Source organism: Ornithodoros turicata, chromosome 1, assembly GCF_037126465.1.
Source record: "Ornithodoros turicata isolate Travis chromosome 1, ASM3712646v1, whole genome shotgun sequence".
Classification (NCBI taxonomy): domain Eukaryota; kingdom Metazoa; phylum Arthropoda; class Arachnida; order Ixodida; family Argasidae; genus Ornithodoros; species Ornithodoros turicata.
The window spans coordinates 169,913,887-169,985,975 of record NC_088201.1 but is presented as its reverse complement, the minus strand read 5'-3'; the positions used below and the strand labels follow the sequence as shown (position 1 = coordinate 169,985,975).

The 72,089-nt window shown below is 48.1% G+C and overlaps 2 protein-coding genes across 2 annotated transcripts; both read right to left on the bottom strand.

Annotated features, from left to right (window-relative positions):
• Positions 1-4,488: 4,488 nt before the first annotated feature.
• LOC135372833 (uncharacterized) lies at positions 4,489-10,474 on the bottom strand. The gene is made up of 8 exons (XM_064606294.1): positions 10,435-10,474; positions 10,229-10,366; positions 10,053-10,141; positions 9,537-9,824; positions 7,603-8,127; positions 6,905-6,986; positions 6,015-6,232; positions 4,489-4,581 (listed from the first exon to the last, which is right to left on the bottom strand). Coding segments are annotated over exons 1-4 (324 nt in total). The 5' UTR covers positions 10,436-10,474; the 3' UTR covers positions 4,489-4,581; positions 6,015-6,232; positions 6,905-6,986; positions 7,603-8,127; positions 9,537-9,728.
• Positions 10,475-58,641: 48,167 nt separating this feature from the next.
• Positions 58,642-61,545, bottom strand: LOC135389699 (uncharacterized protein K02A2.6-like). The gene has a single exon (XM_064619734.1). The coding sequence runs from the start codon at positions 61,543-61,545 to the stop codon at positions 58,642-58,644; it is 2,904 nt and encodes a 967-aa protein (XP_064475804.1).
• Positions 61,546-72,089: the final 10,544 nt, after the last annotated feature.

Sequence of the window (72,089 nt, the reverse complement as noted above, 5' to 3'; positions counted from 1 at the left end):
ATAGACCAATGAACGACACCGAACATTATGGTATCAATTTGACAGACCCGTTTCCGGATGCGACTCTCACTTTAATAGCCCTTCACAGGGCTGCAAAGTATTTTAATCGCGAGTGCGACCAGCTTGGTAAAACCCACACCTGCCACAACGGCCGAGCCTGGGCCACCTTCTAACTGGGAAACAGCTCTTTTAAGAGCTATCGACAGCCAAGTCCTGGACGCAGCCAGTGATTTACCTGACATCGTCCAAGAGCGGCTGAAGGCGCTCAAATTTTCAGCTACTTCGCTGCGAACAGCATCTAGCACAGATCCTCGACCTGCGAAAAACATATCAGCACTAGGTACAGCGACATGGGACTCACTGCCGCGGAACTTCAGCGCCGCGACAACGACTCTGACTCATTCACCAGCGACGAAGCAATGTCGAACGGTGGAAACGGTACGGTGGCTTCGTCACTGCACACCGTGGAAAGCGCCGTCGCTGCAACCAGCGGCTATCCGGTCCTCCAGCTGTGAAACAGTGAGGAGCAACCCAGGATACCTGACGTCAACGTCGACCCGCATCGTCCTATTCCGCCCTTCGGAGAAGGGTGACACTGTGGCCAATATCCAACTGCGTAAGCTGGAAATGCATCTGGAATCTGACTCCCCAAACGAAATTTCTGAGGTTCGTGTTAACTGCACTAAGAACATTGTCGCCGTTGATGCAATGACCACCGGTGGAGTGAACAAGCTGCTTGGAATTTCCCGCTTATGCAACACGAACGTCAGGGCTTTGCTTTCCCTCCCGTCTGTCGCATCCTCTGGAGTCATCAGGGTAAAGGATACCTCCCTCAGCGGTGAGGAACTAACAGAAATCATCCGTTCAACGGTGCCCGTGTCAAGTGTACACAAACTTGGCAAACAGGGAGTGATGGTTAAAATCCGTTTTACTCGAGGCCCTCTACCCCTTTCGTGCACGTCGGCAAAGTAAAATTTCAGTGCTTACAAGGGTCGCCCCGTCCAGTTCCTGAAATGTGGACGTTTTGGCCACACCAGTACGTCTTACAGTGACACTGAGGTCTGCCTCAACTCCGCTGGCAGCCATAGCACCCAATCCTGCACGGAATCCACAGAATTGCAGTGCTCGAACTGCGGAAAAGGCACACAGCAAAAGACCACGGCTGCCGTGTGAAGCAAGAAGCTACGGCGGTATTCAAGTACAGCCAGAAGCACAAAGTACATGCTAAGGAGGCGAAGAAAGCTATCCGAGCACAGTCCTCCAAGCCATCACAACACAAGGATCTACCAGTCATGGACAATGATACCGCCAATTCGGGCAAAACCCAGCTAGGAACAACAGCAAGGAACAGACACGTGGGCGTAACCCTGCATACAGTGAAGTCACTCGCGGCTCTACGCCAACACATGCAGCTCCTATCGCAAAGCACGCCATAGAACCGCCGGCCGCCCCGGTTGGGAAACAGACAACTCCCCCACGACAGGATGAAGCCGCTCATCGACCAAACAGCTGTACCACGAGGGACAGCCCACACACTCGGGTTCGGCGTCGGCACACTGGGTACGTTCATCATCCTCGCCTTCCTGACACTAAGGACTCTTGTCACCTGCACCTGGATGCCAGAGGGACTACGTAATTTCCTATCCCTCGTACTCCCATTGGAAAATACTCTCCTGGCCATGTTCCCAGCTTGAGCCAAACCAGCATCCCATTGAGCCCTAGCACCACCATGGCCAGCACAACGTCACCTCAGCTTGCTGCAGTGGCGGCTCCCGCGGCAAGTTGGCTGAACTACAGCTGAGGCTGAAACGCCATCCTTTTAATTTCGTCGCCCTCTGTAAATGTGGAATAGCTGCAAGCGGAGGCGTCACCGGATACACGAAGCTCACATGTCCATTCAGTCCCACCTTCCCTACTGGGAACGCAGCTCTCTTGGTACGCAAGGACTTCATGCACGACCAACTAAACCTAACCACAGCTTCCGGCCCTCACTGGGAATTCGTCGGAACACGTGTCTTCCACAATAATCAAGCTATTGATATCGTACCCGGCTACATATAGCCGGCCTCACCTGTGGACGTTGCCGCATGCCTGCGCCACATTCACAGCATCTGTACCGGCCGACTCGTCATCTGCGGGGTCTTTAACAGCCACAACACGGCATGGGGCAGTCGCCGCACCGATAGGCGCGGGAAAGAACTGGTGCGAGTGATCGAAGACCTTAACCTTCCCATTGCAAACGACGGTTCTCCGACGTTTTTCTGGCCACCGGCCACCTACAGTACTCTAGATCTATGTCTCCGTTCACAACACACGCAACTATCCTGACGCGCCGAGCCAGACACTTGGACCGTTTACTTTCACTTTCCCGTTCTCACCGCCATCCATGGGTGGGAAAGCCTGCCAACAACCAGCCGCAAGACTCAGCATCGAGTGGTGCTGTGGGACATGTACAGGAAGCTCCTAAAAATCACTGCCACCCCTATAGAGGGGGCCATCACACAATGCATCGCATCAGCAACGAAGGCTGTCAACTCCAGGCGCAGCGACCCGGCCCCGGACCTAATGCTCCTCGATCTGCTGGCAGCACGACGGCGAGCACAAAGGCGGTATCGCAAGTCCCAGTGCCATACACACCTGACGGCGTTTCGAAGGATCACTGCGGTTGTCCGCAGACACAAGATCAGCCTCCAGAGATGTCAATGGGCCTCTTTCTGCGAATCCCTGGACCCCCGCACACCAAAATCACTAGTCTGGCGGACAATCGATGGCCTTACCGGAAAAACTAAGGAATGCCGCCTACTCGAGAAACTAGCAGAAGTCGCTCTCGATGGGGAGCCTTGCAGAAGCTTTCGCAGATGTCATCAAGCCACCACAACGATCTATGGACGCCCCCACAGCTGCTGAAACGGAATGCGAGATAGATGCCCCTTTCACTGGCATGGAACTCAACCATGCCCTCAAACGCTGCCGGCAGAAAAACTCACCTGGCATAGACAAGGTTACCTATCACGCCCTCAAAAACATAGGTGACCTACCAAGTCTCGTCTATTAGATCATATCAACGACATATGCAAGTCGGGGGCCATTCCACGTCCTGGAAGCATGCATGATCGTACCTGTACTGAAGCCCAGTAAACCCAAGGACGAGATCTCGTCATACCGGCCTGTCTCACTCACGCCCTGCAAGGCTGAACTAATGGAACGCCTGGTGCAGGCTAGGCTATACTGGTACCTGGACACAAACAGCGTCCTGCCATCCTGTATGATTGGGTTCAGGAGAGGCCTGAGCTCAGCGGACAACATTGTCGAAATCTGCTCTGTCATCGACGACGCCAAAAACAGAAGGCTGTCCACCATGGCCTTGTTCCTGGATACACGGCAGGCATTCGAAAGCGTGTCTCCCAAGGTAGCAGTCACGAGCCTTGAAACCATTGGAGTGACAGGACGAACCCACTGGTTTGTGGCCAATCTACTGACTCACCGTACGGCTCAAGTGAGACTTGGCTCCACCCTAAGTAAACAACGGCACATAGGAGGCCCACCACAGGGCAGTGTCCTTAGCCGTGTACTGTTTAACACTGGCATCCCTCGCGGCCCACATACCACTAGCAAGCCAGCCATCCCTTATAAAAATATGAAATGATTTCTAAACGACTCTCTATAGACTCAATACATTAGAAACATTTCATTCTCAATAGACTTTTTGACTTTTTAACGAATACATTATGAGTTTTCATAGAATTCTTACGGAAGATTGGCCACCGTAATTCTTTTGAAACTCTAATGAGTCTTTTACGTGCGAGTCTCTAATGATATCCCTTTGATTCTCAATAAAGTCGTCTCATGCGTTCCCTAGAGCAACCGTGCTGCCAAAAGTATATCTGGCAGCGGCTCTCTGGATAAATGTTCATTGCTAAGTGAAACGAAAGCCACAGAAAGGCAAACGTAGGATACTCAAACTCTTTTATTTTAGCTCCCTTGACAGAAGGGAGGACATGCTACTCTTCACTTGTGTACTGCACACTGCTGGAAATTTCCCATATGTGTAGCCTCAAAAAGAAAACTACATAAATAAAGTCATACAGTGTACAAAACTTTCGGCGAGTTGGTTTTATGTCAAATGTGGTGCGCTTCATTCGTAAAGCTGGCATGTACATACTACCAACATAAGCATGCCCTTACAAAAATTTATAATGAGTGTCTGATTAAATGTTATTGAGCTTTCACACCACAGTCATTAGAAATTCTGTTGAATTTCACTGATGACTTTCTGATGACTTGCTATTGAAAATTGGCCACCGTGTTTCTGATGAGGCCTCACATCAGCATTTCCAATGAGGCACATCAGCATTTCTGATGAGACCAGGCATCAAAAATTCTGATTACTTATGTCGTGCAGATTTCCTTGCGTGTTTCTGACGTGCTGTAACGTTAGATGCTTACTATGATATTGGCATAAGTGTTCAACAGAGGCAAAATTTGGCGTACACACAATTCAATTTATTTCTCGTGATAGCATAGACGAAAGGCTATTTTTAATCTGGACGACCGTGGTGTCGAACTTTCCACACGTGTAGCCTGAAAAACAGAAAAAAGATGCGTAAGCACTAGACTGCAAAGTCGACATGCGCCGTTTATCGGCGAGATCAAAAACTGACTTAAAACTAGGCAAACTTTGGAGTTACGTTAAACAATAATGATAATATAAGTGACAGTGAATCACACCAAATACAAGATATGGCAAAAACCTCATATAACTAAATACGGACACTGTGGTACTTGGCTCATGCTTCTGGATGTGTCAGTCAGAGAGACACGCTGTGTATGATGGTAGAGATATTTAAAAGCTATGATATGTGAAACTGAGAATGCTAAATACATAATTGCCACCGATAAAATTGCAACAAAAAAATGCGGGGCGACTTCTGGTAGCAGCAGTATGTGTTCTCAGAGCTCTTAGGGGATACGTGGCAAGACTTCTTGAACTCTTTTTTTCCAAAACAAGCTCAAATGAGAGAGTACTAGGAATCGTCTCACCGGAAACGGTAACAAGAATTCACAAAGAAAACAATAGTGGCACAGCCGGAAAACACAAGACAATGCAGTGTGCCATTTTCATTTGGCACATGTTTATAATAAAAAGCCATTAGAGGTACATATAAATATATTGTGGCTGTAACTGAAATAATTAACTAGAATCAAAAGATAATCGAAATAAAAAGTTAGCCAGATACATATTTGAAATACATGAATAATTTTTTCTGGAGGCATAAAAAAGTAACGTTAACTAGCAAATTTCAGAGGTGAGTTCATGAAAATGAAATACTGGTTATTGCTCGTCTCTACTTAACATACCCTTCAATTAAAATTTTCTGGCATGGTTACCGTCTCGTCCAGATCAACTGTGTTTCGTCCGTGCCATCATAACAGACAAAGGGCTCATATTAGTCAGATAAGCATGGTGGGAGATTGTTGAAGCCCGTGTGACGCAGTTATATTTTCTTCCACACTCACTGTTGCGAAGCAAGCTCAAACCCACGTAATTCATTGGATTGGTGGATAAGAAAGTGGAAGAGCGTCCTTTTGTGCTTCACCGTGACCAGCTACGACAAAAATATGCAAACAATATGTAAACAGAAACCAATTATTTACTGTACCAAACGCATCGCTTCAACAGCAGATTTTTCTCTGAAAGGTGTCCACTGAAGGTCCCAAAAGGGGCAGTAGCCATTTGAATGCAGACAGCACCCTGCTTTAGAAGTTATGGTTTTCAGGAGACCCATTTGAATTTTTATTTAAATAATGAGTGCCTCCTACTCATTTACACGAAGCGCAGCATGTAGGTGGTATTGGACAGCTACTCGTAAAAAAGAAAGCTCATAGATTGCTGCACTCATTCGAAAATTATTTAGCCCGGGGATTTAACTGAAGCCACCTGTATACATTTAAAAAAGGCATGCCTGCTGCTGTACAGTAGTGTGAGAGAACACTTGTTATGTAGTGATCCTTACTTGACTGCATTGACACGGACAGGATCTAATGGCTCCTTCACTGGTAGATCTTTCCTCGCATTGGTGCCCTTCCCAAATAAGGACTTGCCCCGAAGCTCATCAGGGGTAAAAACGTTCCGAAGCAAATGCCTGGCGAACTTTGCAGGTGCCCCCCGGCAGTGTGAGTGAAGGCGATCGAGGACTGCCTTGTCAATGACGACACCATCTCCAATATTCACCTGTAGAAATAAGAATCATGCATTCAGTGTCAAGAGCTTCATGCAAGCATTTCTTTTTCACTTGTTCTGTATAGATACACGAACCAGACCCATGGGTGCAATAAGGGGATTTCTCAAGCATCTATAATGTAATGCTACAGGTGTTACAGCGCCTTCTTTAATTTTCATGGCCAATCCGCACTATATATATAGTTTCGACACATGCTAGATCATACATAGGCTACCGTACACAAACTTGATTGCAAATTACGGTTTGCTACAACTACAGGTTTTCCCGTCTATTTTAGTCCAAGTGCATGTCTATTTTAGTCGCCTGCTGCATGTCGCCTGCTAAGGAATGTTTTGTGACTAAGCGGGATGTCTTTCCGTGCTCTTCAAACAGCAGAGAATATTCTACTGCACAGTCACAAGATATTCCTTCGCAGACGACAGGAACACTGGTGTCGTCTGCTATGAGCATCATGCCATTTCGCGTTCTGACTTTGTTTGCTGTAAAATTTATTGGCACCCACAACATGGAGCCTTACGCATGAGCCACCTTTATTGTGTTCTTTCACAACAGTTATTAAGCATAATGTGCACAAGACCACTGTATACCACTGTATTGAATTAACAGGTAGCAGTCCCATTAGTAACTATGAGTCACTTGTCAGAAATATAGAAAAAAAATACCGTTTCTGCCCCCACTTCTTGTGACCTTTCGAGTCTTGCAGTTATTTTCTCTTGACCAGTCTCTTGACCATTACGGATGAATCTGGGAAGAAACGAAAAAGTAAATCATAATGCAGTGGTATAGCGCTGGACAAAAATTTACGGAACGCACGAGCGGCGTATGCTCTCTGGGCGGAGACACCCCAAAGAACACATGTGGTCCTCAGGACGTCCCCACAGTGTCATCGTATCATCGTCCTTCGAGGTTATCCTCAGGACATCCTAAGGATAACACTCTCGGACTGTCCGTGAAGAATCATTCAGGTACGTCCTGTGCCCGTCTCTGTGGGTAGCTAGCGGGACGAGATATCTTACTTTGTTTAGTTTACCTGTTCAGACTTTCTAAACACATTTGTTTTGTTTTTGGGCCGATCCTGGGACCTGATTGACATTTTTCTGAAATAAATGGTGGTCCAGGGTAAAATTTTCTGCATCTAAAAAGGATGACTGTCTATGATAAATGGAGCGCATTACTCTGGAATGGAGAGAAACGCGCGATTCTGTCGCACTGCTTTTGACTTTCAAAGCTCCTACCTGAACGTCTCAAACCAAAAGGAGTAAGAAACAGACTTTGCATTGATGTGGATCTAATACTTCAATCAATTCCTCACTTTGAGTATTCTTTCTTTGTGTAATCGAAAGAAACATGGATAGCTCACCCTTCGTTTTGTGTCACAGGCGAGCAGGACTCTCGAACGTACGCGTTACCAGCAATAAACAGTGTCTGTTTTAGCTTCGGAAGAGAATTCTAGTATCTTTCGGAGTGGGCTTTTCGGACTTCGTGCCCCTGAAAAGATTTTTTTTGTCTTTTATATTTCTCTCTGCTTTCACTTTAAACCGCTGCGCTCGTTGTCCGTTATGAATTGTGCTAGAAACAAACAGTGAGATTGTATCGCGGAAGTTAATCAAGATGTATGGAAAAAGAGAAGGACTGCGTCTGGTTTCGTATAAATTATACGCAGAAAAATGAGGTACAGGTGGTTGCAGGTGAAGTCATCCTCACAAGGTCCTGCGAGTGTTCCAGGTTGACACCCTGAGGATGTGCAGGTGATATGACCGGGAGTCCCACTTTAACACGGAGGTAACACTGGAAGGACCAGTTGATAACTTCCTGAGGATGCCATCGTCGTCCGGGGTTGACATCCTGGGGATGGTCGCAGGACGTCTCTGTGTTGTTGGGGACCCTACTGAAACCAAAACTGAACTGAAAATGCTTGGACCAAATTTAAGAATAACCATTACCGGAACGTAACCGCAATTTACCATCAGCAGTTAACTGAAACCGTAACCTGAATCAAAGAATGTGATTTCGGTTACCAGTTGATACGAATCAGTTCAAGCGTGAACATGAACAACTTTGGAAGCAATATTGCTATTGCGATACAACTCTGGTTAGTGGCATATATATGCGCTTCTGTCAAAGTAGATCTCTTCGTTATTTGCTATTCATTCAGCAGTTATGACATCATGTCATGTTATCTGCTTGGACACATAATCGAATGACACATGCGGACATGTTTCATATGCTACAAGCTGTAAACTTAGGATGCGAAGCATAGCACGTTCTCCGTTTCCACATCTGTTTTGCTTAACCGCTGAATGCAGTTTTCCCGTTTTTTTTTTTTTTTGCCTTATAGCTTGTTACAGCCCAGATCATACAAATGTGCATAAGATAAAAGACTGTAACAAACTATTTCATGGAGAAAGTCAAAAATGGTCAAAGTGTGTGGAAGAAAGAGTTTATTCTTTCTAAGTCATGGCAGATATGGCGGCGAAGCGTAACAGATAAGCATGCATGTTCCTTGGTACCCTTTTGCACTTTGTAACTCATTTTGAGATGTCCACGTAGCCTGTAGATACATCCCATAGAAAAACAAAAGGACAAACACTGGTTCGACTGTTTAGTTCCTGCTAACTGCAAATATTAAAACAGCGAATTTTGGAGCCGTAACCACCTTCACAACTGTGACACTGTACCGTAACCAAAATTCATTTTGGATGCAGCCCTCAATTTCAAACTGCAATAACCAAGTCTAACATTCCCATCTAAAGTTGAGCACACACAATTAACCGTATCAGTGGTGTACCAGAATTTCGTTTTGAGGGAATGTGTTGGGCTCTGCAAAGGGGGCATTTTCATGCTTGTGACGAAATCTTGTGCGATCAAATTTTTAGGGAAGTCTCCTCAAGATTTTCTGTTTTTTTTTTTTAGTGGGGATGTAGGGGGCTCTGAATAAATCACTCAATCGTATATGCAGCCCAGTACTCTGTTTCCGTGTTCAGCCTAGGAAGGCTAAGAAAATATCTCTGGTGTGGGTTGCACAACAACAGACGAAATACGTAGGGCTGGTTTGAAAGATAAAGAACTGAGTCACTAGTGGCGACCACGTGCACAGATATAGAAGAACTGCACCCCTACGTCATCGATTACGTTTTGCCCCCGCGTAAAACATGCAGGTGTGCATTATCAGCTGACGTGATTTTGCCGCTTCTTGCCAACTACAGCACGATATAACCTCGAACCAGTCTTTTCGGGACGTCACATATTTGTAAACAGTCTATAAAGAAAGAGGGCCTGTTTCAATAAAATTACCTTGCCACACGGAATGATGCCGCTCCCTCCTCCCCCACCTGCAGCTCGAGCTCCTGGACTGCAGCTCGAGTAGTGTTTTTCGTAGCCTTTTAACCATTGTTGCTGCATCTGCAAACAAAACGTAAAAGCATATACCACCAGCCCCTAGAGACATGGGAGAAACAACAAAAACAAAGCACACCAGGTGTGCTTTCAGTTGCGTTCAGGTGTGTGCTTCAACCCAGCAATTTCCTTCTGCAGTTCTTGAATAGTATTCTCTTTCTCCGCACAACTCGTACATGTCCTTTGCTGAAAGAATCAAAGCAAGGTTACAAACAGATAAAGAAAACACGACAAAAACAAGGCGCATGCAACATTTTCACAGCACGTTGCACCCCATGTAAAGCCCGATACTGCAATATAAGCAAGCATTTAAACAAGCACTTTTTACAAGTACGTAATAAAGGCCATCTACAGTTCAGTAAATGGAGAGCGCGTGTATATACTTCTTTGAATAATGCGAATGGGTGTCCTTACCTGACGCACGACTGCTGTGCTGTCACAACTCCGATGTGCGGCTTTTTCGGCTAGTCGAGATCGCTTTTTCTCGAGGACGGACTGTTTACCTGCGCGAAGTATTTGTTTCGAAATATGCAGCCCAGAAAGCAAAAAAAGTCAAAATTCCTAGGTTTTATGCTGTCACGAACACTTACCAAAGTACAGTAGCTCTGCCGGTTCTGGTTCTTCCCCCTCTTGCCAGTAAACGTCAACCACGCTGCCTCTGACTTCCTCTATAGCACCACTCTCAGTCAGCAGCTGCAGTCCTAGTTTTGCATATACCAGGGCTCCCACTGGGTACACGTCCCATTTATCCTTTGTGACCCACTTTACTAAAATGTATGACATGGCAGCAACTTACTGGGACGGAAAAGCCAGCTGCGAACACACCTCCACGCCGTAAACACAACTGATACAGATGGCTGCCATATGGGGATGCCGCACTTGATGCCAGCTGCTAAGGTTGAAGCCCACAGGCTTATGAGAACATAGCGAAAATGCCTAGTCAGTGCATTGTCAGTTCTGTTCCTACTGCTCCGATTCAACATTTGTCATAAAACATACTATTAATATTTTCTGTAACGTCAGGGATCACAGTTTGTTGATATTACGTTACCGGAAGTCATGTTACCAACATACGACCGGAGCTTTTACGCAAATAAGCAGCTCGTCTGAATTGTTTGTTTAATGGCGTTCGTTTTCTTCTAGCTTCGCTAATTTCTCAGCTAATCAAACATAACCAACGTGTCTGGCAACGGCCGGTAACGGTAATATATATCGCATCGTGATTTTGCCAGGAAAGTAGAAAAGCTCTGACAGTACTGGCCGCCGTAGTTAATATTTGGCCAGAATGGTTCCTAAAAGGCGGTACGGCACGTATCTTTGGAATCCGTGAAAGGAAATACGGATGTAGTTCCGTAGCCGGGCTTATGGCTTTTTTAAACAAACGGAAGTAGACATCAAATAACGGATGATTTTACTAGAAAGATGAGAAAATTACGGATGAAATGAAACAAAAAGCAACGTCGTATAACGTACTAATCATACAAAAATTAAATTTTATCGCTCGTTTCTTCGAGACAATCCGCCATCTTGGATGAGGACTTTCTGACCTAACCCGAGGCACAGTCTCGACGCCCGCACCGCCTAGCGTGCCCCCCCAATCTGTAGAACCTAACTTAACCCAACCTCACTAAAGTGAGGTGATTTAGCCCCTTACCTTTCGCAAGATGACAAGTTTCGAATCCGTTAGGCTTAGCACTCCCGTGTTTCTCCAGCGCTAAAAGTGCGTCAGATGGGGTTGTTCAAATGCATATAAAATAACTTCTAGACCACAAAATCTTGTAATTCTTGTTTTTTTTTATATTCGCTATATGGTCTTCTCTCACTTCAGTGCATTATTTATCTTCTGAACACTCCGGCTAATTAGAAAAAGGCATAAGCCCGTCTACGGAACTACACCCGGAAATACCTGTTCGTTCAAGACATCGTATAAAACGGCGGTGTACGGTAAACGCCTCCCTTATTGATGATGCCAGTGATTCAAGCGATTCAAGTGCAGTTGAAGATACAACAGAAAGTATTCAGCGTCAGTCGCAATTTTTGTAGAATGAAGATAACACAACAAGTGAAAACGACGCAGGGAAACATGTTGAGAGTGCAGACGCCACAGGAGACCAAGGAAGTGTCTGCACTGGATGGAGACGACGACGAAGTCCATACGGCTTGCTTCAAGTACGATGATCAGCGATATGTCGTCCGACAGCGATGACGACGAGTTAGGCACAGAAAACACCACGCCCCGCAGAAGCACAGAACTGGTGAGAAGGTTTTCACAGTTTAAGAAGCGCAGTTTAATTGCTAATAATGGCAAACCATGTATACATAGCAGCCGGCTGGCCGTAGTGTGAGGGCTATACATGATTTGGGATGTGTACATGGCATAAACACCAAAAATCTAGCCTGGATCTCATGTCTTTCATATTTTTGATTTTAGGATGAACCACTCTTCTCAGGCTCAAAGCTCTCCATATCTGAAAGCTTGCTGATGGTCATGGCCCACAGTCTACGTTACGACGCCTCCAAGGAAGCGAGTGACAGCCTCCTGCAGTTGCTTGATGCTCACTTGCCAGAGGGCACTGTCTATCCAGAGCACGAAGCATTTGTTTTTTCGACAGTTTGCTGGCAATAAAAGTCAGCACATTAAACACTTGTACTGCAGTGCTTGCCGCTCGTATCTCTATGAACTGGGTGACTGCACAGAAGTGTTGTGTGACCACTGCAAGATGAGGCACAAAGTTCCAGATTTGCTGAAAGGGTCATCATTTTTTTATTCGCTTGACATTGAAAGTCAAGTACGAAGCCTCCTTGAAGAAAACGTTCTCACTCTGGGCAAGCGGTCTGTTGCTTTTGACGTCACAGACATGAGGGAAAGCATGGGGTACCACAAATTACCTCTTGGTGCAGCAGATGTGACACTGACTTTCAACACAGACGGTGTGCCGCTTTTTGAGAGCTCAAGATTTGGTATATGGCCCTTGCTAGTGCAAGTAAATGAGCTACCCTATAAGCTGCGTGTTCGGCGGCTTCTACTAGCAGGATTGTGGTTTGGGGCTGGCAAGCCTGCTATGAACACCTTTTTATTGCCCTTTGTACAGACCATGAACGGCCTCTGGTCTGCAGGAGTAACATGGACGGACGAAAATGGCTGTGAAAAAATCACGAAAGTGTTTCCCGGTCTATGCACGGTGGACAGTGTGGCTAGATGCGAACTAATGAACATGACACAGTTCAATGGTGCCCATGGATGCGCCTGGTGCGAAGAACGTGGCGTTGTTGTTAAAAAAGGCAATGGCCACACCCGAGCCTACCCTGCAGCTGCAGCAACCTCAAAACCTAGGTCACACGACAGCTTCATTAAGCATGCTATGAAAGCCAGAACGAACCAGACACCGAGCTGTGGTGTGAAAGGAAGCAGTGTTCTAATGCTGCTCACATATTTTACTTTTGGTTCTGGTTTTGTAGTAGACTACATGCATGCAGTTTGCTCTGGGTTTGTAAGGGTCACTACATACTTGTGGCTCAATTCAAAGCGGTGCCGCAACTTCTACCTTCGTCGGAGCATTGAGGCTGCAGACAGCCTTCTATTGAGCCTGTCCTCAATATGGGAGTCATCGAGGTTACCCAGATCTCTTAAGGATGTAAAGCTCTGCAAGTTCACAGAGTGGAGAAACTGGCTCCTGTTTTTCTCCCCAGTCGTGCTGAAGGACATCATACCTCAAAGGCACTACAAGCACTGGTTGGGCTTCGTTCAGATGATGCACTACCTGCTGGCTGAATCTGTAAACATGGAGCATCTAAACAAGGCGAAGCAAGACATGATACGTTTTGTTCGTGACTACGAGGATCTGTATGGAATGCGGAACATGTCATATAACACACCTCTCCTGCTTCACATGGTGGACTGTGTGAAGCTTTGGGGCCCACTTTGGGGGTACTCGTTGTACCCGTTTGAAGCAACAAACGGGCTCTTGGTTCGGCTTGTAAAAGACACAAGATATCCTCACTTTCAAACATTGAAAAGTATGTCATCTTGAAAGCTTTACCAAGGCTATGTCAATCTGCATCACTGGTAAAAGGGGACACACAGGCCAGCAGCATGTTGAGAGCCCTGATAAAAGGCTACCGGCTCAAGACAAGATGCTCAACACATGGCGGTGTTCTCTGCTTTGGGAAGAAAGAATCAAAACGCGATGGTGACTACTTCCGAAAGATGTGTGGTGGGTGTTTCAAGTACTGTGTTGCCGTACTGGACAAATCAAGGCGAAAAAATTCCTATGTGTCAGCAAGTGGGATGTTCGGACGTATCAAGGCTATTATTGCAGCATGTCCAAGTCAACACGAAAAATGCAGTTGCAGAAAGCATGTTTCTGTCATTGTTGATGTGTTACAACCACGGCAGAGCATTATGGGCAACACAAGTATGGGCGATGGTTGCGAATTTGTGAAGGTAGTAGAAACAGGTGATGTGGCCAAGGTTTCAGCCACGCCTGTAAAAAAGTGTATATGCATGCAGGTCGGCTGTGATATTTACCTCTGTACAGTGCACGAAAAGCTAGTCCTTGAATCTGTATGAAACCACTGTTGCAGTCCTATTTTTGCAGGGCACAAATTGGCGCAGTCTTTTTTCTCTCCTTTTGGATTCTTTCTCATGTCACCTAGAACACACTAGTGTTGCTGTGTTAAGTGTAGTTGTCATACAGCTAATCGGAATGCACAGCATACAATCGCTTTGTTATCAGGCCCTGCACAGAGCTTTAGCATTATAGTACCATTTTGTGAGCCACAGGCACTATCACCAACACAACAAAGACACTGACAAGAGACACAGACTGTCTGTATTTGCATTACGTTGCTAGTAATATCTGCCACAAATCACAAACACGCTCTGCGCCTTCTCGCCCTTTATGAGTGTACGTTTCTATATTTTAATATTTGTGCACTTTCCAAAAGCTTGCGTAACTGCAAATTGTGTCACTCTATATTGTCCGTCATTGCCTTCAATCTGCTATTGTGCCCTGAGATAGCAAATCCTGGCCACTGACATTCCTTGACCACTGAATGTTCCTATCAGAACTTGATAGATTGCCACAGTGCACATCGTTGTTGCATGTGTTGTTGTACATTATTTCATCGTGCATCCGACATACCTTTTCTCAATTTCCTGTTTGTACATATCTGCTTTTATTTCTGATTAACATTGATGTGCTGGATTTCTAACTTTCATTTGTGCCTTATTGTTTGCATGGTATTATTACATTTGCTATCATTGTTCATATTGTAACATATATTAAAAGACCTTTCACATTTTCATGTTATGTATATATGGGTATAGGACGACCCTTAGGTGAATGTTCTGATTTCACACACACACACACAAAAAACGCTGCAGCCACAAACAGATAAAAGTCACGTACAAGACAGGACGAACTGCAACCGACTTCCCCAACTTAGGACTCTCAGTCACGATACTGCGTCACACATTCCACATTTGCACGAGTACCCTAGTGCCTCCTATTTCACAATTCATCTTCTAAGACTGGTATGAAATCACAACTTCGAGGTTAAACTGCTTGGTACGGTACACCTTCCAACAAATACACCTGCAAATTGCCTAAAAATAGCCGCTTACTTACGGGATGCTCTTTGTGTCATAATCACTGCAGTTTCCGCTGGTACTGCATCATTCTCATCAACCTGCACTTTTATGAACTGAAACTGGAGCACGGGACACGGACAAAGGAACACACAAGACAACGCTTGCTCCACGGGCCAACTCTACCCATTTTGGCTGCACTGTGATGTCTTTGATACCTTTTGCTTGCAAGTGCATCAGTACAATTATTCCCAAAAACTGCACTAAAGACTGAATGCGAATAAAATAATAAGTGAACAAAAATAGAAAGAATAAAAGTCTCGGAAGTGCACCTACACTTTAACAGTTCACTTGGAACTCAATGGAGAGTCTTTTGACGCATCTCATTAGAAGCACAATAAACAAAAGTCATTAGAAATTGTAATGACTTTCAAATGATAAAACTCATTACGTTCAGAGTTTCAATAGAGTTTCTAACGACTCAGTACATACACAATAGGTTCTCAACAGAAACTCGTTTGGCATTTTTGTAAGGGATTATCTTTAACCATCTACGCGGATGACCTAGCCCTCTGGTGCTTTGGCGGTGGAATGGGGTTAATGAAAAAGAAGATTGAAGCAGCGCTAAAAGCATCTACCAGCTTTCTCGAGACCGTGGGGCTAACAATCTCTGCGAGAAAATCCTGCTGTATGATCTTCAATAGAGGCCGGCGAAGAGCAGCCAGTGTTGAAATAGACGACACCACCATCCCGTCAGTCAGGAAGCATAAGTTCCTCGGAGTGACAATGGACGACAAACTGAGTTGGACTCCACAGGCTAACGTCATAAAGTAGTCAACTGCAACTCTACAGCGAGCCTTGAAACGTCTTCAGGGCACGAACTGGGGCTCCTCGCCGAGGGCACTCCTCGCACTTCACAGAGCCTTGGTATCGCGGATGCTCTACTCGCTGCGATACGCCTTCCCACCGCCGTCAAAGCAGTTACAACTGGAGGCGGCCCACAGAACGGGACTAAGAACAGCTCTTGGACTATCACAACTAGCTCCAAGCGGACTTGCATACGGAGAGGCCGGTTCTATGCCCCTTCGGTTAACTGCCACGGAACGGCTCCTCAGGCAGTTCGATAGGCTGCGGAAAACCGAAATTGAAAGAGAAATCGTCAGCAGGATCCACCCCCAGAAAAAATCCCGTGTCAAGATAATGGACACAGGGACTTACGAGCTCCTAGCGGTGCCAAGACCCTGCCATCAACCCACGCCAGCTCCTTTCCACATAGACGGTACAAAAATCACCTGCACACTCCGAGGACTGAGACAGAAACTCAACATCTCGGATCATGAAGTCAAACAGATTGCGTCAGATGCCATATACGCCAAACACGGCGGCGCTCTGCACATCTACACAGGTGGGTCAATCAACCCAGAGACTGGAAGCAGCACTGCGGCTTTCTGGATTTTGTCCTCTAATCATTGGTGGAGTGGCGGACTGGACAAGACACCGTCATCCACCCAGGCAGAACTCGTGGCCATATACAAGGCCTTCAATCACTTGGTCACCCAACCAGCAAAAGAAACAGCCATTTTCACTGATTCCAGGTGCGCACTTCAACACATTGAAAGGCAACAACCCGAGGAACCTCTCACGGAGCAGGTCCAGTCCACACTAAAGGACCTCCACAACAGGGTTTTTCAGATTTCCTTGCAGTGGATCCCGTCACACATTGGAATAGACGGAAACCAAAAAGCAGATGCCTTCGCCAAAAAAGCTCACAGCTTAGCCCCTGAAGCGGTAAATCCACCACAGCAGAGTCCAACAGATCACGCCTTGCAAGCTACATCAACGAGATACTGCTTGCCGCCTTCCCTGAAACACAATCGATTGATCAGGCGCTCACAGCAAAGCCCCCCCCCCCCCTCCCGTTCCGACACTTGCTTCGAAGAGGGCAATTTGAACCATGTATTTCTACATTGCCCGGACCACCAGGCGCCGAGGGATGACCTCCTCAAGAAGTACAAGGAGCTGATCATGCCATACGCCTCGCTCAACGACCTACTATACCCAGGAGGGTCAATCCAAACCCGAAGATCTGCCAGGGATGCCCTGCTACTCTTCGCCTTCACCATTGGCCTACACTAGCGCCACGTTACTGTTGGTGTAGGTGAATGATGAGACCATCAATCTAAACTTTTTTCTTCTCTCTCTTTCTGTCCTTTTCCCCCACTTTCCCGCCCATTTCCCGTAGGAGTGAACTTTGCCGCCATTCTCGAGCAGGCAGACCTCACTCCATTTCTCTATGACGTCACTCCCCCCACCGTTTCCTCGAGTCCCGGCTACAGCACAAGCTAGAATGGCACGTACCAAGCACACGGCTCGGAAGAGTACCGCTTAAACCAGTGGGAACTCGCGGCTGTTTTTGCTGTGCGCGTGTGCATCGAGTTATTTTACCGTGTGCTCCTCTTCGAGGGAGTCTCGATAAGGAACCATTAAGGGATAGCAGTTGCTAGTAATAAACAAGTAGTGTAGAGTTATTCAGCCTTAAGGTTAATTTCTTTCCAAATGAGTGTAACTTTGAGGCGCTCTTTAGCGGCACTATCCGCTAACTTTGAGCCTTTAGTGGTGTGCTCTCCTGTGCGCCTTAAGTTCCCGTATATAATTAACATCCTGAGCAAGTCAGCCTGAAGATGTAACCGTGTTCTACTTGCTTGTGCCAAGTGAGCCCTTTGTCTAGGTGGATTCCTAGGAATTTGTGGTGCGACACTACTTGCAGTGGCTGGTTATCCACGTGGTTGGGGTAGTGGTCGAATGGCCGTTTGGTGAAAGGAAGAAAGACTGTCTTGGAGGGAGACACTTTCAGTCCATAGTCGCCCAGGTACGTTGCCACTACGTCCATGGCTGACTGTAGACGCATCGTTAACAGCCTGCGGTCAGTGTGAGAAGTCCACAGGCACAGATCATCTGCGTACAGGGATAGTTTTTCCGGGCAGCACCGAAGGGAGGCACATCATTGTAACGTTGAAAACGGTGCGACTCAGTATCCCTCCTTGGTCGCTTTGTCCGTCCGAGGTGTCGACGTAGATGTATCGGTCCGTCAGGTAGCTGTAGATGAAGTGGAGCAGCTTACCACTAGTCACGATACGTTTCAGCGCCGTCAGGATTTTCGAGTGATGTACGTTGTCAAACGCACCGCTAACGTCCAGGAATATGGCCGCAGATATTAGGCCCGCTTCGTTGTTGTGTTCCACGCTGCTGACGAGGTCTGCCACAGGGTCGATGGTGCTTCTGTTGTTCCTGAAGCCCGCCATGCATTCTGGGTAGAGGCCGTTGCGTTCCAGGTACCACCTGTAGCCTGTTGTGTACAATCTTCTCGAGCAGCTTCCCTATGCAGCTGCTGAGCGCTATGGGACGGAAGGAATCGAGGGTTGTGGGTTGTTTTCCGGGTTTCCGGAGAGGCTTTATCCTAGATATCTTCCATGACTGTGGTATTTCTCCTGTGTTCCAGATTTCGTTGAAGAGATGAAGGAGCCGGGACAGCGCCTTGCTGCCAAGGTTCTTCATTGTTTGGTACGTCATGCCGTCCGGACCAGGCGCTGAGTGTGGTGGGTAGAAATCCAGAACTTGTTGGAGCTCCAGCATGGTGAATTCTTCGTCAAGGGGATTCCCGGGTCGGCATTTCACGGTGATGGAGGCTGCTGGTGCAGGTGACAGCTTCTTTGCTGCTGAGTGCTGTTCCAGGCTGTTGCAGAAGGATTGCCCATTTTTTTGCCCACCTTTTCGAAGAGGCGTTGGATTTGTCTTTGTATCCGCCTGGCTTCCCGAATGTCGGCTGGTAATTTGGTTCTTCTTGCTTTTCTTTCAGCGCGCCATCGCACAGCACGGAGGCGCTCGTAGTGACCGTTTACGTGCGGCACATTGACGGGAACAGTGAACACATCTGTGGCCGCCATCATTCCTTCCTGGATGGCTGTCGTAAGGTCGTTGACGTCTGTGTTGGCTAGGTCGATATCCTCCAGCTATTTGGTGAGCCGTCCCCAGTTTGTCTTGTGCAATTTGTGTTTGCCTCTTTTGTCTTGTTGGTCACACAAAGTCAACAGCACAGGCACATGGTCACTTCCGTGAGTTTCTATGTCTGTCACACAGGTAAAGACACTGATGAGGTTACGGGATAAAAGGGCTAGGTCCAGTATCGTCCCTGATCGCGGATGTGTCGGTTGTCCATCGTTAGCAACAAATAGATCCAGTTCGCCGATCAGGGTTTCGATGTCGGCACCCCTCTTATCCGTGGTTGCGGAGCCCCACATCGCGTTGTGCGCGATAAAGTCACCAATCACAATGTAGGGGCCAAGTAGTCTCTTTTGTTCACCAGTTAAAGGTCGCAAATCGCTGGCTGTGCAAGGTTGCAGATACACACTCACTATGGTGATGTCCAGGCTGTGTATCCTTACTCTAGCGGCACAGGTTTCCCATGTATCGGTGCTGTGTGGGACTGAAGAGTTGATTTGTAGCGCGGCTCGGCTGGGTCCTGTCGGCTTTGTTGACTCGTACGTGAGGTAACCAGGTAGGGTGAAGTTTTCTGGATGTCTTCCTTCACTGAGGCTGATCACAGGGAACTGATGGCGAGACACAAATTCACTGTAGTCCGGGATCTTGTTTCTCAGTCAACGGCAATTCCAGTGGAAGACCGTCGTGAGTCCGTATCGTCGTATCAGGTTACAGGCCATGATGTAGTTGGGCGAGAGCACCGGTTAGTTGTCTTTCTTGGGCCAGCATCGCACGAACTTCAGGAATGTCCCATGTGCCAGGTATAGCGGCGATGAGGGCCTTCAGTGTAGTAAACAGGAGGGGCACCGTCGGTACCACGAACATGGCAGAGCTACAGACGCAGGCGGGGGTTGCTTGAATGCTTAGCGGCTTCTTTGCTTGCGTGTTGACTGATTTCTTTGTGGGACTGCTTGTAGCTGGGTGATGGCGGCTGGGGCTTCTGGGGGGGGGGGGGACATCCCAGGCACTTTTTGGTGGTAGTGCTGAGGCTGCCTGTGCGGTGTTCCGTTGGTCCCTTTTTCCTTCACGGCGTTGCGTTGGTTTCCGCTGAGGTAGAGCAGGAAAGTCCGTTCTTGTGAGATCCGGGGCTTTTTCGGCAGGTTGAGACGACTTTTTTGGCTTTTGCACCATGTTCCGTCACTCGGTAGTTGTTGAAACCGAGTGTGACACTGTTGGGCATGGGCCGGTCGCTGCGGAACATCAAGATGACAGTGTCCGTCGTGCATTCCGTTGTTCTTCCCTATGTGTCCTTCCGGTAAACTCGTTGACGACGGGCTTCGATAACGCCTTCTGTGCTGAGGTAGTCCAACAGCTGTTCATCTGTGTATCGGGTTCTGACACCATTTATCTTGCCGATGTTCTTGGCCTAGGATTCCGGTATCCTCGTCGTCACTGCGATGTTGGCTACACAGGTGACTTGCATGAGATCTTTTGCAGCTTGTAGAGTGGCCACTGTCACAGTCACGCTGCCGTCCTGGTTGAATCTGTGACCTTTTATCCGCTCTTGCGTCGATCGCATCACGTCACTGGCAATCAGGTTGGGGTTGACGGCCTTGAGGGAGGCTGCTGGGTTCAGAGGTTGCAACACAACTGGGATGGCTGCCTTTCGCGTCTTCTTGTTAACGACGGTGTCGAAGGGTGTTGGGTCATCGTCGTCCATGTTGTCGTCCTTCGGCGGTGGAGAAGTGGCGTTGTTGACAGGCTCGGTGAAGTGGGCAGGGTCATAGAGATGTTGCACAGAGCAAACCGTGCTTGTACTACTTGCGTCGCTCTCGGTTCGCGGCCGTTTCATAGGAGTAGAGGGCACAGTACCTGGGAGGTCTCCGTTGACGCTCGGAGTTTTCGGCCGCGGCGGATTGGTAGTTCCCTCCGTGGAGAGTAGTCCAAAAGGCGGTGAGTTCATGGTGACTTGCTGTAACCCACGTGGTAACACGGCACTAACCACACGTACAGCACACTTAGCTCTGAAAAGAGCTGTTTTGCTAGGAAAGCGTGAAGTTGGAGCTGGTCCGTTGAAACACTGAGAGCGCTTGGCTGTCAGACGCGGGAAAAGAAGAGCGCTGATAAATCAGTTGCTCTTTCCCTTGGCCTTCCCACCTTTTCCACGACCTGACATGATGTTGACGCTAGAGAGGTTAACGACAGAGTGGAGTGGGAGTGGAGTGGCGTAGAGGAAGACGGCAGATGTCTGCTCGTCAACACCGACGGCAAGTTTCCCCCGCTGGGAAAGGGGTGGGAGAGGTGGGAGACAAAGATAAAGGGAGACGAGGGAGGAGAGTCCAGGGGTGGTCGGGGAGGCAGGATCCAAAGCTGTTGATGTGGTCCAGGAGGTCTGGGAGAGGCAGGGTGGCTCTTGTGGCCGTGGCATGTCCAAGGGGGTCCTAGTCTGTTGTCGGCAACGTCAGGCAGTGGAGAGGTGGTCCTAGGGGTCTGGGTGTGTCAGGGGTGGTTCTTGGTGTCCTGCCACGTCCTCGGGTACTACGTTGCCCTAAGCAGCGTCAGGGTATGGAAGTCCGGAGGGTAGCAGCTATAGGCGGGTGTCCAGGCCGGTAGAGCTCAGGAACTGCAGCAGCTCCCTCTGGATACATCGGCGATGGTTTCGTGGGCCCATAGGGTAGACCAGGTTAACCAGGCTGTGGTCGGTGGTGCCGGCGCTGGACAGGTTCTGAAAAACAAGATCTCTCTGAGAAGCAGTATCTCTGCAGCGGGTGAATAGGTGAGCAACACTCTCCTGGACACCGCAGGTTCCGCAACGTGGGTTGTCGACCTGGCCGATCGTGAAGCCGTACGCCGGTGTGAAGGCACACGACGCACGGAGCCTGTGCAGCAGCGCTGCCTCGTCCCTGGATAGGCCAGCTGTCATGCAGGGTGGTGGTGCTTTCCCTTCCGCCGACGGCTTGTCAGGGTGGAAGCTGCGCACGTGGTGGGCGATGGTCTTCTTTGCCTGCACTCTTAAAATTCTCAGCACCCTTTAGGGTGTTATCGCCAGATGTCATAACTCACTCCCTTAAGGGTGTATGCTAAAAACCCCATTAGGTCTACATCCTGAAAAACAAGGGTGTGCGTCGCAAAACGATTTGCTCCCTAATTGGTGTAATGTGGAAGTGTGAATGCATGGTAGTGAGCCACTAATGTACCTGTCCCTATTAGAAAAAGCCATACGATGTTTGACCGTACAGAGGGTGTACGGAATGATGAAACAAAGACAATACACTGTACGGAGTCCGCAGACCATAGGTGGTGCGGACTCCACTTGCTGTGCGGAGCCCGTGAGCCACAAGTGATATGGACTCTGGATGCTGCACAGAGCTGCCATATGCCACAAATTGGAACAGAAAGCAATTGTCAGTTGATAGAAACACATATCGTTTATTGCACATATATAGGTCATACACAAAATCACATCTTTACAAATCCAGCCATCAGTTTATTCTTCTAACATAATTTCTGTGGTTAGACCAGGTCCTTGGGGCATGCAGTGTTGTAGATATGCTTCAAAAGCATCTTTTAAAAAGAAGAAGAAAAATGCACTGCAATACCGAGAAAAGGAAGTCAGAGCATTATAATTGGGACCTGGCATTTCAGAATATACCTGTTTTCCCCACAATGCAAATTAGCAATCATTGAACCTCCGTATGCCATAAAGGGATAAGTTGAAAAATTCCAAAATGAGAAAAAGGGCCTAATCTGACTGTCCGTCCCGCTGACACATATACATTTCCCGTTTCGCTTTGCCTACAAGAATCGAGTATGTAACCTCCACGGCATGGTTTGGGTAACCGAAAGGTTATTTGGGAAAAGGAAAGAGTCAACCCCACACACACTTAGTGTTGCGGAAACTTCTTAAGACTTAATTTATGTAAGTAAGACATAATGATTTTTTGTGATTTACCGGTACTCTTGTTCACATTCTGCACAGTAGAGTTCATAATCCACTTTGCGGCAGCCATATTTGTTTATGATTCAACTGAATCGCCAATGTGTATGCTGACATCGCAAGACCAGATGCGCACGCAAGACATAGTGAAGACCACTAAAGAGGTGAAGAAGATTGTGTCAGTTTTTTGCGTTAAGTCGTCTTTAATGGCGTAAGAAAAATGATTTTACGACGAAAGTATGGTTTACTTTCTCATGTAAGACGGGAGTTCAAGCTCGCCTTTCGTCATAACCATGACTGCTTAGTGGCACTTACTTATAGTACGTAGCAGGAGCATAGTGAAATTGCATTGCCAGGACAGACTGCACTTCAAGTAAGGGACACTAAATTAACCCGTGTGACTCAGGTATTACGCTCCTGTAGTGGGACAATAAATTGCAATATAGTCCTAAATTTTCTTTCGCAGGTACATACTGGTATATAGGCGTCATTGCATAAAAAAGTAAAAAGGGGATAAGTCGTGCTTATCACCTCATTGCACACAGAGGTTCAGTTACCAATAATGGGGCTTAACCACTTCTGAAATAGTCCCCTTAAAACAGATGCACCGGACAGCTCCAAAGTTGCTAGGATCAATGAGAGACTGCAGGAACAAAACATAAAAATGGTCTTAGAAAGTGTAGAAAGGAGCATATTATCCCTACTGAAAAAAAAAACATATGGAGATTACCAGTGAACCCTCGTTAATATGACCCCCGATAATCTGACATACGCGCTTTACGACCATGCTCCTGGGGAACAACGCAGTGAAGCCTCTGCAAATCCCTCCCGTTAATTGTCATTCCGCAATATGACCAAAATTTTCGGGAACGACTAGAGATCAGGAAAAGATCTTCCCGGAACAGCACCGCAAGCGGTACTGCCCCGACGACCTTGTTATCGGCCGCGCGTTCAAAGACACGGCCCACCCAGGGGCGGACCGCGTTATCAAGGGGCCCTTCTCCACATATGAAGGACCGGCTCCCTTTCGCCTCCCTCCACCGCGAAAGATCCTCCACGCGAAAGATCAATACGCGGATTTGAAGGGAGACCAGAACAGAGCAACGACTACGGTTATAATAACGAGAACTCACTGTATATGGACTCACTGTATTGGCTTCCGGCGACAGCTACCCATCAGCTGTGCCAGCTATACAAGTTTGCTGGTGTGGCGGAAGCGTCGACAATCAAAGTGTTCGCCTCTCGGGCTCCCTAGCGGTATCCAACGAGGAGGACGACGATTGAGACAGTGACATGGTCTGGCTCAAGCTATCCCAACTGATTTCTTTTCTTTTTTTCTTGCTGGGATGCTCCCTGTGCCTGATGTCCTTAGGTATCATCGAACGTTTGCGGGAACTTTCGGTGCAGGAAAAAAAGAAGAAAAGGTTTGTACTCCTTGGCGTACTGCCAAACGTGTGCCAAATGCGACGCCATTGTAACAGTCGTAGGATGCGACTCCTTTTCGGATTACAAGATGCACACTATCGCTTGTTTTAGCAGATCAACAACATTCTAGTTAAAGGGTACGATAAAGGAAGCTGGGTCATTCCAGGTGAAATGATCCAATGGGTGCGCTCGACCCCCCACAATTTTGGTTCAAAAAATTACCACGCATTCCTTACGATACGAAAAGGCACGTCTCCGAGATTTATTCGAAAATATTTGCCCGCTCAGAATTTACACAGGGTCAAAATTTGTAAGATTTACGTAAACCATACCGGGAAGTAAGTAGACTACTGGGCCGAATATTGCAGCTGGACAGGTGTTTCTGGTGCCGAACGAGAGAGTAGGGTTCAAATAGTGGGCCAAGGTTAAATTACTCCCGCTCGTTGCGCATTTGACCAGCAAACGGCCCCGTTCGCGGGGTTATTTCGTCCCACTTTGGGCCTCGCTAAGGGCACTTTCCACATGAGTGAGAAATCCAAGAAAAATTGAGCATATTAACCACTTCCAATACCATAACTTCATGTATTTTGAAGATTCAATTCGCAATAGTGTTTGCTACATTTGATCTCAAATTTCGAACTTTGTTCAAAGTTCGGTGATTTCGATACAAATTTTGAAAATGAAGCGGTCGACGGGCAACAATAAAAAGGTATGCAGATGATTGCTCGAAATGCAAAGCGAGAAAATATTTTTTTTTTATGTTTTATGTCAGACATGGTACCAACGAACCGCGCGGGTATACTGACGGGCGTCTGTCGTGGCCGTGGTTTCCAGAAGACGCCTGCCGGCTGGGTGACAGCTGTACCATAGTAATTCTGGAGCTTCCTTTTTAAAAACCTAAATTGTCTCTGTTGATATCATTTGTAATTCCATCTTCGACGTTCAGTCGTCGCAGTAAGAGCAATTCACAATGGCCCGTGAAGTGGTAATGGTGGCGGCGCTGCGCTCACAGGGGGAAGAGGCAGTTTTCGCCCGTTTCCACAACATCAGCGTCGACGCTTCGTCTGTGAATACACGTTGATGCTGTGGAAGGGCGAAAACAGCCTATTGCACCTCTGAGCGCAAAGCCACCGCCATTACGACTTCACAGACCATCGTACCCCTGTTTTAATGCCACGATTGAACGCTGAAGAGGGAATCACAAATGATATCAACATAAGACCATTTAGATTCTCAAAAAGAACGGTCCAGAACTACTACGGTACAGCTATCAACCCACCGGCAGGCATGTTCTGCAAAGCACGGCGATGCGAGCCGCCCTTCAGTATACCAGCACGGTCCGTACGTACCATGTCCGACATAAAAAAGTATTTTCTCGCGCTTATGGAAAAGTATTTTTTATTTTTACTATGTGTTTTGCTTTGCATTTCGAGCAATCATCTGCATACCTTTTTACTGTTGCCCGTCGACCGCTTCATTTTCAAAATTCGCATCGAAGTCACCGAACTTTGAACAAAGTTCAAACTTTGAGATTAAATGTAGCAAACTATACTGCGAATTGAATCATCAATATAAATTGACTTATGGTATTGGAACTGGTTATGCTCAATTTTTCTTGGATTTCTCACTCATCTGGAAAGTGCCCTTAGCAACACTCACACCACCATGGCCGCTCGTCCCATGACGAAATCCTTTTTCCCCGGGAATCATTGTATTCATCTGTTCACTCGTGTTAATCTTGGTTTACAGCACGGAGATATGAACGCCACTTCCTGTTTAACCCAAAGAGTGTACGAACTCCGTATTACAATGCACGGACACACGGTTAGGATACAGAGACGCACGGATAAACAGACCCAACTCTGACACATGCGCAAAGCAGCAGGAAACGGAAATGTACTGGAGTGGTAGATGATCTCGTACATGTGCACGAGCGGGGCAACAGAAAGCTTTTTCTACATTGAAATTATGAATAACTTATTAGTACACACACAAGCCACGCCCATGTTGTAGAGTTTTTCTGTTTACAACCGTACCTCTACTGTCAACACCCAGGATCGCTCGCGCCTCTTGCTGGTGGCCTTGCCGATGGGTCTGATTTGGTATTTTCGCTTGTTTTCGCTACCAGTTTAGATATACCTTGGGTTGTCCTTGTCCCCATGTAAGGCAGCGCCATAGTTTTCCGCTCACATGGGACGCCAGTGGCAATGCTCATACAGGCGAAGTACGGTATGAGCGTTTTCGTATTACTTATTCTCCTTCTAATAGTGCTCATTTGATTTCACGTATGCATATACAATTTAGTCCAACTTTCTCATGCCTGTACCATGCTCATACCGTTCATACTCATACTGCTGATAACGGCACGCATTGCGCTCATTGCTTTTGCTCATATGCTCATTCGCTTGTTCATAGTGTACGTTTTCTCATATTCTTTCACATAAAGACCTCTATGTTTTTTCTTCTTGTTTTTTTTTTCAAACAGGGCTACCCTCCGTGTCCGTGTCCAACCACCTGATAGATCCTTCGTATTGCGAACTGTAGGATGGGACAAACGGAAGCTTGCCCACATCCCAATTAAAACATGATTCTGCTCTCGCACAAACAATTGTTACTGCGACAATCGCCCCAAATGATAGATAGCCGGAACGATTGAAATACTGTGTGTATTGGCATCGAGGCGGAAGACGAGTCGTATTGTCAACTGTAGGATGGGACAAGCGAAAGCTTGCCCACATCTTGCCTCAAAAATAGTACTGCCCTCGCCCTAAAAACGTAGAGCAGGATCAACAGAGTGTATTGGCATCAAATGGAAGGCCGGCCACAGGGGCAGGCTTCCTGTAGCATCTCAAATAGACTCGAACAACATTGACAGCAGGATCAACAAGTCACTGTATTGGCATCGGAGCGGAAGACCAGCCACACAGACTGGCTCCCTCTAACGTTTCATACGGACTAAACTAAGGCTACGTAGATGCCAACTCTACAGAGAGAGAGAGTGTATTGGCATCAAATGGAAGGCCGGCCACAGGGGCAGGCTTCCTGCAGCATCTCAAATAGACTCCAACAACATTCTGAATACCAACTCTCACCCAGCGACTAAGGCTGGTCAGAGATTGCTATACGTGTCCGTTTCGCCATGCAACAGTCCATGACACTGGAAAGCTGCAAGTGGGAGAACAACACGAGGATGTGGACATCTCATAGATTAACATGGAACTTGCCATTGTCCACCCTGAAGAGGATGTCAGAGGTCATCCAGCGACGGTGAAACTCAACTGCTCCAAGCACCGCACCCTCCCTGCAAAGAACTTTGCGAATACCGGCGTTAACTAGCCGAATCACCTCCTGCACACTGCGGCTCTCCTGCGCGTGCACTCGTCGACAGCGTGAAATCCACACTTGGTAGTTGATTTCGACCACCAAGAGCACAAAATGCCGCCTATCCCGCAGCGAGACAGGGAGGGGGTACAGACCACGAACTGTGCTCCACTCAACATCCGTCAGGCTATAGAGGCCTGCTACACGATGCCACAGGGCACCCGGCAACAAACATAAACTGAAAGCATGTTCTGCTGACTCCCTGTACTCGCAGAAGGGACAGCCGGGTGACGTTACACCAAAACGGGAAAAACGCTCACGCAGCGGCAAGACGTCATGCGCTAAGTGCCACTGAAGACTGGCCCGCCGGGCGTCCAGCCAGCCAGCAGTGGTCGTACGCCACGCTATGTGGCGCTGAATAGGCGCCGAGTTCGGGGGTGGCCGATTAAGCGCAAGAAGTGCCATGTAAAGGCGCCGCACGGGCCATGATGTTACGTCATCATCAGGGAAAGAAGCTCGCAGGCTGCGCATTGCCACAACGTATGCCTTCAGGTGGGGAGCCACGGACTCTGAGCGCGGGCGAGTGTGTGTCAGCTCAGAAAAAAAACGAATGTCGGGTCCTAACAGAAAAGTTAGTAGACCCTGAGCAGGATGCCGCTGCTCTAGGAGACCGTGAAAGATCGCGGACAGACCTAAGGCAAGGCACTTCAATTTGAAGTCGGGCACCAAAAGGCCGCCATCTACGCGAGGCCGATACATACGACCTCTTGATACCCATTCTACTGAACCGCCCCAGATAAACTGAAACGCCGCACGTGTAGCGGCCTGAAGAGTAGTCCGCGGAGGGATGGAGATATTGGCTAAATGCCAATATTTACTCAGAAACCAAGACGCAGCAAGGCGCGCTCTGCAGGTAATGGGGAGTACAAGCTCTTTCAAGTCCCGGAGCACAGGAATACTACGCATATGGACACGTGCCCAGGTGCTGGGAGATATTCCTGAAGGCAGAAAATCATACCCAAGAACGCGCACGGCATTCTTCACAGGAATACCAAAGGGTGCGGAGCACGACGGGATGAGGTTGACGAAAAGTAGTGCGCTTTTATCTCTATTGATCTGTGCATTAGAAACCCTACCGTAGCTTTCAATTACCTGGAGAACATTCCCGATAGCTTCCTCGTCGGTCAGGATGAGAGACAGGTCGTCAGCATACGCAAAAAGCGGTAATGCAGATGTGCCCGGAAGGGCAAGCATCCGGGATGCAACCGAGGAGGCGAGGGACTCTAAAAGCGGGCCAAACACTAGGGCATACAGTGCCGGTGACAGGGGGCAGCCCTGGCGGACACCCACCTTTATGGGGAAGTTAGCAGAGGTACCCCCAACTCTACAATGTCAATGTTACTTCGACGACCACCGCAAACGCAGGTTGGGTTCTGGCGACAGCTACCCATCACCTGTGACAGCTATACAAGTTTGCTGGTGTGGCGGAAGCGTCAACAATCAAAGTGGTCGCCTCTCGGGCCTAGCGGTATCCAACGACGACGACGACGATCGAGACAGTGACATGGTCTGGCCACTGATACACTGGACACTGGTCTGGCCACTTTATACATAGCGATCAGTGGGTCTGGCTCAAGCTATCCCCACTGATTTCTCTTCTTTCTTTTTTTTTTCTTGCTGGGATGAGACTGATGTCCTTCGGTATCATCGAACGTTTGCGGGAGCCTTAGGTGCAGGAAAAAAAGAAAAGGTTTCTACTCCTTGGCTTACTGCCAAACGTGTGCAAAATGCGACGCCATTATAGCAGTCGCAGAATGGGACTCCTTTCGGGATGTAAAATACACACTATCGCGTGTTTTAGCAGATCAGCAATATTCTAGTTAAAAGGTACGATAAAGGAAGCTGTAAAATCAAAAGTGTATAACGTCATGCAAGCCACTTCGAGGAAATCGAGCGATCACTTACCATGAGTGTTAGCGTCGACCACCACTCGGACGATTCTTGTTCGTCCGTGTAGTCCTAAATTCCGGTAACGCAGCGTATAGGTTTGTGAATTCTGTAGTAGTTTATGTTGTCCATGCAGCGTACGCTGTAGAGCTTGCTTCACACTGCAGCGTTTCATCGCGTGCAGACAAATGTGTGCGTACACGTACGAGAGAAGCGATCAGCTAGTGGTGGTGGTGGTGATTGTGAAAGGCAGGGTGTCGGAGCGAATCGAAAACCGGAACCGAAAACCGAAAAAAAAACGCTATTTTGGTGCGAACCAGAACCGAATCGAAACCGTATACGTTTTTTTCGCTCAGGAGTGAAACCGAAAAAATTATTTAACGGTTTTCGGTCCAAGCAAAAACTTCGCCGGTTTGGACTACGAGTAGGCGAATGAAACTGTCGTCGTGTGTTCTGAAGTCATGTCATGGATACTTTACGAGGGTTACGGTTACGGTGCAAAGTATGTCTGTATACTATGACCCTCGGGCTCCCTTTGTAACGTTTTATCGTTCGCGCACATATACTTAGATGTACATGTGACCGGTTGTGACTCTCTACAAATGTACCGTAGTGTTCGTTTTAATTTCATCTGCCCAGACCCTCCTCAACTAAACAGCGACCCAAGGGGGCTGCGTAACGGCTTCTCTATCGGTAATGTCGCGCAACGTGTCCCTTGCTTAAGAGCCGCGAAGTTGAATACATTTACCTATCCGCGAGGCAGGCGCGTGCGAAGTGGCCCCTCTTTTGTGGACAGGACACGAAGAAAAGAAAACGGAGCCGTCGAGCGCGTTTGTGAGTGAAGGTGATTTGCGTCGTACTCGCGCGGTGGTGCTTGCTGGCTAGGAAGCAGCAACAGACATTTGGATGGGACACGATCGCACCAATCCAGCAAGAAAGTACTTTACGTATGACATCAAAACAAACAAGTCCGTCTGTATCATGCGCTTCAAGAAAGGAGAAAGCCTATTTGAACAGACAGACACCTACATCAAAACAAACAAGTCCGTCTGTATCATGCGCTTCAAGAAAGGAACCAGGAGCTACCAATTTCACAGCTGGCTATTAATATTAAATACCATGTATGCGGATAAACGGGTTTACATTTTGCAACATATTCTTTTTCTGGGAATGAATACGCCCACCAGAAGCGGAACTGGTTAAAAGCGGTATGAACCGTTATTTTTTTGCTCCGGAGCAGAACCGGTACCGGACCGTTTATGATAGAACCGGAACGAAAACCGAAACGAACAACGTTTCGGTTCGACACCCTGGTGAAGGGCTCGCCGTTGTCGGCCTCACAGAGCTTGGAAACGTCACGGCTGACGACAGTGGATAATGTGCTTCCTGGGCCGATTTCTAAGGGAACTGCACTGGCATATGTCTGGAAGCGTCTCAGGAAAGCACAGGAATAAATCCAGACAGCACAGCCGACACTGGGGTTAATATCCAGGAACTTCACACGCATGCGTGGTGCCGCAACTGTCACCCAACGCATGCGTTTCACGAAGTGTTGTGAGGTCAAGTTTTAATGTACAAATTTCATTTCAGCGTGTCGCAAACTCCAGTTATTTTCGGCACAACTCAAGCGTTAGCGTGTGATTAATCCTGAATAGTTCTATCCTGCTACCTCCATGCATTTCATGTTTGCTACGGCCATGTTGAAACACGTACTGTCAGGTTTAGGGACAACGACAAGCAGGAAAATCACATCTCTCGATCTGCTCCGAATGAACAGCACCAGCCATAATTTCCCGTCATATTTGATGAAGGTGCAGGGCACGAGAGGTGAACTTCCCCGTCGCCGTTGTCCCCGTATGTGACAATATCAGACAGAGGAGAAGTTATTCAGCACAAACTCAAGAAAGGCAGCGATTGGTTCCAACATGTGGCTCGATGCGTTCGTTGGAGAAAAATAAATTGGAGAAAAACAAATGCTATGGAAAGCGCAGCAGAGGCGTCCCGGTGGAACATAATTATACAGTATGCCACACGCTCTTGCTGCTAGGGGCAGACAGACGCTTAAAAAATATTAGGGAGCTACAAGTGCTACACTCCTAAAAGGAGGTGTACTTTGTGAGTAGAAAGGAATTAGCAGCTACCTCCCAAGCGGCACACAATATTGGGCCCGGATTGGCTTGTCATTGGCGATACGGGTCCAATAACGGGCACGTTTCGCTAAGATTTCCCCAATATTGGCTGAAACTGAGCAATACTCGCCCAGTTTGAGCCAATATTGGGAAAATCCTGGGAATATGGGCCCTATATTGCCCGTGCACACCCCATATTGACTGAAAATACAGAAAATGGTACGTACCCGTGTTGCACAAATGTCCTTCGTGATGCAATACATGCAATACAATGTGTTTTCGCCACGTCAAACGAACGCGTTTGGCCGCCATGGTGGTGGTTACTTGAGATTATCTAGCATTTGCTTCAAAACGAAGCCTTGAATGGTGTTTTGAAATCAAGTCGTGTCCGTGCCCTTCCTTTGTCCCGAAGACACTTCGCCATTGTCGTTCTGACATTTTCTTCTATGAAAACTATGGTTGTCGCAATGAAAAATAACGCAGTTTATCTTTCAATGCTACTAGCACAAAAAGTGGCCACCAGTGGGAGGAGCTCACGAGCATGCCACGTCACTGCGACGTCACGATGTGACGTAGGTGAGAAACTCCCTATTCGTAGATACAACACAACTATCCTGGATGGATACTACAAACCTATCCTGGTGCCACTGGAACATATTCCAAACATGTCACCTGGTCGAGCTGAAGTGGTATCACGTAGTGCCCAATTCCCATCATGCCAGCTTGAATTGCCACCAGTTTGGTGCCAGTTGACCACGAGTTTGTGCAAACTGAAAACGAACAGGTACCAGTTGACTTCCCAGTTCATTTTTTTTGTCCGGGCGCAGGTGTTCTGAGGCCCCTACGAAAGAGTCTCCAGTTAGTGAAAGATATCAGTCAAGTACGAGTGGTCTTCAAGACAAACTTGAACTTTTCATTTTTTGCAAAAGTCAAATGAATTTACAGGTGAGAAATTAGTTTTATTTCTCAATGTAATCTCCAGCTGCACTAATGCACATGTGACAGCGTTTCGGCCCAGCGTCCCATCGCGGCTTCGACGCCAGCAGCACAGAAATCCTTACGGGCGCGTAGCAGCCATGATCGGATGCATTCTCGACATCGTCGTCGCAGCTGAAGTGGCGGCCCTCAAGGAACGCCTTCAGTGGCCCGAAGAGATGGAAATCGCTGGGGCGAAGTCTGGTCTATAAGGGGATGTGGCAGCAACTCCCAGCCAAGTTCCTGTAAGGTGCGTGTCGTGCGGTGCGCGGTATGCGGGCGTGCATTGTCCTGTAGGAGGAGGACTCTTTTGGTGATGAGGCCCGGCTGCTTTGCTTCAGCGCCTTATGCACATCCCTGAGAACCTGGCAGTAATATGCACTATTGATGGTGGTAACACTGGGCAGAAAATCAACATGAACAACATCAGCCTTGTCCGAGAAAACTGTGGCAATGACCGTACCCGCAGACGGGGTGCTTCGCAACTTCTTGGGAGCTGGTGAACCCGGGTGCTTCCACTTGTTTGCTGTGTGGTTAGACTCAGGTGTGAAACGGTGCACCCACGTTTCATCGCACGTGATGACCCAATCAAGGAATGGCTGTCCTTCAGTGTCAAAACGGTACCTTAGCTCTTGGGAGGTTTCCAGTCTTCCCTGCCGGTCAAACACGGAGACCTGCACTCTTTAAGTGGCACAATAAACCTCCATCGACCGGTGGTGAAGAAGTATTTGAACATTGACCTGTACCTTGATTGTGAGTTTTCCATATATGCATGCAAACGGTTCAGCTTATGCTATTGGATAAAAGCCAATAAAACAAGCAACATGCAGTAAATTGTACCAGATGCAACATAATGGAAATTGTTTGTTTTGAGGGTAAACGAGTAAAGAGACGAACACAACATGAGCTGTGGCGCTACATCTGCTCCTCACAGAGCCGATGATAATGAAAAAAACGTGCACTGTTTGTGCATATCCATGTGACATGTACATGCGTGAGTATTTTAATTAGAATGTATTTAAATACTGCCCATCCCTGGTTGGCGGTTCATTCAAATTGTGCTGACTATGCTGATATCTCTTATATTTTTTTTGTTACTGGCTCTTCTTTTAGAGTGAGAAACAAAAATATATAGGAGATTATGCTTTGTTTAGACTTTTTAGCAGTGCCTTTCAGTGTCTGTCAGTGTCTTCTTAGCAATGACTTAGCAGTGCCTTTCTTGTTGCAATTTTTACCTGCCACTAGTCCTTTTGTCGTTTTCTTCTGTCTTCCACTCATATGGCCATGAGGGACACGGTGGCAACATTTGCTGTGATGTCTTGCAACTAGGCAGCTATACCTGTCGTCGATCTCTGCAACTACCAGCCGTCAATGCGCAAGATGACATGGTGGTCTGTCAGCTGTTTCGAAACGATTTCTTCAACACATCATTGTTGATTTTCAAATAAATTATTTCCCTCCACTCTGTTTCTATGTCTTTCTTTTTTATGACCGCTAGTAGCCGGCAACATCACACAGAGTGGTCTCAACACGAGTTACATGCTCCCGAATTAGTATAGTGACTCACTAGATGGTCCCAATTACTGTGGGGGTCCTAATTGCTAATTGATTGTTCATTCTGTGGTGGCTGGTAACGAGAGAGTCAATACGATAATAAACCTGATGGAGCAAAGTTGTAGTGAAAATTCTCAGAAGTGATGATAATTCGAGGCAATAATGTTAAACTTAATGTACGACTGTAGGTAGGTAAAGCGAAGTGTGCCGCGTGGTTCTGAACATATTTTAAAGGGACTCTGACCAGAAGTTGTGGGAGCCATTTCGTACTTGCAGTCGATAAAGCACCCAATAAAGACTCTCCATGCGAAAATTCACGCATTAGAACCCCACGGTTTCTCTAAACCCGAATTTTAAACATTCGACTTCATCCGAGTGCAGTACGCCAAGCGTCAAACCGAGAAAACATACGTTTATATAGAATATACACCCCGGCCCACCATCAAGATGACGTCAACACGAGGGCCACTGCCAACACCCATAATTGGCTCAAACGCGTCACGTGGTCACGCGCCTGTCAATTTCCTTCATGAAATCGCATTTATATGTTAATGTTTTTGTTACAGAGCCTCAAAAAGAAAAATATACCCTACATTTATCACCTGCAATATGTCCTACCATTTTCTTTCAATCTGTGCACGGCGTTCCATATGCTTCCGTATCCGGTCAGCTGTAATGGATGCCGTATGACGACGAGCTTGCGAACTGCGAACTTGTGTGACTCCCGGTTCATCCTGCTTTTTTCGGGTCAGTGGTTGGTGTTGCTGTTGGTAGCCATATTCTGAACGTTTCACCTATCATTGCGGTGTACTGTTCTTGATCTGCTGCGAAGCAACGAACCGCAACGGCAGTCACTCGCCCCAGCGAAATTCTGTCTGCTGCATCTCAAAGGAGCATCGGGACCTCATGATACCGTCACCTAAACCTTCATCTAAAGAAACCAAGTGTGCTCTCGTGTGGTCCTGACGGAAAAGTAGTTTCAACAAGGTTAGCACATTTATTTTTCAGTTCCAAGTCTACGCACTGAAAGCCATGCAAGTGCAGCCGATCATTCTCGTAGCTGTTGTGTAACGCGCATCCCACAGAAACCTCCGCTTTTTCAACCCAGTTATCTTTGTGTGATCCTTCTGATGGCTTCTTACTAGGCTATGCCGCTCTGAAGCATTGAGATGAGGAAGCGTTGTGGTGGCTGCACCTCTGCTTTCGGAAGATTCCACACTCTGCTTACTTGGCTTTGTATCGAGTCTGACAAATCCGACAGACTTGGACTGCCTTTTTCAAGGAAGTTTGAAATGTAAGTATGCGAATATTGGTTTCACATATCCACCACATATTGAGTGTGTGTATCTTTGTACTTTATATGCTACAGCATATTAGCGTACGTTATTATACAACACCTGGTGCGGCAAACTCGACATCAGTCACACGATGCCAACAATTGTTTCTGCCTTTTCTTCAACTGCTTATTTTTACCGTATCATGTTTTTGTTTATATCTCAATTTACCAACCAACCAAGTATAATATTTAGTATAATAGTCTGATTTTAAACTAGTCAGTTTTACCATGGTTTTGGCGTTCTATAGCCTGAGTTGCTTGTGCGCCATTACCAGGTCTCAGAACCAGGTCTCAGTTGGATACAATGATATGGCGAGATATATTTCTTGCTTTCATTCTGGAATTGCTCATTTCAGAAGAATAGTCACTGTGAAGTTTGTTTTCGGAAACATTAAGACGACTAAAACCAAACACTTTTCTTTCAGAGAATTCCTTACGCACCTGCATTACAAGAATGAATTTGAAGGTGAAAGAGCAGGAACGAAGATGCGTTAAACTGTGTGAGATGTGCTTGGTATGTGTCTGAGTGGAAGACATAGGTCTCAAGCTAATTCCTGTCTTCAGAGAAGGTGACAACTATGCTCCTTCTATCTACTAACGAGTTCCACTTTTTAGGGTTCCCTGTAAACTAATGGAGCACATCATATACTAGCACATTGTCAACCATGTTGAGTCTATCAATTTCTTTTTTTAAATTCTAGCGTGGTTTTAGAAAAGATTAGTCAGGCAAAACTAACGTACTGGAATTCGTTCACAGCATTTTAAACTGTCTTGATTTCTGGGTTCACGTAGATGCAGTATTTTTTTTTTTGTATGGGCTTTTGACACTGTGCTTTATGCTCGCGTGTTGGCCAAACTAGCCTAATTAAAATTTGATCCTGCTACCATTAACTGGATATGCAGTTTCTCAACTAACCGCAACCGTGGCAACAACTCGTGAGGAGAACCTATCATATCGCCACCGTGCAGCAATGTTATGTTATGTTACAATCGCTTCACATTTTAATCTAGTCAAAAGCAAGACCTTTTGGTGATTGGTCTTGTATGATTACATTCCGCTCTGTTATGTAACGCCACACTGGGTTCTTCAACTTGTAATGGAAAAATAAATATATTGCCAAGTAAATTGTTTACAAGGCTCGTTATTCCATTTCGTCACACTACCGCAAGCAATTGATAGAGTAGTGGCCCAGGTTGTGAAGCTCACCACTAACCATCATTCAAACGAAGTTCATAATGTAAAATCCTTTACTGAGAACTTCGGCTTAACACAACAATTAAGAACAAAGAGAGTAAACGTTTCATTGCCAATCCAGGTGGCATCATCCCTACAACAGAGAACAATCAAAAACAACATCAAAGGAGTAAAATCGGTGGTGCGCATTCCTTTCATCCAACGTGTTTCATACGCCATTTGGAGGGCACTGTGCCCATCAGACATTTTGACTCTGAATATCAAGTTGAGTGCATAGAATGTGATGCAATCTACATTGGTGAGATAGACAAAAGACGTGGGACAAGACTAAAAGAGCACACAAGGGGCATTGCCAGGGCTACTAATGCTTAGCTTTACTAACCACGACCGATTTAGTCTACCATTGCTGGCCTAAGGGACATATACTTAATTTTGATGGTGCAGTAACCTTTGCACATGACTAGCGACGGGGCCCTGAAAGGTCTTAGAGTCCTGCTTTATCAGGGGTGATGCTTCAGCCTGTAATACAAACCCTGGCCCCTATCGGATGCGTATGATGCCCTCTTAGATAGGCTGATGTGCTCGTCTTTGGCCTCTGTTGTACTGATGATGCCACCTGGGTAGGCGGCAAAACGTTTACGCTCTCTTTTTAATCATTGTCTTGAGCGGTGTTTGCAGTAAAGGACGTTACAGTATGAGGTTGTCACCCGGCTTTTGGAATATATTTTCAAATAAAGTCGTTGTTTTACAAAGCTCAATACATTGCAGAAATCATTCTTATTGCCTATTGTTTAGGGGATACCATTCTTGCAGTCACATGAAGCATTGGCCGCCGTCATCGCCTCTCCGTGGTGGTGGTGATTTCCGTGGAGCAGGTGGTGTCCCTCTACACACTGAAGGGCCAATTTCAAAAATAAAGGCAATTTGGTTCATGTTCTTGCAGACATGGCACAGCGTATGCACGAGGTAGCTCCATTCCAGAAGCCTGAGAACACTCAAAGCAATTAGTGTGCTAGCATTAGATATGGTGTACAGCATTACATATTTGCTTTTGCTAGGGCAACTAAGATGGGTGGTTAGAAAGGCAGTTACGACCTGTTTCCAAAGCTAAGTATTTTCTAGATTATTAGAACATGGGTACCTGGTTATAAATAACAAGAATTCATCCACCAGAGGTCAGTGTTTCACACACCCTGCTTTCCATCAAAACTATTAAAAGGTGGAACCCCCAAACCTGCGCAAAATTCCTGGAGAGTCTTCGCTGGACACTGTTGCTGTCCCTCTTACCAGGTGCTCTCTATGAACCTGACTCACAATTCTGGATCCGCTGCATGAGCTAACTTCAGCATGTTTTCCCAACATGAATGGTAACTGCTATGATGAGTGTTGTACTCACTAAAAGCGATATGAAATGCTGTGCCTTGACAGGTAATGTTGATATCCTTCTTAAGACCGTAGAGAGATGTTCCTTTATTCCAAACCGCACTATGAGATGCAAGCCCACTTGCCACCAAGCAAATGAGTTGTGCCTCACAGTCAGGGCAATCAAGGGAATCAATCACTGAGGCTCAGAAAAAGCTGTTTTCCATAGGGATCTGATTCAGGACTGAGCCGTGAGTAGCACGCGAAAGCACCAGGGTTCCTTCGAATTTTAGATGTGCCAGCTTTTATTTTCCTCCCCCTCCTTTTTTATGTAGTAGCTGATTACTTTAGCCTTGTACTGCTTTGGAGATTGAAGATGTGGAGATGATGTAGGAGGTGGAACTAGGCTTTAGGCAGCACAATGAGGTAAAGTGTGACTACATAGCTTCTGAGAATGTTTATGTATCATTCACACAAAGAGAGGACAGGTGTTAGAATAGATGTTACATCTTTTTCCGGTTTTGATATTTATTTATGAATATACCTCAAAGGCCCTCCCAGGCATTACATGAGGGGGGGGGGGCATCAACATGGGTCAATTAACAAATACAGAAGGCACAAGGAACATACATATTTGGGAGACAGACTCTGTTTTTCGTTTGTTCATCAGTCTTGCTCAAGAAATTGTTCACTGAAGCAACGGTACACAATGTCACAAAAGGAGTGCTCATCTATCGTTCCGCAAGACTCATTAAAAAGGACTGAGTGTTGTGTTTCAACACAACATATTGAACTCATCAACCATGCATCACTCTGAGAGCTATACATCATCCTAAATACAGATGCTGAATTAGTTTAAATGCGATAGACGAGCTGTGCGAAGAGGTACCTCCATTCAGGATCTTGGGTACTTGAAGCCTGTGGCAGTTTCTGTGGGGAAGGCTTGCCAGATCCTCTTCACTGCGCAGGCTGGGATGACCATGCTCTTGTTTTTCCCAAGCTTGTGCCATACTCACCTTGCAAACTGACGATACCCAGTGTATCTGTATCGTCTACACAGATGTACATAAAATATAGTTTAGGCAAATAAGTAACCGGTTACAGTACAGTGTGTGTGTAGTGTCATTCCTACATGTACCTGGGAGCAACTGCAGTTTACCTGCCCACACCCTGTACATTACTACACATGCTGTGTTCTTTTAGAAACCAACATTGTTTTACTTTTCACCTAATCGACAATCAAGAACACTCAATATCGCTAAAAACCTACGCTAAAACCTTATGCACAGGGCAATACATAAAAACGTGACTCAGGACACAGCACACTGACAATTACAAATTTGTCTCTATTAGTTTTCTCCAGTTCAGAGTTGTGTACTGTATAGTCTTTCTTATGTGCTGCGCCCTGTACTGGAGTTTTTAGCGACTTTAATGCAGGACCAAACCAGTTTTGGCGCCCAAGTTTTAACATCGTTCGACAAGGACACATGTGACTTACTTGTGAATATAGCCGCTCATAGGTTCGCGCTGCCCACGGAGTTCAATATGCGACCTTCAGGACAGTCATATTGAAGCATAGAAGTTGGAAACCTTCGTGGGTTGTAATGCACTCATACTGCAGTCATTCGGCAGTGTTTTCGAGCTCCTGGCAGCACAAGCATTCGATCTCCTTCGGCATTATGACACACGAGCCACACCGGCACCATGAACAGCAAGTGCGCATTAAATATCAGAACACGAAATTTCAGGGAACGTTAACGTGTTCGATCACAGTGTGCGTTAAAAAGCTCATCGCTTACCTGAAGACAGGCGACTCATGCTGTTTGCTCCATCTGTGACCGATGTTCGTAGAGCTCTAACTTCGTACAGCATTCGCGGCATCGGCGACGTTTCGAAAGCCTACCGAGCTGTTCAGCACGCAGAATTTTCTTCTCTATCGCAGAACGATCAGAAAGAAGTTCCGGGCTCGAAGTCTCCGCATTTCTTCCTTCGACGTCCATATTGAAGATCGCTTTCCGGACGGATGCCGGCGCTCTCACAAACTCACTAACAACAGAACTTCCGGTCCGGGCGCCCAATGAAACGTGGGCCTCGTGCTTTCGTCACGCACACGGAAATTGGCGGATGTCCACCACAAAGAGGCTAGATTTCGGCCCCGATTGCGCGAGTTGAGGAGGAAAAGCGAAGCCGGTTTTCAGCTCGCCGTTTGGCAAACTTTGCCGCCGCGCACAGCCAAAATATTTCGCGTGTGGCTTGGAGGCACACTATACCTTCGTAATAGATGCAAACGAAAGATCTGTCGAACTTCTAGTCAGAGTCCCTTTAAGGTGTCCCGTTTTAATGACGCCATCTGCCAGCATTTGTAACTGCCATTTGTAGTTCTTTTTTACGGGCGCCAGTTTTGATGACTTGCATCTGCCAGTATTTGGAACTGTTGTTTGTTGTTTATCTTTACGGTGTCCCGTTTCGATGACGGACATCGTGTAGTATTTGAAACTGCCATTAGCTGTTTCTTTTTACATTATGTATTTGCAGGGGTTTATGAGTGGCGACAAATAGCAGATAACTTCAGACTGAAGTATAAGAAAGGTATGCCATGCATGATAATATGTAACACGTGATGATTTTGAGCAAGCACAATTTATTAACGATGTACAATGGATAAGTATTACTCATGGTGGCCAGGAACACACTCCCTGTCAACCACTGCAAGGAGAAAAATTGTGGGTTAGCGGAACAGGTAACCAGCTTGCCACGAGCAGTCACCTTTCTCGAAGAAACAATCACGAAAAATGGAAATGCTCTGGAATGTGGCCAGAAGTGTTCTCCCTTTCAACCACTGCAAGAACAAAAATGTGGGTTAGAGGAACAGGTAACCAGTTTGCCACGAGCAGTCACCTTTCTCGAAGAAACAATCACGAAAAATGGAAATGCCCTGGAATGTGGCCAGTAGTGTTCTCTCTTTCAAGCACTGCGAGGGAAAAAAATGTGGGTTAGCGGAACAGGTAACCAGCTTGCACGAGCACTCACCTTCTCGAAGAATCAATCACGAAAAATGGAAATGCCCTGGAATGTGGCCAGAAGTGTTCTCTCTTTCAAACACTGCGACGGGAAAAAAATGTGGGTGCGCGGAACAGGTAACCAGCTTGCACGAGCACTTACCTTTCTCGAAGAAACAATCACGAAAAATGGAAATGCCCTGGAATGTGGCCAGAACTGTTCTCTCTTTCAAACACTGCAAGGGAAAAAAATGTGGGTGAGCGGAACAGGTAACCAGCTTGCACGAGCACTTACCTTTCTTGAAGAAACAATCACGAAAAATGGAAATGCCCTGGAATGTGGCCAGAAGTGTTCTCTCTTTCAAACACTGCAAGGGATAAAAATGTGGGTCAGCGGAACAGGTAACCAGCTTGCACGAGCACTTACCTTTCTTGAAGAAACAATAACGAAAAATGGAAATGCCCTGGAATGTGGCCAGAAGTGTTCTCTCTTTCAAACACTGCGAGGGGAAAAAAATGTGGGTGAGCGGAACACGCAACCAGCATGCCACGAGCACTCACCTTCTCGAAGAATCAATCACGAAAAATGGAAATGCCCTGGAATGTGGTCAGAAGTGTGCTCTCTTTTAAACACTGCGAGGGAAAAAATGTGGGTGAGCGGAACAGGTAACCAGATTGCACGAGCACTTACCTTTCTTGAAGAAACAATCACGAAAAATGGAAATGTCCTGGAATGTGGCCAGAAGTGTTCCCAAGAAGCTCCCAACGAAGTTCTCAACCGTCCAAAGAACATCGTCGCCATCGACGTGTGTACCAGTGGTTGTGTAAACAAGCTTCTTAACCCCACGCGTCTGCGTGTGATCAAAGTGTCACCGTTTCTACCCACCCCAAGCAGGCACTGTCAGGCCTCATCTACGCCTCTGGTGTGCCTTAGTGAACGCTACCTCGGTTCCGTACAGCGTCGTCGTACGAGGTTCTGACACGAATCAGAGGCCAACTAGAACAGGATCCCAGCCCCCCTCCCCCTTGTTCAAGATCACGTGTTGGATCCCAGGAACCCCACTATCAGTCCTTCCAGAGCTCCAGCCGCAATCGTCCCTCAGCGGGAGAAGCAAGTACGCCACCACTCGCCATCCTCCGAACCGTCAGTTCCTGGAGGCCCTCTTCCATCGACGGCAGCGTTAATCAACATCGCCCTTTCAGTGCTGAAGGCTGTCCACGAGTTTCCTGGGCTGCCAGCCGGATAAAGAGCCTTCCTTGCTATGGTGCTAACTCCCCAGCACTCGATCATCAGCTTCTTTTCTGCCTGATCTTAGCCCTGACAACCATGCTCCTAACATGTGAACAGAACTTTGCTCACTCCTATGCTCCTTAAGCACCCTCCAATGGCCCGAGCTCAGTGCGTTGACACCATCAATGCTTGTAGAACCGCTATCTCCAACAGAGCTAGGCAGCTCCCCTTCCTGCTGCACTGGAACTGCAACGGTGCCCGTGGAAAGCTCGCCGAACTCCAGCTATGGCTGAAGCACCGCCCCATTCCTGTTGTCGCGCTCTGTGAATGCGGCATTACCGCATCAGCCAGTGTCTCTGGCTACACTAAGCTGACAGCACCATCAATCCCAACCTATCCCACTGGCAATGTTGTGTTCCTTATTCGCGAAGACTTGGTTCACCACCAATTGGACGTGAGCGTTGCATCTGGCCCCCACTGCGAATTTGGTGGCGCCCGGATCCGCTTTAACAACAGGCCACCCTTACCACAGTCTCAAGCTATATCCAGCCTGCAGTCTCCATAGACATTGAAGGTTGCATAAGACACATCCGCTGCATGATTCCTCGCGGATTCTTGTTATGTGGAGACTTCAACAGCCACAATACCGCTTGGGGAAGCGGCCACACAGACAAGAGGGGCACGGCCCTCCCACAGGCTGCAGACGATTTCAACCTGTCTTTTGCCAACGACGGTTCACCTACCTTCTTCAGGCCCCCCAGCACCTATAGTGTCCTAGACCTCTGTCTCACTCCTCATATTTAGTGCCTCTCTGGGTCCCTGTACCAGAGACCTGGGGAAGCGACCATTTTCCCGCTTTAGTCTACATTCAAGGACTGGGAAGTGCTTCTTCCAAATCACAGAAAACACACCATCGAGTTGTTGCCTTGGATGCTTTCCGCAAATTTATGGAAGCAGCAACTTCACCCATATCTGAAGCCATCGTCGACGGCATCAACAGCTCAACAAAGGTGGTTCCCAGCAGAAAATTGGATCCAGCCCCTGATCTTAAGCTTCTAAACCTACTAGCGTCTCGTCGTCGCGCTCAGAAGAAACTGTGGAAAACCCGCAGCAATGCCGACCTAACCTCTTACCGTCGCATCAGCGCTGTCATCTGCAGACACACCATCCGCCTCCGACGACGTCAATGGGCAGCCTTCTGTGAGTCACTCGATCCTCGTACGCCAAGCTCCTTAGTTTGGAAGCCAATAGATGCAGTCACGGGGAAGCCAAAGGGCCAACTGCTTTTCCAAAAACTCGCCGCCAAGAGATCTCTCTCCACACTGGCTGAGAAATTTACAGACGCTCTCATAAGACCTCCTACTGGATACTCAGACCCGGGCTGTCCTTCTGCCTCCACCTGCGCTCACATTATCGGCGCTCCTTTCACCATCACTGAGCTAAACCAAGCTGTCCTTAAGCGCTGTCGACGCAGTGCCCCTGGTCTAGATAAGACTCCATATCAAGCCCTCAAAAACCTGGGTGAAAATGCCAGAAACCGTTTTTTTTAGATTCTCCAATGAAGTTTGGGAGTCTGGAGAAGTGCCTTCTCCATGGAAACATGCCGTAGTAACTCCAATCTTAAAGCAGGGCAAGGCAAGAGAAGAAATAGCTTCATATCGCCCAGTCTCACTCACATCATGTATGGCCAAACTCATGCACTTGCCTTGTGCCTCATGCCTTGTTCGGACACGTGTAAACTGGTTCCTTGAGACCAACACTATCCTGCCAACATGCATGACTGGATACAGAAGGGGACTCAACGCCACAGGTAACATTCTTGAATTCTGCTCAGTCACTGATAGTGCAAAAAAGAAGGAACTATCAACACTTGCAGTCTTCGTGAACATCAAGCAGGCATTGTCGACAATCTCACTCCTGCAGTAGCTGTACGTTTTCTACTAGACATTGACATTTCAGGGCAGACACTACGCTTCGTTGCAAATATTCTAACAGGACGTACCGCACAAGTCAGACTCGGAACACATCTCAGCAGTGAACGTCCCATCGGCGGTCCCCAGGGCAATGTATTGAGCTCCATCATTTTCAATATGGCCCTTGCACGTCTCCCAGCCAGTCTTCCTCGCACGAATCTTATCACCTCTATGTACATTTATGCGGACGACGTGGCTATCTGGTGTGTTGGATGCCGCATGTGTGATATAAAAAGGAGCATCAACTCAGCCCTAGCTGTCATAGATGAATCCCTCGAGAACATTGGACTCTTCATTTCTAGAGGCAAAACTCGGTTCATGATCCTGAACCGAAGAAGCCACAGAGTCGTCAGAGTAGAGCTCCACGACTACCACATACCGTCAGTCAAGAAGCATCGCTTCGTCGGGGTAACTATAGACAACAAGCTATCTTGGACCCCCCAAGTTTTGGCCACAAAAGCCCCTTGTTCACCTCTACAGCAAGCCCTATAACGATTACAAGGCACCAACTGGGGATCCTCACCAAAAGCCCTGCTTCGCCTGCACAATGCATTAGTGCTTCAGCTATGCTCTACGTCCTGCACTATGCACTGCCACCCTCATCCAGACAAACCTTACTTGAAGCCATCCACTGCATGGGTTTGCGGACAGTTATGGGTCTCCCGCAGCAGCCTTCATGTGAGCTCGTATATCGTGAAGCTGTTTCTACACCTCTCCGTCTCCTAGCCACTGAACGGCTCCTTCGCCTGTATGACCGACTTAACAGAACGGCCCCTGGAATAGGAATCATTCGACGCATCAGAAAGCACACGAGGTCCCGTTTTAAAGAATTACGTCAGGGAACCTACACACTACTTGTCAAGCCAAGACCCACCTCCCTCCCTGCTATAGCCCCTCACCTCATAGAATTACCCATAGTCAAGTGCACAATCAAGGGCTTAGCCCCATTGTTGTTGCCAGACAATACGCTGCAGAAGCCATCCTGCAAGAAGACGACTCCCTGCACGTGTAAACTGACGGCTCAACAAGCCACTCCCGGGAAAGCAGCTCTGCTGCTTTCTGGATCTCTGTCCTAAACCAAACTTGGATGGGCCGCTCCGACCGCAAAGTTTCCTCAACCGCAGCAGAACTCATAGCCATTCAAAAGGCACTTGGATTCGTTACCAGCCTACATGCGCAGAAAGTCACTATGTTCAGCGATTCCAAATGTACCTTAAAACGTTTACAGAAATGCTACCCGGACGGCCCCACGCCCTCTCAGATAATCGATAGAAGCTTTGACATGAAACACAATGGGTTTCATGTCCTCCTCCACTGGATACCATCCCATGCTGGAATTGAAGGCAACGAGATGGCCGACTCTCTTGTGGGCACGGCCCATAACCTACCCCCAGACACAGGTGCTCCGTATGACAGCAAAGCCAACAGGGCAGCATTTGCGTAATATATGCAGAACGTCAGGAACTCAGCCTTCAGTGGAGCGGGCAAGTCCTCTCAGCCTTTTCCTACGAAGGACCTCCCGCGCAAGCAAGGGGTGCTTTTGCACCGCCTTAGCACCCATTCGGTGCTGACACAAGCCTTTCTCCACAAACTCAACTTGGCCCCATCGCCAAGATGCGATTCGTGTTTTGACCATGGTGGCTTGGACCATATCATCACGTTCTGTCCTGAACACCAGAATGCAAGTGAAACAATGCTTAGTAAGTACAGCGCACTCTCCCATGTGACACCATGCAGGACATACTCTACCCTTGTGGCCCTATCAGCACCAGAAGAGCAGCGAGAGACACTCTTCTAGAGTTCGCAGCCAACGCCGGGCTGCATTAAATCTCTCTCTCTCTCTCTTTACATCTTTCTCTTTTCCCCCTTCTACTTCCCCTCCCCCTTTTCCACTGGGGTGCAATTTGCCGCCTTCACCGAGCAGGCAGACCGCACCTCATTCCTCCCTTACGTCACTCCCCCCCCCCCAATTGGTGCGCTTTCTCCGCCACGTGACCGTGCGTCTCTAGAATGCTGGCTCCTCAAAAGGCTCATTCCCTCGGATTTTCAAGGAGTCATTCGTAGGGTGAGGGCGCTTCTCCCCAAACCGCGCAGGGTACCGCACCCCCACTATGCGCGAATGGTGGCCTCCGACGTCATGACGCTGCCATGCTGCTCAGGCTGGGCTTTGCTTGCGCGCGCACAAGACAATGAGAACACATTTTTGGCAGAGCTGACAACCCCCTGTGCCCCACTTGCAGGACGGTGGAAACAGTCACTCACCTCCTCACCAACTACAGGGACACCGACGCTGCGAGATCTGCACTTCACGGCCGTCTCCAATCCGCTCGCATCAGTGACCTCACCGTAGTGAACCTAATCTACCCCACAGGACGCCGCCTAAATATACGTTACTGAGAGGGATGGAGAAAGAGAGTGTGGGCAAGGTAAATATAAATGGTAGCGAAGGCGGGGAAAAATACGAAATCTGTGTTATCAACCCTGCGCCCTTCATGATACACATGGGAGCGTGGTTGTTGAGAGGCAAACTACAAAGGAAAACAAAAATAATTTAATCGGAGGCGCGAATAATGTGTGTACTAATGCAATATGCATGTTTTTTATTATAGCAACTCGCGCGGTCTGCCAGTAATACATAAGATAACACGCAGAGCCGAGTATGCTTCCGGTTCCTGTCCCTCTCCATGTTGTTAGCTACGAGTTCGCCATACGTTGGCTGCGCACTTTGTGACTGTTCATAGCCGTTTTCTTCTTCATCGTTTTCTTTGAGTCGTGACGTTGCCCACATACGTGAGGCCGACAACGGCAAGCCCTATCACCACCACCACCACCACCATAGCCGTTTTCTTCTTCATCGTTTTCTTTTCAATTTCAAACCACCAAGTCGAACATGGGACATTCCTCGGAGGAATTCCACATTTCAGGACAGTAGCCAGCTATTGCTTTATTTGAGTGGCAAGAATGTGGACAGTACTGACTTTGGAGCTGCCGATTCCTCTTCCTGCCTTTGCGACGTTTGTGGGAGCGTGTGAGGAAGCCTTTAAAGCCAACGTCAAGACATTCCTCACCTCCCAAGGAGTCAGGTCCAAGCTATGTGAAGTGTTGGACACACATGTGCAAAACACATTGAGTTTCTGTTCTTCATCGGTGTATGATGATCTATTTCACTCTTCCCTGAGGGTACGACTGTTCTGGTTTGCACGACAAAGCAAGTACGAAATAGTACGTTACGTCAGAACTAAGTTCGTCTCAGCATGTTGTAATGAAACCAGAAGTTTTCTATCCATGCAAAAGGATATGCATGATTCTGTTGTCTATCCAGTGCTTTCAGTTGTAACCTAGATCACACATGGTCTCTTGTAATTCTTTCATTCCTGTGTAGCATACGATTTGTCAAAGTGCATTTTTGCACATAGCTCCTTACTGTGTTATTTGTATTTTGACAGCCATGCAGAGTTCAGTAGTCGGTGCCTATTATTTATATGTTTAGTGTATGTACACCTGTGTACATAGATACCTAGCATACATTTTCTATTTGGAATCTTCAGCGGTTTGCCTATTCTTTGATGCGTATTAAGTTTATACCTGTGTACGTAGATCCCTAGCACGTAATTTTATATTTTGAAACCTGTGCTGAGTTCAGTAGTTGTGTGTACAACTGCCAGTATGTAGGCGCAGTTATGTGCAGGGCTAAGCACCTTGTGTAGCTTGAAGATCTACACCACATGGCAAAATGAGCACAAAATAGCAGAAGCACAGAACATTGTCGATGGTTTGACATGCCTTTAATACAAAAATGCTGTTGTAATCAAAGTAGAAGTAGTCATCAGCAGGGTGTGTACACACTGAACAAGCCCGGCGTCGGGAAATTGGCGCCCCCATCGCCCGGCAGCAGCCGCAGTAGCCCCCTCCTGCACTCACGATTGGGTCGCCGCAGGAGGGAGACCCCACCTATACCTGTGCGTGGCTTTCCCGTGTCTGGGGAAAGGGGGATTCTGGCAGTCGAGTGGACTCGGAGGTTGGTCTGGACCCTTCGGGGCCCCTCCGGGAAAACAACACACTGCTTTGGCCCCTGCGTCCCATAGACGGGTGGCCCTGGAAGGCCCGGTCAGGACTATTCAGCTAGTCGCCATCTCACTTTTAATTGCTTTCTGTTTATCTTCTGCCCTCCTTGCTTCCTTTCTCTTTTCACCTTCTTTGGCGGCAAGGGTCAACCTTGGGCAGTTCTTTCACTCTCCAGAAAGCTGCACTTGGGTATCATGCAGAGGTACCTGCTACTCCGTTGTGTGCGGTCCCCTGGTTGGGCTCCGTGGTGGGCGGCAGGACATCTGCACCGAATGCCATTCATTCTTCTTATGGACAAAATCAGCTAAAAAAATCCGATCGGCGCCTGAAGAGGAGCCGCACCGAAGAACAAGTGTTAAATTTCTTTGATCTAAGTTGCCCGGAACCTTGGTTTGCCAAGTTCCTGGTTCTCCACTCCGATGACGAGGCTAGACAACTGTCTAAAGTATCTCCTTTCCTTGTTGCTAGGGCACTCGAACACGAAATAGGAAAGTCCTTTCAGGCCAAGAAACTCAGCTCAGGAGACATTCAGGTGGAGGTCAACAACAAAGAACAAAGTATAGCACTGCAAACTCTAAAGAACATCGGGGAGATACCTATCTCAGTTACAACACACCGAACACTGAACACCGTGAAGGGAGTAATTTCCGAAGAAGAGTTAATGGAGTGCAGCGAAACTGAAATCGAAGAGGGCTTGAGAGAGCAAGGCGTCGTCTCTGCCAAACGTATAATTATGCGGAGAGATGGCAAGGAGATCGCGACCAAGTATATCATCCTGTCGTTTAAGCTGCACACACTTCCTTCTACTATCAAAGCCGGTTATGTCAATTGCCATGTCAGGCCATTTATTCCAAATCCTCGTCGCTGTTTCAAATGCCAGCGGCTTGGGCACAGCTCCCAAGTCTGTCGAGAACAGTTGGTGTGTCCCAGATGTGCTGGCAAAGAACATACTCCTGAGTTGTGCACAAAAGACTTCCACTGTGCTAACTGTGAGGGGGGGGGCACCCGGTCTATTCTCGGTCCTACCCACGATGGAAAGAAGAAAAAGAAATATTGAAAATAAAAACAGAACAGAACTTAAACTACAAAGCAGCACGAGCACAGCTCGAGTTCAGAAAGAAAGGAAGTTTTTCCGACGTGGTGCGTAGGGGAGTGGCGTCACCGAGGAAGTCCGTGGAGACACAGACCTGTTTTTCGGGTTCTGAGTCCCCACTCTACACTCCCCAACCTCAGAAGGCTGGAGCCACTCCGGTGTCTTCTGCCGTGACGGAGGCCAGCCGGTCAACTGGCCACAAAGAAACAGCCACGGCCTCCTCTAAGGTCGATGGCACACAGTCAGCTTGGGACGGGGTCGTAAAAACCCCTCCCCAAAAGGCACCCAAAGTATGGAGGTCGACGATGACGACTGCATGTCGCAGAAGTCATCGTCGAGCCTCCCCAGCATTCCTTCACAAGGGAAGGAAAAACGAGAAAAAGGACGAGGAAGGGGTTTCAAAGGGAATGACCAACAGAAACAACTCCCGCGAAGGGTCCGGTCCAACCCCCCCAAAATGGTACAAGTCTTTTCTAGTAGGTGTCCCCAAGTGCTGCGCTTTCTTTTCCTCCCTTTTAGTGTGACCGTTATGAACCACTTCCTCCAGTGGAACTGCCGTGGTTTACTTTCTAACTTAGACGACATTAACGATCTCTTCGAGAAGTACAATGCAGCATGTTTCTGCCTCCAAGAAACATAGTTAAACACACATACACCAAATCCAATTCGTAGACACAATGTATTTCGAAGAGATCGAACAGACGCCACTCGCGCATCTGGTGGCGTGGCTATCGTCACACGAGGAACTGTTCCGTCCAAAGAAGCCCACTTGGCTACAGACTTGGAAGCCGTAGCCGTGCAGATGTGTCTGGACAGAATTGTCACCATCTGCTCGGTCTACTTGCCACCATCAGGAAGTTTTGCACAGAGGGATATAGAACATTTAATCAGCCAACTTCCAACTCCATTCATACTCTTAGGCGACTTTAATGCCCACAATCCGCTTTGGGGCAGTGCAAGAACCGACGGCCGAGGGAAAATGTTGGAAAGGGTCTTGTTATCAACCTCCATCTGTCTTTTAAATACAGGAGCACCTACGTACGTCCACTGTTCAAGTCAGTCTTTCTCGGTCTTAGATTTATCACTTTGCAGTCCATGTCTATATCAAGATATAGAATTGACCGTGGAAGAAAACTCACTTAGGAGTGATCACTTTCCAGTGGTCCTGAAATATATGTGTGCAGTCAATAGTCTGACAGCATGCCCCCTAGATGGAAGCTCCAACATGCTGACTGGAATGCTTTCTCTAAAAAATGTGACCTACCTATCGTTAATCCCTGTGGAGAGGATGACGATTGAAGAGGCCAACAATGTAATTACCAGCGTCATCCTCGATGCAGCAACACAATCCATTCCCGAGACTTCCGGTCATCTACCGAAACGACCGAAGCCTTGGTGGAACAGCGAGTGCAAGGAAACTCGTAAACTTCAAAATCGTGCGTGGGGTACATTTCGGAGGTACCCCACATCACAAAATCTTCTTTTGTTTAAAAAGGCGAGAGCCAAGGCCAGATGGACGCGGCAACAAGCAAAGCGGTCATCTTGGCACAACTTCGTTTCTTCTCTACCTCACAGTACCCCCTCCAAAGTAGTGTGGGACAGACTGTGCAAAATCAGAGGAGAACACAGTTATACAATCCCTCTTTTAGAAGTCAACGGGCAAGTGTACGGAAGCCTACAAGAACAGGCGGAAGCGCTCGGACAACATTTTGAACGCATATCTGATTCATCCCATTACAGTCCCGAATTCCTTGGAGTAAAAACAAACGCAGAGAAACGAAAAATTCCAATGAGTGGTGGCGATCAGTACATATACAATCAGCCGTTCACGATGGTAGAGCTTCAGCGATCTCTATTCGCTGCTAAAGCCACTGCCCCGGGCCCAGACAGAGTAACCTACTCTATGCTGTGCCACTTATCTGATGACTCAAAGAAACTGTTGCTCCTTTTCTTTAACCGCGTTTGGGCAGAGGGAACGTTACCATTATTATGGAAGACTGCGATTGTCATTCCCCTTCTCAAGCCAAGAAAGGAAGCATCGAATCCAGCCAGTTATAGACCTATCGCCCTTACGAGTTGTATTGGGAAGACGTTTGAGCGAATGGTCAATAACCGGCTGGTTCATCATCTGGAAGAAAATAATTGCCTTTCTGAATTTCAATGTGGTTTTCGAACGGGGTGCTTCACTGTGGATCACCTTGTTCGGCTAGAAACCACTATTCGTGAAGCCTTCGTCAGAAGACAACATTGCTTATCCGTTTTCTTTGATTTAGAGAAAGCGTATGACACCGCGTGGCGACATGGTATTCTGCAGGATCTTTACTCTTTTGGCGTGGAGGGCAGACTTCTTAGATGCATTTCAAATTTCCTCGAGCACAGATCCTTTAGAGTGCGACTGGGAACCACTCTATCCCGCCTCTTCGTACAAGAGAATGGTGTCCCGCAGGGATCCGTTCTCAGTGTTGTCTTATTTATTGTGAAAATCAACTGTGTGACCAATGTCATCCCAGCTTCTATATCTTTTTCCTTGTATGTGGATGACATTCAAATATCTTGTTGCTCCACGAACCTGTCGATATGCGAACGACAGATACAGGTGGCCATCAACAATATGGCCAAGTGGTCTTCATCAAATGGATTTAAATTTTCAGCTGAGAAATCTGTGTGTGTCCATTTCTCTAGGATCAGAGGACTGTTTTCACCACCCACGCTGCAGCTTAACCGACAAGATATCCTTGTTAAACCAGAAGCCAAATTTCTTGGCATCACTTTCGACTCGAAGCTGACCTTCAAGGCTCATGTCCAAAACCTAAAGATAAAGTGTGTCAAGTCATTAAAGATTGTAAAAATCATTTCTCACACACCTTGGGGTGCAGACCAGGAAACACTGCACCAAGTGTATACTGCATGTATTCGCTGAAAACTTGATTATGGGTCCTTTGTCTACGGCTCTGCTCGCGAGTCGGTGTTGAAGGCCCTGGACCCTGTCCATCACCAGGGGCTCAGGCTCGTGCTTAGCGCCTTCCGGACGCCTCCAGTACAGAGTCTGTACGTTGAATCGAATGAATGCTCCTTGAAAAGACGGCGTTCTTACCTCATTACGTCGTACGCACTTAGAATATGTAGTCTACCCCAAAATCCAGCCTCGACTTGCGTCAAGCACACACGCTTTAGACAGCTGTTTATTAACAAGCCCTCTCTCGTCCCTCCATTCTCTTTGCGAATTGCATCAGAGTTTGATTGCCACGGTTTCTCGTCCTGTGACCTACAAGTTGTAGAGTGTAGCAGAAAGCTCCCACCCTGGGAACCACCTCCAATGCCTGACATCTCTTTGGCAAAATACAAGAAACAAGACAGTGTCTCATCAGTACTTCAACAAGAGTTTGCACACTTGAGAGACAGCTTTGATAACCATACTGAGACTTACACAGATGGGTCCAAGTCTAGTGCAGGAGTGACTTGCGCCATGATTGGTGGCGCTCACAGAAGGTCTCATCGTATAAAAACATTTGCATCAATTTTTACTGCCGAGGTTTACGCCATTATCTTGGCTCTCAACTATATCCTTCAAGATTTCATGAAGTCCTCTGTTGTATATACAGACTCCTTGAGTTCCATTAACGCAATTTGTAATCAGCACACAACAAAGAACTTTCTTGTGCAGCGAGCAAGATCTTTAGCCAGTTTGATAAGAACAAAGGGGTACTCCCTCATCCTATGCTGGGTGCCCAGCCATGTAGGCATCAAAGGCAATGAGTTGGCAGATCAAGCAGCTGCAGCTGCTCTCCAAAATGACATCACACCTTTTGAGATGTCCGTGCAAGACATGAGATCGGCACTCAAGAAATCACTGCACAGATTGTGGCAAGCCTTTTGGAACACACAGACAAATAACAAGCTCCACTTGGTTAAACTTCGCATTCAGGATACAGGAGACCGGCTGGAAAACCGCCTGTTGTGTACATTACGAGCAAGGTTACGTATAGGCCATACGTACCTTACACATGGGTTCTTGCTTCGGGGAGAGGAGCCACCTCAGTGTGCGCACTGTGGTGAGCTCCTGTCTGTTGTACACATACTGATCACATGTACACATCATGAAATCCATCGCAAACATCACTTCAACGTATTTTATAAGTACTTCTTACCTCTTCACCCAGCCCTATTGCTTGGTGAGGAGGCTCTCGTCCCTTTTAGAAGCGCCTTTGATTTCCTGAGAGGTATTGGCGTTATTAGCCTTTTGTAGTCTTACACGTATACACTCATCTTTTATTAGTCATCGTGTTTACTCTTAAATAACCATAACATCACCACTGTCTCAACCATACCTCAGTTTATGGCGTATTATGATCTTTGTTGTCAATGCGCCATTAAACTCCCAATCATCATCATCATCATCATCACACACTGAACAAGGTTGTCATTGCTGGAAGCTGATGTTATTGTGGCTGTTTTGCAAGATAAAGTATCACAGACTTCTAAACTCAGCTAATGGACTTGTGCCTCCTAATTCCCCCATAGCATTCGTTACAATGCCAAAAACTGTGGGCAGACATAGCAGCACACAGTATCATCTAATGTGATCTTCAAGTGCAAGTATGTTCACTTTCACCTTCTTTGTACGAGATATCTGTGAAAAGATCCAGATGTACATGAGGACAGCTCTAGCAGCATGGATTGGACATCAAGGTCCTGGGCCCCACCTGTGTTTGCTGGAATTTGTACATTATCCTTTCGTGCTTGTTCAGTACATAGACTGTCTAACTGGTTATTATGCACATTATTTTGTCGTGGGTATTTATGATGAAAGATGGAAGTCACTGAAAAGTCACTGTGTTCCACCCTCAGAACATCAATTACCTCATGTGGGTATTTATACTGTTCACAACGGCATGGCGAATTCACCTGTAATAAAAGAAAACAAGCCCCCCACCTGGTCTCCTGTGTCTTTTGTTGCACGGATGTCGCTAGTGTTGATTCTTCTCTATTTACAAATTGTTTAGGAGTTTTTGCTCTTGGATTTGCTTTCAACAGCGATTGTGATATTCCGCGGCTCGACATCGCGATGGAAGGAACGCGCGGCGCCCGCCCGCGAGCGCCCGGCCCGCGCTATACGAAATCGTGACGTACAAGGTGACGTCATTATGACCGAATTTGTAGTTTGCCCCGCAACAGATGGATGGCGCTGACGGTCTTTATCATGGCCGCCCTTGAAGACGTGGTGGCCAATGAAAGCTTCGCTACCATTTATATGTACCTTGGTGTGGGTGCTTCTCGCCTTCGCGTCGCAGGTCACTCTCGTGTTGTGCTCCGACGAGAGCGGACGCCCTTTCACACCGCTCTTCGCCTCCGCTTGTTCCCTGGCTGCTCGCCTGCTCTGCCGCCCGCGTCTCTGGGATTTCAACAGCTCTTTTCAGAGCTATGACGGATCAACCTCCTGGATTCATCGCCTTACCGGCACTGAAATCTGACGTCGTCAACATGCGACTGAACAATTTAAAGACGGCAGCAGCTTCTGTCAACGCGGCCTGCCCAGCTTCCAGCAGAGGAATGGCAAGCACTGAGCAGTTTTCTGGCAAGGATTATGCGTCCATCAGCGACGTCGAATCACATTCAAGAGACGATTCAATGAGCCATGCGGAGGACTCTTCGGACGGCTTCGTGACTCCCTCAAGGCTGCGGAAACGCCGCCATCGACACCCGAGCAGCCTGTCTAGCAGTGAGACAGCTACAAGTGCGTCGTCTTCCACTGAGCGGCCGCCACACCTACGAACGGTCCTTTTCCGTCCCATTGAAAAGGGGCAATCTGTAGCAACTTTTCAGTTTAGAAAGCTGAACATGTTCTTGGAATCCGAGGCATCCAATGAGCTGTCCGAGGTACGTCTCAACAGTGCCAAAAACATTGTTGCAGTTGATGTCCGTACCGCCGGAGGAATGAACAAACTACTAGGTGTATCGCGACTGTGCTCGACCGGATTCGTCGCTTGTCTTCCTACACCTTCCACTGGTTGCACAGGGATAATTCGTACTTCCCTCACGGATGCTGAAATATTGGAGCTCATTCGTTCTCCAATTCGTGTGTCAAGCGTTCGGCGTATGGGCAAGCAAGGTGAACGTGTTAAGCTTTGTTTTGTGCTCGGCCCCATCCCAAGGGTCATTCACATTGGCAGAGTGAAGTTTCCAGTGTTCGCCTACAAAGATCGTCCCAGGCAGTGAATGTGGCCGTTTTGGGCATGCTAGTGCTACCTACAGCCGCACGGAAGTGTGTTTACGTTGCGCTGGTGCCCATAGCACATCAGCCTGCTCAGAGGCTAGTGTTGTGAAGTGTTCTAACTGTGGTGAAAGACACTGGGAAAAAGACCACGCGTGCCCGGAGAAACAATTGGAGACCGCCGCAGTCAGATACAGTCAAAAGCATAACGTCAACACCAGTCAGGCGCGCAAGACATTACAATCTCGTAAGTCCAAGCAGAAGAGCTCAATCTCTAGGACAGCGGGACCCTCCTCTGCCAACACTGTCAAGTCATCTTCCATTTCAACGGGCAACGAGGTAACCCGTGTGAACAATGGCTCCCTTAGTGAGGCTTTACGACCCAAGGCTTCTTGTGTTGATTCTAACCCTGATAATGAGCCTGCAGCCGTCTCCACTAGTGTTCAAAGCTTCTCCTATGCTCCCAAAACACACGAGCGAAGTAACACAGCAGCTCTTGCCTCGCGTGTGACTTCTGCTGTCAGCCACCTCCTCCATCTTGTGGCTCGCAGGCTACTCTAACGTTGGAGGCCTTTATGAAGCTCGCATTCATGACCCTTAGGGCTGTTTCCAGCTGGTCTTGGGTTGCCGAAGGCGTCAGAACCTTCCTTGCGTTGCTCCTCCCTTGGAGCAGACAATATCATCATTGTTTTCATAAGGCTAGTTCAAACCAGAGTCCTGATTGCAGAGCCACCGACCAAATCATGGCAGGCTCTCCATCCCAGTCCAATCAGTCTGCGCAGTTGCCCTGTCTGCTACAGTGGAATTGTAATGGTGCATGTGGCAAACTAGCCGAGCTGCTGTGCCGACTTAGGAGACACCCCAGACCAGTTGTGGCCCTCTCTGAAGCTGGGGGGACAATACCCATCTCAGCTGGCATCACCGGCTACATATGAAGCTCTGTTCTCGTTCAATTCCCTACTACCCCACTGGAAGTGTTATGCTGTTCATTCGTCGGGATATCATCCATCACCAACTTGACCTAACCGACGTATGTGATAGTAATGCCGAATTTGTACGTGCTCGTCTCCCCTTCAGAAACCGTGACCTATTGACATTATATCATTCTATCTAAGGCCATCTGTCAGTGTTGATGTGCTCTCCTGCATTCTTCATATCCGGAGGCAATGCCCGGGGCAGTGCATTATTACTGGAGACTGGAAATCCCACCAACCATCTTACCCATCACTAAAGCCATACGTGAATGTGTAAACAGTGCTATTAGGGTGGTCACAACCCGAAGAGCCGATCCTGCACCTGGTCTGAAACTCCTCAACCTTCAGGCGGCACGACGTCGCGCTCAGCGAAAGCTACGAAGATCCCCTTCAGACACTCACAGGTCTGGATACTGTAGCATCGATGCTGTTGTGCGCAGGTACTCCATCAGCCTCCGACGTCGACAGTGAGCACGCTTCTGCGAATCATTAGACCCTCGTACACAAAGGTCATTGATCTGGAAGACCATTCACTCTCTCACGGGCAACCCCAAGGATCCCAGGCTTTTCCACAATCTTGCAGCTCGAAGATCTCTCTCCATTAACAACCTGGCAGAATCCTTTGCAGACACTCTTATCAGATCCTCTCCAAGACCATCGATCCAAGACTCCGCTATCGTGTCATGTATTCACCATCTCTGAACTCAATCTTGCATTAGAGAAGTGTCGTCGCCATAGCGCGCCTGGAGCTGACAAGACATCCTATCAGGCTCTTAAGAACCTCAGTGATCAAGTGAAGCAACGATTGTTGGATTACTACAACCACATATGGGTCACAGGAGACGTCCCGGTGAACTGAAAATATGCCATCATAGTCCCGGTACTCAAACATGGAAAGCCCAGTGATCAGATTTCTTCTTATCGACCTCTGTCTCTCACCTCTAGCCTTAATAATCTAATGGAACGAATAATCCAGACAAGGCTTCTCTGGTTCCTAGACACATGAACAACATCTCTGACTAGAGACATGAACAACATTCTCCCAAGTTGTATGACAGGCTTCAGGAAAGGTCTTAGTGCAGCTAACAGCATCTTGGAAATCTGCTCGGCAGCAGACAGCGCTAAGAAGAGGAACTTGGCAACTGTAGCCCTTTTACTCGATATAAAGCAAGCGTTCGACAACATATCTTCTACCGTAGCTTCACAATCCGTCTCAAAAATCGGCTTCACGGGACGGACCCTGCGATTTGTGTCATCCTTCCTATCCGACCGAACTGCACAGGTTAGACTGGGTCTGTGCTCAGCAGCATGCGCCCAATCGGCGGTCTCCCTCAGGCTAGTGTTCTAAGCCCTGTGCTCTTTAATGTCATCCTTGCATGGCTTCGCCGAAGCCTACCTCCCAGCAAGCCCTGCATTTATATGTCCCTGCATTTATATGCAGACGACGTTGCTGTGGTGTCGGTCGGAAGGAAATAACTACCTTTGTAAGAAAGAATCCAACTTCCATGGAGCCTGCATGACGCGACAGTCCATGAGGAGATCAACTTCTTTTCTTTTTATTTTCCGATAACCATCGTGCTGACCATCTGGTCCGCATGCTCATGCCGATATGGCCGTAAGAACACAACATATTCTCCCCCCCTACAAAAAGTCCTTGTGAAATACCCAACGCACACGTATACTGAAACGCGACAATTAAACGTGGATGTTAATGACCGACGGGGTCCCCGTATATTTTGGGAGGACGTCTATGTCTCGGAGGCAGCAGACGTGTCTGCTGTCCCGCACCTTCGTTCGAAGGCAAACGTGATCCTGCCCCTGGCACATCAGTTGGCGCACCGATGCCAGTAGCAGGGGGGTAAACTTGTGGTGCCGCTTCTTGATTGGTCTCGTGTTGTGACTGGGATACAGGGACATCGGAGGCATCCATACCCGTAGTAATGTAGGTGGGATAATCCAGCCTGAAGGATTCCGTGGAAGGTGTGGGGTTGCTGCTTGCTGGTTGAATAGCCGCTGGTGCGAACTTTGATGCGTTCCATGTGTTGCCGTCGGCTAGTAGGAACGAGTACCTCCCTTTTTGTTGGATGATTTCGAGTGGCTTGGAGAATGACGGCATTCCTTTTGGAGTGAATCCTGGTTTGCGTACCCGAACGTAATCTCCTACTTTACATTTTGGCGCTTTGGCCCTATGTTTCTGGTCCGTGTAGGTCTTGCTCTGTTGCTGATGCCTGCGCACGCGTTCACGTAGATTGGTCATTGCTGCAGCAGTATCATCCTCAAGTAAAGATGACGGTATCCCAACGATGTCCAGTCGTGTTCGTGGTTTCCTGACATGTAAAAGTTCAGCAGGTGATTTTCCGGTAGTTGCATGCGGGGTACATCTGTACAGTCCCAGGTACTCGGTGACGGTTTGTCGCAGTGGTCTTCCTTCCAAGAACGTGGCTTGAACATAGTTTTTCAGAACTCTATTAAACCTTTCAACAAGCCCGTTTGCACGTGGATAATACAGAGATGAAAATGAATGTTGAATGCCTCTATCCCTGAGGAACTGTTCAAACTGATGTGAAATGAACTGGGGTCCGTGATCGGACACCAGGTTGTCCGGATAGCCTTCACGTGCAAACACTGATCTCAGGAAGTCCAAAATTGTTGATGCTGTCACATTCGCGCAGAACTTGGCCTCTGGCCATTTAGAAAAATAGTCCACCATCACGACGGCGTAATTGCAGTCAGGAGGAGCTTTTTCAAAAGGGCCCATTATGTCCACAGCTACCTTCTCCCATGGCCTGCTCGGAAACGGAATGGGTTGCAGTGGCGTGTCAGCCGTCTTCGCACTTTTATCGGCGTCTTGACAAATATGACACGACTTGACAGCATTCTCAACTTGTTTATCCATCTGTGGCCACCAGTATTTCTCCCTTAAACGCTGCTTGGTGCACACGATGCCTGGGTGCGATTCATGGGCTAGCTGTATGAGATGTCCCGTGAACGCTGGTGGTACCACTATGCGATCTCCACGTATTAGGAGGTCTTCGAATACCGTGAGTTCCTCTTGTACTCGAAAAAATGGCTGATGACTCGGAATCAAGTCTTGCTTTAACGGCCATCCTTCAATCACGAACTCCATGACTTGTTTCAAGATCGGATCATTCCGTGATGCTAATTGAAGGTCTGTCTTCGCTACAGACGTTTCGATTTGGCCAACAAAGTCGTATTCCTGATTAAGCTCTTCAGTCTGGGCATCGTGTGACAGAGGCAATCGCGACAGCGCATCTGCTATTTTGTTGTCGGTACCCCGGCAGTACTCGACTGTGAAATTGTAACGAAGGAGGCGCTCTGTCCATCTACTAAGTCGCAGTGGACGTCTCCCTGTGCCGCGTGCCGATAGCAATGTCACCAAGGCTTGGTGATGTGTGCGAATAAGAAAAGGACGACCCCAAAGGTAGACGTGCCAGTGCTCGCACGCCCATAGGCATGCCAGCGCTTCTCTTTCCGCTACAGCATACTTGCGCTCTTGCGAAGAAAGGGTACGTGAAGCAAAAGCAACTGTCCGATACATATTGCCTTGCATTTGTTGCAGAACAGCTCCTAATCCGTACGAAGAAGCGTCTGTCGTGACGATTACTGGTAGTGTAGGGTCGAACGGGTGGGCGACACGGTCTTCTCTGAAGAGTGACTTCACAGCATTGAAACTGTCATTGACAATGTCTGTCCACAGGAAGGGTTGATTTTTTCGTAGTAGGGCACGCATAGGCTCCACGAGCGTGGCAAAGTTTGGGACGAACTTTGAGTAAAAACCCACAAGTCCCAAAAACGAACGTAGGGTAGCAACATCCTTTGGTGCTGGTGCATGTGTAATTGCTTCCACTTGAGAACGAAGCGGACGTAATCCATGAGTGCTTACGTGGTGCCCTAGGAATTCCAGCTCCTGTGTCTCGAACACACATTTTGCATTGAGCTTCAATCCGGTTGAGCGAATGACGGTGAGCACTCTTCGAAGATTTTCTTGATGTTCAGCTTTGTGTCTCCCAAACACAATGATGTCGTCGATGTAACATAATACTCCGGAGCAATCCTTGAGTATCAAAGACATCATTCTTTGAAACATGGCGGGCGCAGATGAAAGTCCGAAGCAGACCCGTTTGAATCTGTAGAGTCCATCATGGGTAATAAATGTGGTCAAGCTCCTACTTTCAGGATGCAGAAGGACTTGATGGTACGCTGACCTTAAATCGATTCGAGAGAAGTACTGAGCTCCTGCTAGCGCATTCAGCAGCTCTTCTGTATGTGGAAGAGGGAACAGGTCTGGTATGATGGCTTTGTTCACCTCACGAAGGTCCACACAAAGGCGAATCTTTCCATCCTTTTTTGGAATTACTACAATGGGGGAAACCCATTCTGACGCCTCAACCCGTTCTATTATGTCTTCCTTTTCAAGGCGACGCAGCTCTTCCGTAACAGCGTCGCGAACTGCCAATGGCAGTCGACGTAGTTTAGCAATTACGGGTGGGACATCTTGACGAACTTTCACCTTGTGGGTAAATCCGTTAGCCAAACCCAGCTCTGTTGAAAATAGCTGTGAAAAGTCCTGTGCAAGTGAGTCTGGTAGCATTGATGAAGTGAAGGACGTTTCGTAGCAGCTGAGTGTTCCACCTTCAATATGCCGAGTCCTTGGAAACTACGAAAAAGCGAACAGCATGGTGCTTGTCTTCGTAAGTGACGGCAGCCTCGAAGCACCTCTTTACATCAATCTTCCGTCTTGAGTAATCCACTAAAGCAGTACGTGGTGGAACCAAAGTGAAACGATGAGCGAAATGTCTCCTGAAGAGATCTTCTTGCAGAATGGATACTGATGATCCCGTATCAATCAAGAACTTTACCGGTACAGTTTCAAGACGCGCTTCGATGAAGAGACCTTGCCCTTCCTTTGAAGGTACCACGACATTTAGAACTTCATCCTCCTCTGTAGAAAGCTCCTGTACTTTCGTCGGTGTCTTCAACGCTCGACAAACCGTGGCGTAGTGACCAACCTTGCCACAGTTGTTGCAACGCTTGTGAAACGCTGGACAGTTCGAAGCATTTGCGAGATGCTGCGTTGACCCGCACCGATAGCAGCGTAGTCTTTGCGCTCCGTCCTTGCGCTGACAGTTCTGGGAATGATGCAGCTGGCGCGTTTGTCCTTTACTTTGACGCCCTCGGGTCTTCGACGCCGGAGCGTTGCCGATGGCTTGAACGACATCACCATGTACGAAGGACTGGGTTTCGTCCGATACCCTTTTACAATGCTTGGCGATGTCCACGGCACGAGAAAACGTTAGAGCCGATCCGTCAAGGAGAAGCCTCCCACGTATTTGCTGCGAAGATACTCCTTGTACAAATTGGTCTTGCAAGTTGTCTTCAGTTTGGGCGCCAAAGTTGCATGAAGCGGATAACTCCCGTAAGGCCAAAACAAAATCGTCAATGCTCTCGCCCGGTAGCTGAATTCTTCTCCTGAAGTTGTGGCGTTCCGTCACCACGTTGATGGTGGTAGCGAAGTAAGCATCTAAAGTACGTAGGGCCGTTTCGTACTCGTCAGGGACAGGCGTCACTGTACCTGACACGGTACTTGTAGACGGTGTTGCGCCGGCTTCACGTGATGCAGTTTGCGTAGCTTCGTGTACTACTTCTGGAAGCGTATTATAAATGCGAAGGCCTTCTATCCCCAAGCAATGTAGAAGGATTTGCTTGTTCCTTTTTGATGTGAATTCGTCAGCTCCTGAGGCTCCCAAGAAATTGTAGAAAAGTTGTCTCCATTGCGTCCATGGAACGTTAGGCTTGCCGGGAGTGGATAAGAACGTGGGCGGAGGCGTAATACCGCCGAAGCTCATGATGAATCTTCAACGTGGTGCAGTTCCTTCTCTTCTCAAAACCCTCGTCGCCAATGTGGTGTCGGTCGGAAGGAAATAACTACCTTTGTAAGAAAGAATCCAACTTCCATGGAGCCTGCATGACGCGACCGTCCATGAGGAGATCAACTTCTTTTCTTTTTATTTTCCGATAACCATCGTGCTGACCATCTGGTCCGCATGCTCATGCCGATATGGCCGTAAGAACACAACAGTTGTACTCTGGTGTGTTGGCTGCCGAGTAGGGCAGATGATGAAGAACATGGACTGGAGCTGTTGCCGCTTACCTAGGAGAGGTTGGCCTGTCCATATCACCCGATCGATCATGTTGCTTGATACCCAACCGGAAATGCCGGAGATCTATCTCTGTGGAGTACCAAGGTTCCGCAATCCCAAGAGTTAAGTAGCAGAGGTTCCTTGGAGTGCTATTTGATGAAAAACTCACTGATGAAAAACTTGCTGCCCTGAAGACCTCAACTGCTGCATCACATGGAGCCATGAAACGCCTACACGGCACCGACTGGGGTTGCTCACCCAAGGCTCTCATTCAACTGCACAGCGCCCTTGTGGTGTCACGGCTCATGTACGTTCTCCCATACGCTCTCCCATCACCTCCAAGACAGACGGAGATACACGCTGTCCACCGTCAGGATCTCAAAGCTGCCTTGGGTCTCCCGCAACAGGCCAGTAGCGAACTGCTATACGGCAAAACCGGCTCCTGCTCCCTTCGTCTTCAGGCAACTGAGAGGCTTCTCCAGCAGTTTGATCGTCGCCATAGGTCTGAAACTGGAAAGATGATCATTCCGCTCTCATCGTGGGTCCCGATCAAGTTACTTGGTTCTGGAACTTACAGACAGCTGGTTAATCTGAGACCTAAGCTACAACCACCACTTCCACCCTATCACATTGAGGAACAGGACGCCAGTTGTACCCTCCGTGGCCTTCGGCGCAAGAAAATAGTACCTACAGTTGCGGCAATGCAAATCGTTGCAGAAGCTCTCTACAAGGCTGCAGAAGACCTTGACCACAGATGGAACGCCCGCTTGGATCAAGGAGTCTCTTCCACTATCGCCGAGCTTGTCGCAATACAAAGTGCCCTCGACATGTATCCTGCCTACCTGCACAGCATGTCACAATTATCAGTGATTCTCGTTGTGTGCTCCAGCGTATCCGAAGGGGATATTCACAGGACACCTCCATCTGTTGGATTTCATGTCCAACTGCATTGGATTCCTTCTCATGTCGGAACAACTGGAAATGTGATTGCCGACTCCCTAGCTAACGAGGCGCACAATTTCTCGCCGAACATCACAGTAGTCAATGATCCGGACTCCAACAAAGCTAAGTTTGCAACTTACCTAAGCGAAGTACGACTGGCTGCCTTTCCTGGAGAGGCTCACTTCACTCAGACATTTTCTGAAAAAGACCTGTCCCGCAAGCTAGCAGTTCTCCTCCACCGTCTCCGAACCCAATGTGTCCTCACCATGGCCTCCCTATACAAACTGGGAATCGTCTCATCGCCTCTCTGTGAATCATGTTACGATCATAAGGATCTAGCTCACATCCTCATGACGTGCCCTGACTATGAAGAACGAAGAGAATACCTCTTCCGCGTGTACAGCTCCTTGCACCTACCGCATGAATCCCTGGAGGATGTCCTCTACCCATCAGGATCCATCCGCATTCGAAGAGCAGCCAGAAATGCACTTCTGAGCGTTGCCACTGAGAGCGATCTGCTCTAGACAACAAACAAAGTGTGTGAGTGTGTGTGTGTGTTTTCCTCTCTTTCTCTCTCTCTCTTTCTCTTTTCTCCCCACACTACTCCCCTCCCCCTTCCTTGTGTGTAACATGCCGCCCTTCCTGAGCAGGCAGACTTCCAATCTACTCATTAGATTACGTCGCTCGCCCCCCCTCCATTCCCTCCTTCTCCTACGAAGAGATCGCCCTACCCGTTCGCTTCTCTCTGTCAAGGTCGGCCTCGACGGCCGCTCGCTTCGCAGGCGCCGGCTCGTGTGGACGTTTGCGCTCGCTCGTCTGCAGGCAGACACCGTTCCGCGACTTAAAACAGCTTTTTTTAGAGCTCACTTCGCATGTCTTCCAGTCGTGCAAAGTTCATCAGGTATTCACTTTTGCCCAAATACCGCATACACGCGTTTTTATTCCACACCTACAAAATAAAAAGTATCACCTATAATATCAAACTAATTCAACTTTAGAAAGCGTAAACGTGCAAAATAGATCAGGGATACACTCTTGTCCCAAATACAGAGAAGATATTCCACTTCACCACATAGCACGCTCCTAGCCAACAAACAGAACAAAGAACGACACCGAACACAAGAGGAAATAAAATCTATTCCAATACAAAGAAGATATTCCACATCACCGCATAGCACGCTCCTAGCCAACAAACAGAACAAAGAACGCCTCTGAGAAGCGTTCGGAAACGCATTCCAAAGTCTATAAGATTGTCCACCGCCGCCAACGCATCCTGCACAAGGCTGCGTCTGTGCTGCAACCCAGCTCAACGTACACCATGGCGTCTGCCAGCGCTGAGGCCAACCCTACATGGGGCATGGACATCACCGACGCTCAGGCAACTGACAGCGATCTCTAACTGACGTCACTGACGACGGCATCAACGACCCAAACCAGGCTGATGCCGATGGCTTCCGCATCCCACGTCGCCGACTGAAACGCGAACTTGCGCGGCGTAACAGTGATTCCAGTGATAACATGGTGTTTTGTGCGGTCTCCTCTGCTCCAGCAGTGTCTGTGCGTACTGTGCTTTTTCGCACAACCGGCCCAAACAACAAGTCGCACAGCTTCCAGCTGTCAAAGCTGGAACAACAGCACAGGTCCGAGGCTCCCAATGAGATCAACAAGATTCGCCTCAACAGTGCAAACAACATTGTTGCAGTGGTTGTCAAAGCTGTGGGATGAATCAACAAACTCCTCCCACAGCTCTCAACTCTGTTCCCTGCCGGTAAGAGCTTTCCTTCCGTCCTCTCCCAGCGTCACCATCGGCACAATCCATGTTGCCGACACCTCCCTCTCGGACGACAACATTAAGAACCGCCTGCGACGACTCGGAGATAAAGGTGCTAGTGTAAGAGTCTGTGTCTCTCGCGGCCCCCTCCCTAAAATAGTGCAGATTGAAACATTCAAGATTTTCGTCAAGCTTTTCAAAGCCAAACCATTGCACTGTCTCAACTGCGGTCCGTTTGGCCACATTGCCGCTTCAGTACAGTGGAATACACAGTCGATGCTACCCCAAAGTGTTACAACTGTGAGAACAACTATGCCGCCCGTGACAACGCATGCTTAGTCAGGCATACTGAAACGGCTGCACACCGCTATGGCCTAAAAACACACATCCCAACAAGCCAGGTCCGCAAGATACTCAGAAAGAGAGACATCCACAACAACAAAATCTGTCACCCCAAAGAGAATACCCGAGCTGGAGACGCCACGCCCGAGCAAGCTCCCACTCCACCACATAACAAGCCTAAGGCAACACGCTCATACATAGAGATGCCGCTGCCAAGAAGCTCCCTGTCAACTCTTCCACGCAGAGCCAACCCACATTGGCAAAGACTCCCGCTCCATATACGGTACCTCCCCATGGGCCAGCTGCCACACACAGAGACAATGTACGTCAGCCAACCAAAGACAGCACCCATCAGTCTTCAAGCTCTCTCCCGTCCTGCCAAAACGGTCTCACTCTCACAAAGACTCTTGTGAATCTTGCCTTCAAGGCTGCAAAAGCATTACTGGAGCGCACATAGATACCAGAAGCCCTGCGCACCACCCTGGGTCTACTCCAGCCACTCGAACAGTCGCTCACAGGCCTCTTCTCTGCATAAGACTGTCATCGCTACCCCTCGTAGTGCACAACCGCTAACACTTCTCATCTGTTACCATCATGGACAGCTTTCCCAAAGTTCTCCAATGGGACTCTGCTGGACTCCGACCCAAAATAGCAGAGCTAAAGCTACAGCTGCACAAGACGCACTTCAGCATCTTCGCCATAATGTACCTGACTTCACAATCACAGGCTTCACCAAGTATACTTTTTACCAATATCAATACCACATTTCAAGCACGGCTCTGCTGCCCTTTTTGTCGCCCGCCACATCTCCAATCTTCAGATTCCACCCCAGGAACTGTACTCACCCAACGCAGAGCTCGTAGCAGTCAGTGTTCAACTCGATAAAATCACACTGACCATCGTCTCTGCCTACCCATGACGTCACAGCAGTTTACCTGAGGACTTCTGCCACAATGCACAAAAAGCTCTCCCTCAAGCTGACAAACTTGGCCGCTTGCTCGTATACGCCCTTGGAGTCCGTGACCTTGTCGTAGCATACCCTGGCGAACCTACCTCCGTGCGGGCCCCTCTCTCCAGTGCAATAGGCATTACCTCCTACTGCCCTGATATACCTGCACACTGGGAAATCTGGCACGACACTTGCTTGTAGGCAAGTGTGATGAAAATGGAGCAGCTGTCACTCACCCATTTTCATCACACTTGCCTGCATGCAGCTTGCACCAAAACGCACCTGCACAGTGACAAACTGGCCTTCTTTTCGTGCATCACTCGCTTTCTTTCCCGAAGTCATCGACATCACAAGTGCCATCAGCTCTGCTTTAACCTTTGCAACACACTCCGCGTAAGTTTCACACTTTTCACCCAAGCCGGACCTGAAATTCCTCAGACTATGTGCCGCACGTCGCAAAGCACAAAGATTGCTACGCAAGCACCACAACACAACCACTGCGCTGCAACGCTGAAAACCTTACCAACTACAGACGCATCTCCGCCTGTCTCTGGCGCCACTCGAACACCCTACTCCGCACCCACTGGCGCAATTTTCAAGGACGCTCACCAGCCATACCCTGCCAGGAACATTGGAACGTCTGGAACACAATCAACTTTCTCATGGGCATGCACGAGAACTCCAATCGTGTCGCCTCACTAGCCGTTGCATGGGCTCCTCCCTCCCAGAACTAGCAGAAAACTTGGGCGATAAATTCCACAACGCAAAAGGTACCCCTGCTAAAGCCAGCACCGTCTCTTCCAGCTGCTCCCTTGACCACCCAGTCTCCCACCACGAATTACAATAAGCCATCCGTCGCCTGAAGATTAAGTCAGCTACAGGGATGGATGGGATCTAGAACCAGGCTCTTCGAAACCTCCCAAAAGAAGCCTTCTCCAGACTCTTGCGCCACGTCAACGTACACTGGAATGTTGCCGTGCCTACACCCGCTTGGCAGGAAAGCGCCTTCGTTCCCATCCTTAAGCGCGGCAAGCCTGCCGTCGATCTGAGCTCGTACCGCCCCATATTGCTTACCTCCTGCTTGGCCAAAGTTGTAGAGAGGACGATCCACGCTCGTCTCTCTTGGATCCTAGATTAAAAGTCCTTCCTGCCCATCTGTATGACTGGCTTTAGGCGAAATCTGAGTTCCGAAGATTCCATCATCGACTTCATTTCTGATGTTGAGGAGACACTCAAAACCGGCCAGAGAACGGCTGCTGTCCTTATAGTCATAAAAGCCGCCTTTCATAATGTTGCTGTCCCTGTTGTTATGGAAGCTCAACGCTGACATTGAGGGCAAGGCAGCCACCTTCATCCATTTGCTGCTCTATAACAGCTCGTTTAAAGTACGTCTTGGAACGACCCTGAGCAGTCCTAGAAGCCAGAACATTAGCCTCCCCCAGGGCAGCATTTTAAGCCCGCTACTGCTCAACCTGGTCATGGCTGCTCTTCCAACTCAACAAATACATCATGCGCTCTTTATACGCCATGGCATATGCCTCTGGATCCGCGTAAATCTCCGGGAGCTCACAGAAATGCCTTATAGGAAGCCGTCCGTGCCATGGCTGATTTTCTACGTAGCAAAGGCCTCGCCATATCCGGTGACAAAACCAAGCTAATGCTACTCGGACCCGGCCCAAGCTGGTCACACCTACCCCCTGTAACTGTTCAACGCTACTACAGCCGCGAAGACACTTTACGGTCTACCATATAACTGCCTGAGCACTTCAGCATTCGAGTCCCTGGAGAAGCTATACAGAAGAAGACTGCGCCACGCCATCGGAGTACCCACTGCTGCACAAAACGAAGCCGTCCAAGCTGAGACTGCCACACTACCTCTCCTTCTACGCTGCACGCAACTACTACTCCTACAGCTGTCCAGACTCCATAGATCTAGCGCTGGCACCAGGGCTCGGAGCCTTTATTTTGGGGGGTTTGGGTCAAGTTCCGGTTCAAGGTTATCGGTTCGGTTCAGGTTCGAGTTGAGCGGAACCAAAATAACGGTTTGAACCGCTATTAATCATTCGAACCGGTTTACGTGCGATGTGCCAATCAGTGTACCCCATGCTAGAGGTAATATCAGGTTCCGGAGATGGCTTGCTCCTCCTTTCTCTTACTCCCTCGCCTCTACACTTCATAGGTACAAAGAGCCATGCAGTTCCTCAGCAGATCATCCTTTACTGTACCGAAAAGTGCTGGGAAATGGCGTACAGCGTGCCACTGAAGTCCATTGCAAAAGGCCATCGCCTAATTCTAAAGAAAAAAAAAGAGAAGAAGGCGGTCACGTGGTAGATAGGAGTATCCCAGAGTCCCATGCGCAAGCCGGTACGCTTCTCGCCGTCGAAAACAGGGCGAGAGGCTGCTGCTGTGTTTCCTTCCTCCATGCTCTGGACCACAAGCCAACCTCTTTCACGTGGTCGCTAGAGGTCCGCGCTGCTTGTGGACGTCACTGTGAACTATTTAATTTTACGTCGCCTTCACACTATGACGCTGAATGAAAGGAAGCAGCCGAGCAAACAATGCAAAGTGTGGCTGTTGTGTAGCACATATTGTTTTCTTTTTTTTTACATCTCCAGTCACAGAAATATACAGGAATGTCGTGAACCTTTCGGAGATGAGGTTGTAGGAGGTGCATGGACACACCATATCTTGGTTTATCACTTTGTCTGCTCTATGAATTCGGCAAGATTCCGAGCGATGCAAGGAGCTGGCGTGCGGCAGTCGAGTGGGAAGGTATAGGCGTGTTTATCGTCTGGCGAACCGGTTACCACATCATATTTTTTTGGTTCAGTTCCGGTTCGTTCAAGGGGAGAGAAAAAACGTTTACGGTTCGGTTCGGGTTTGGTTCGGCAAAAAATAACGTTGTCTTTTACGGTTTTCGGTTACGGTTCAGTTCGGGTTTCGACCCCTGGCTGGCACATCGCTCATTAGTCGCATCAGGGAAAGCAACCACAGCCGCGTTTCTGCCACACTGCTCACGTTCTTCGACATAGTTCCATCCACCCCATCACTCACTCCCAAAGAAGAACCCATCCTGGGAACTCAGCTTACTGAGCATCCAGCCACACATCGAGGGAATTTCCTGCAAACAAAACGTTCCCGATGTAGTCGCGCAAGCACACGCTGCAGACTGCATACAAACAAGCTACCCATGCTACGCCGAGGTGTTCACCGACGTATCCATCAACTAAAGCCTGAACACAAGTGCCATCGCCGTTTACATTCCCTCCCGGCAGCTCAAACTCGCTGTCTGTTTCACTGGCCCTACCGCCTCCTCTGATGCCGCACTGCTGGCAATCCGCAGAGCCACCAAAGTGATCAGCCAACTGGACATCACAAATGCAATCGTCCTGACCGACTCCAAAGGTGCCCTGTACAGAATCCATGCCCAATACCCGGCCATACCCGGAACAACATACGAGCCCTCATCAACAAAGGTCTAACCATGAAACTCGAGTGGGTGCCCTCACATAAAGGTATACCCGGAAACGAGACCGCCGACGTACTACGTAACAGAGGCACACGCACGCCTCCAACTGCCGCAGCCCTGTCCACCAATGCCACCATCAGAAAACGCATTCGCAAGCTTCTGTGGCAACTGCATCCAGATAAACCTACTGCAAATGGAACAGCTCCTGCCCAATGTGCCACAGCGGGTCTCTCCCGCCAAGATGCAGCCTTGTTATTTCGATTGCGCATATCATCTGCCCATACGAAGCAGCTTCTACATGTTCTTAACCGCACCGACAGTCCACTCTGCCGACACTGCTCGTTCCCTGAGTCCATCCCTTTGTTACAGTAGAAGTTGATCGCGATCGCCGAATAAGTTGTCGACGAGGAAACACACTCAGACGACTGAGTAACATTCGCAACCGACAAACAACTGTGTATTGTAACCAAAGTAGGAATACATCAATGAAACTCTTAATAACAAAAAAAAAAAAAAACTGAATACAAGTGCGTGCTGCTCGCACGAAGAACAGAGTCCAAGTTCCCCTTCCGTCATGAGCATTCCCCGTTTTTTCCCTGGAAACGGTAGCCTCTCCCTGTGACCGGGAATTCGGCCACCTTCCCCATTGGAGGCTTCGGACCAGATCCCTGGGTCATAAAAGTGTGGAGTGACAGTGACACAGCTCTGTCTTGCTTCCCAGCGAAATGGCCTCTGCTGTTTCTCAAACTTCGTTATTTTCTTTAGCATCCTCCCCCCGAATGAGCTTCCCTCATTTCAAGAGGATACAGGTGTTGCACAGCTCTCCCGAGTCGGTGGCCGTTGTGCAATTGTACCTCGCAAGCCCAAGCGTTGTTGTCACGCCCGCGATATAGGTCCCAAATTCTTTCCATCTTCCAATTTAGCTTAGGTGCGTTACTGTCATGAACAATCACCACATCTCCAATTTTTAAATTGTGGCTTCACTTGCGTTTGTCCAAGGGCGCCGATCGCAACTGTAGGAGATACTAGCGCTGCCATCTGTTCCAAAAGTGATCGACGACACGTCGGCGATGCGCGAGACGGCGTCTCATATCTTCTGCGATGTTTGCACCAGGAAGCTCGGGCAACGGTAGAGATAGAAGCATGGTAATGCGCTTGCCTATTAGAAAATGCGCAGGTGTTAGCCGCTCCATCTCTGTCGCTTCGGCCGATATAGTTGTCAGTGGCCTGGAGTTGACAGTCGCCTCAACTTCCCGAAGGATACTCTCCAGCTCCTCATAATTTACCCGTGATCTGCCTAAAGTCCTGCGGAGGCATGTCTTTACGGTACGAACCATACGCTCCCACCACTCACCCCACCAGGCGGCTCTCTAAACAATGAACTTCCACCTGATGCGTGCGGTGAAGGGAACAGAAATCGCGCACGGCTGGGCTGCTCAGAAGCTCCCATAAGAAGCGTATGTCTTTCGCCGCTCTTCGAAATGTCAAAGGGTTGTCGCTGTAAATGACTTGCGGTAACCCT

Bases quoted from the DNA above. Each gene is read 5' to 3' on its own strand.
- LOC135389699 (XM_064619734.1), bottom strand. From the start codon at position 61,545: ATGCTACCAGACTCACTTGCACAGGACTTTTCACAGCTATTTTCAACA.
- LOC135372833 (XM_064606294.1), bottom strand. The intron at 10,142-10,228 runs GTAAGTGTTCGT...TACTTCGCGCAG, and splicing joins GGCAGAGCTACTGTACTTTG to GTAAACAGTCCGTCCTCGAG. The intron at 9,825-10,052 runs GTAAGGACACCC...TGATTCTTTCAG, and splicing joins GCACAGCAGTCGTGCGTCAG to CAAAGGACATGTACGAGTTG.